This window comes from Salvelinus fontinalis, chromosome 10, assembly GCF_029448725.1.
Source record: "Salvelinus fontinalis isolate EN_2023a chromosome 10, ASM2944872v1, whole genome shotgun sequence".
Lineage (NCBI taxonomy): Eukaryota > Metazoa > Chordata > Actinopteri > Salmoniformes > Salmonidae > Salvelinus > Salvelinus fontinalis.
Window position 1 is genome coordinate 48,921,517 of NC_074674.1, and position 71,411 is coordinate 48,992,927.

General features: G+C 47.4%; 1 pseudogene; it reads left to right on the top strand.

Moving 5' to 3' along the window:
* The first annotated feature begins 11,049 nt into the window (after positions 1–11,049).
* On the top strand, positions 11,050–57,836 carry LOC129863323 (large neutral amino acids transporter small subunit 4-like; annotated as a pseudogene).
* Positions 57,837–71,411: the final 13,575 nt, after the last annotated feature.

Genomic DNA, 71,411 nt, shown 5'->3' on the forward strand with positions numbered 1-71,411 from the left:
ACAATATAAAAGGTTACTGTACCATTTACAGTTTTCAGTTACAGGGTAGGCGTACCCACGTTACGCCTGACCTATGAACCAGTTCATCGATTCACTGAAGGAGATATCAACATTATATCACACTGTGATTGAATATCATTATAATGTATCATATTGTATATTTCTGTAACGGCTGTCTACTGCCTCCTCCTCGGATGAGGAGAAGGAGTAAGGGTCGGACCAACACGCAGCGTTGAATGAAGACATAATGAATATTTATTAACGACAAGACGAACACGAAAAAACACTTGGAAAATACAAAACAACAAACCGACGTAGACAGACCTGAACTTGAGAACTTACATAAACACGAAGAACGCACGAACAGGTACAGACTACACAAACGAACGAAACCACGAAACAGTCCCGTGTGGTACAGACACAGGAACAATCACCCACAAACAAACAGTGAGAACAGGCTACCTTAATATGGTTCTCAATCAGAGGAAATGTCAAACACCTGCCTCTAATTGAGAACCATATCAGGCAACACATTTAACCCAACATAGAAAAACATAACATAGAATGCCCACCCCAACTCACGCCCTGACCAACTAAACACATACAAAAACAAGGAAAACAGGTCTGGAACGTGACAATTTCTCATATGTTGTCACGTTCCTGACCTATTTCTGTTAGTTTGTTCTATGTGTTCGTTGGTCAGGACGTGAGTTTGGGTGGGCATTCTATGTTTTCTGTTTCTATGTTGGTTTATGGGTTGCCTGGTATGGCTCTTAATTAGAGGCAGGTGTTTGGCGTTCCTCTAATTAAGAGTCATATTTAGGTAGGTTGTCTCACAGTGTTCGTTGTGGGTGGTTGTCTCCTGTGTCAGTGTTTGTCGCACCATACGGGACTGTTTCGGTTTGTTTGTTCATCGTAATTTATGTGTAGGCTTTTTTCCCTGTTCGTGCGTTCTTGTGTGTTATGTGAGTCCGTCGTCCAGATCTGTCTACACCGTTTGTTATTTTGTTAGTTTATCCAAGTGTATTTCGTTTCGTGTTTTTTCCCGTCTTGTTTAATAAATTATGTCTTCAACATCCGCTGCATCTTGGTTCAATCCCTGCTCATCCTCTTCTGATGAAGAGGAAGAGGAAAACCGTTACATATGTAAAGTCATTGTACCACAGGAGATGCTATGGTGAGTAAAATCATGCTTAAAGAGCCAGTAGTTAATCTGATGTCACAACAATAGAAAACAGAGTTAACCTTCTATGGTCACGGAGGACTAGGTTGTTTTTGACTGTAATATGATATTCAGAATTTTACTTGCCACCGAGTTGCCTGTAAGCTACTGTCACATTTACAGTAACCCCTTTACAGTGTTGTGTGTGTGTGGGTGATAGACAAACACAGAGACAGAGAGAGAGAGAGAGAGAGACAGACACTTAGAGAGAGTGGGAGACACACAGAGAGGGGGCAGAGAGAGAGACAGAGAGAGAGAGAGAAATTCCACAGTGTGCCATCACAGCAGCAAGATTTGTGACCTGTTGCCACAAGAAAAGGGCAACCAGTGAAGAACAAACACCATTGTAAATACAACCCATATTTATGCTTATTTATTTTAACTTGTGTGCTTTAACCATTTGTACATTGTTACAACACTGTATATATATATAATATAACATTTGTAATGTCTTTATTGTTTTGAAACTTCTGTATGTGTAATGTTTACTGTTAATTTGTATTGTTTATTTCACTTTTGTATAATATCTACCTCACTTGCTTTGGCAATGTTAACACATGTTTCCCATGCCAATAAAGCCCCTTGAATTGAATTGAGACAGAGACAGACAGAGACAGACAGAGACAGACAGAGACAGACAGAGACAGACAGAGACAGACAGAGACAGACAGAGACAGACAGAGACAGACAGAGACAGACAGAGACAGACAGAGACAGACAGAGACAGACAGAGACAGACAGAGACAGACAGAGACAGACAGAGACAGACAGAGACAGACAGAGACAGACAGAGACAGACAGAGACAGACAGAGACAGACAGAGACAGAGAGTATTAATTTCTATGCCTCATTTTCTGCATTCTCAAGACTTTCGGCCTGTTGTCCGTCAATTCATAACCTTGTTGTTGAGTTGTTTTTGAACTGTAGTAGCCTATAGCCTAACCTTTTATTTTATTTTATTTTTTCAACCTCTACCGAGCACCTACCCCGGGTCCGGGAGCACCCCGAACCCCCCCCCCACACTGATTAGCATCGCTAGCATAGCGTCACAATTAAATAGTAGCATCTAAATATCATTAAATCACAAGTCCAAGACACCTAATGAAAGATACAGATCCTGTGAATAAAGCCACCATTTTAGATTTTTAAAATGTTTTACAGGGAAGACAAAATATGTAAATCTATTAGCTAACCACGTTAGCAAAAGACACCACTTTTCTAACTCCATCAGTTTCTTACTCCATCAGGTGCTATCACCAATTCGGCTAAACTAAGATATTGATAGCCACTAACCAAGAAAAAACCTCACCAGATGACAGTCTGATAACATATTTATGATATAGGATAGGTTTTGTTAGAAAAATGTGCATATTTCAGGTAGATATCAGAGTTTACAATTGCACCCACCGTCACAAATGGACTAGAATAAATACAATGAGCAACGTGTTTACCTAATTACTAATCATCAAACATTTCGTAAAAATACACAGCATACACTAATCGAAAGACACAGATCCTGTGAATACAGACAATATTTCAGATTTTCTAAGTGTCTTACAGCGAAAACACAATAAATCGTTATATTAGCATACCACATATGCAAACGTTACCAGAGCATTGATTCTAGCCAAAGAGAGCGATAACGTAAACATCGCCAAAATATATTAATTTTTTCACTAACCTTCTCAGAATTCTTCAGATGACACTCCCGTAACATCACATTACAACATACATATACAGTTTGTTCGAAAATGTGCATATTTAGCCACCAAAATCATGGTTAGACAATGACAAAAGTTGCCCAGCTGGTCAGACAATGTCGTGCGCCATATTAGACAGTGATCTAGTCGTATACATAAATACTCATAAACGTGACTAAAAAATATAGGGTGGACAGCGATTGATAGACAATTTAATTCTTAATACAATCGCTGATTTACATTTTTTAAATTATCCTTACTTTTCAATACAGTTTGCGCCAAGCGAAGCTACGTCAAACAAAATGACGTCATAAGCGAATAACATTTTTCGACAGAAACACGATTTAACATAATAAATTGTTCCTACTTTGATCGTCTTTTGGTCGAAAGCTGTCCTCTTGCCATGTAGAAATGCCCATTGCGTTCGGCATGAACTGGAACCGTGCCCAGAGATTCATAGTGTCTCAGAAATAAATGTCCCAAAATCGCACTAAACGGCTATAAATTGCTATAAAACGATTTAAATTAACTACCTTATGATGTTTTTAACTCCTATAATGAGTAGAAACATGACCGGAGAAATATTACTCCCTACACTAAAGCTTGGAAAAAAAGCAGGTCGGTGTCCTCCGCGCGCCTGACGCAGCTGGAAAAGAGTTCCTACCTACAGGTTTTTTTCATTTATAGTGCCTGTGATTGCGCAATCGATACCATTCTATGCGTCATCACGTAAAGGCATCCAGGGGAAGACGTAAGCAGTGTCCGTATGCTCATAGCAATAACAGTGGCCTTTAAACTGACTCCAGATCAGGGGCCAAAATGTGTGAAATCTGACTCCATGTCAGGGAAATTGCTGTAGAATGAGTTCTGTTCCACTCAGAGACAAAATTCCAACGCCTATAGAAACTAGAGAGTGTTTTCTATCCAATAATAGTAATAATATGCATATTGTACGAGCAAGAATTTAGTAGGAAGCCGTTTAGTCTGTAATGCAATTATGCTAATGAGAAAACAGCACCCCCTGTAGTCGCAAGAAACCTTGTTGACCAGCTTGTTTTTCAGCTCATATCTGGGGTTTTGTAATAGCTCAGACACACCGGTAGGATTGTCAGATGTTTTCCTGACGACTTAACACAGCAAAGGCCTAGAAGTCGTTAGCCACTCAGTCTTGTTCAAATATTCCAAACCAATTAGTAGCGTTATTTGGCAATGCGTGTCTGTGTGTGTTGCCTTATGGTCCAACTAATCCCAAACTGGGGTACGCGTAATGCCGTCGGGGGGTACGCGTAATGCCGTCGGGGGGTACGCGTAATGCCGTCGGGGGGTACGCGTAATGCCGTCGGGGGGCACGCGTAATGCCGTCGGGGGGCACGCGTAATGCCGTCGGGGGTAACGCGTAATGCCGTCGGGGGTACGCGTAATGCCGTCGGGGGGTACGCGTAATGCCGTCGGGGGGTACGCGTAATGCCGTCGGGGGGCAACGCGTAATGCCGTCGGGGGGCAACGCGTAATGCCGTCGGGGGGCAACGCGTAATGCCGTCGGGGGGCACGCGTAATGCCGTCGGGGGGCACGCGTAATGCCGTCGGGGGTACGCGTAATAAAAATGTGATTCACATTTTTTTAATTTATTATATTCTTTTTATTTTAATTTATTTTTTACATGTTTTTTCTTCACATTTTTCAAAATGTACATTTATATTTTCCAACGGATTAGGTTTTTTTCTCGCCTGTGTAGTCTAGTTTCACTGCCAAAAATAAAATTAAACCATCTGGTGTTCAGCGAAATAACAACACAATGTCAAATACAGGTAGGCTAGTCAAATAATTAACATCCAATCACATTAATTAATTAGTCTGGTAGTCTAGTTGTCTGGTGTGTGTTAGTCTAGTAGTCTGGTAGTCTGGTAGTCTGGTAGCCTGGTAGTCTGGTGTGTGGTAGTCTAGTAGTCTGGTAGTCTGGTAGTCTGGTAGTCTGGTAGTCTAGTTGTCTGGTGTGTGTTAGTCTAGTAGTCTGGTAGTCTGGTAGTCTAGTTGTCTGGTGTGTGTTAGTCTAGTAGTCTGGTAGTCTGGTAGTCTGGTAGCCTGGTAGTCTGGTGTGTGGTAGTCTAGTAGTCTAGTAGTCTGGTAGTCTGGTAGTCTGGTAGTCTGGTAGTCTGGTAGTCTAGTTGTCTGGTGTGTGTTAGTCTGGTAGTCTGGTAGTCTGGTAGTCTAGTTGTCTGGTGTGTGTTAGTCTAGTAGTCTGGTAGTCTGGTAGTCTAGTTGTCTGGTGTGTGTTAGTCTAGTAGTCTGGTAGTCTGGTAGTCTGGTAGTCTAGTTGTCTGGTAGTCTAGTAGTCTAGTAGTCTGGTAGTCTGGTAGTCTAGTTGTCTGGTGTGTGTTAGTCTGGTAGTCTGGTAGTCTGGTAGTCTAGTTGTCTGGTGTGTGTTAGTCTGGTAGTCTGGTAGTCTGGTAGTCTGGTAGTCTAGTAGTCTAGTAGTCTGGTAGTCTAGTAGTCTGGTAGTCTGGTAGTCTAGTTGTCTGGTGTGTGTTAGTCTAGTAGTCTGGTAGTCTGGTAGTATGGTAGTATGGTGGTCTGGTAGTCTGGTAGTCTAGTAGTCTAGTAGTCTGGTAGTCTAGTTGTCTGGTAGTCTAGTAGTCTAGTAGTCTGGTAGTCTGGTAGTCTGGTAGTCTAGTTGTCTGGTGTGTGTTAGTCTGGTAGTCTGGTAGTCTGGTAGTCTAGTTGTCTGGTGTGTGTTAGTCTGGTAGTCTAGTAGTCTAGTAGTCTGGTAGTCTAGTAGTCTAGTAGTCTAGTAGTCTGGTAGTCTAGTAGTCTGGTAGTCTAGTTGTCTGGTGTGTGTTAGTCTAGTAGTCTGGTAGTCTGGTAGTCTGGTAGTATGGTGGTCTGGTAGTCTGGTAGTCTGGTAGTCTGGTAGTCTGGTAGTCTGGTAGTCTGGTAGTCTGGTAGTCTGGTAGTCTGGTAGTCTGGTAGTCTAGTATTCTAGTATTCTAGTATTCTAGTATTCTAGTATTCTAGTAGTCTGGTAGTCTGGTAGTCTAGTTGTCTAATAGTCTAGTTGTCTAATAGTCTGGTAGTCTGGTAGTCTAGTAGTCTAGTAGTCTAGTAGTCTAGTAGTCTAGTAGTCTGGTAGTCTGGTAGTCTAGTTGTCTGGTGTGTGTTAGTCTAGTAGTCTGGTAGTCTGGTGGTCTGGTAGTCTGGTAGTCTGGTAGTCTGGTAGTCTAGTATTCTAGTATTCTAGTAGTCTGGTAGTCTGGTAGTCTAGTTGTCTAATAGTCTGGTAGTCTAATAGTCTGGTAGTCTGGTAGTCTGGTAGTCTAGTAGTCTGGTAGTCTGGTAGTCTAGTAGTCTAGTAGTCTGGTAGTCTAGTAGTCTAGTAGTCTGGTAGTCTGGTAGTCTGGTAGTCTGGTAGTCTGGTAGTCTAGTAGTCTAGTAGTCTAGTAGTCTGGTAGTCTGGTAGTCTGGTAGTCTAGTAGTCTGGTAGTCTGGTAGTCTGGTAGTCTAGTAGTCTGGTAGTCTGGTAGTCTGGTAGTCTGGTAGTCTGGTAGTCTAGTAGTCTAATAACCTAGTAGTCTAGTAGTCTGGTAGTCTAGTAGTCTGGTAGTCTAGTAGTCTGGTAGTTTAGTAGTCTAATAGTCTAAGGGTCTCCCTCCTAGACAGCTGATGATCTTGGGGTCTCCCTCCTAGACAGCTGATGATCTTGGGGTCTCCCTCCTAGACAGCTGTTGATCTTGGGATCTCCCTCCTAGACAGCTGATGATCTTGGGGTCTCCCTCCTAGACAGCTGTTTCTGGGGTCTCCCTCCTAGACAGCTGATGTTCCTGGGGTCTCCCTCCTAGACAGCTGATGATCTTGGGGTCTCCCTCCTAGACAGCTGTTTCTGGGGTCTCCCTCCTAGACAGCTAATGTTCTTGGGGTCTCCCTCCTAGACAGCTGCTGTTCTTGGGGTCTCCCTCCTAGACAGCTGTTTCTGGGGTCTCCCTCCTAGACAGCTGTTTCTGGGGTCTCCCTCCTAGACAGCTAATGTTCTTGGGGTCTCCCTCCTAGACAGCTGTTTCTGGGGTCTCCCTCCTAGACAGCTAATGTTCTTGGGGTCTCCCACCTAGACAGCTGTTTCTGGGGTCTCCCTCCTAGACAGCTAATGTTTCTGGGGTCTCCCTCCTAGACAGCTAATGTTTCTGGGGTCTCCCTCCTAGACAGCTAATGTTCTTGGGGTCTCCCTCCTAGACAGCTAATGTTTCTGGGTTCTCCCTCCTAGACAGCTAATGTTTCTGGGGTCTCCCTCCTAGACAGCCAATGTTCTTGGGGTCTCCCTCCTAGACAGCTAATGTTTCTGGGGTCTCCCTCCTAGACAGCTAATGTTTCTGGGGTCTCCCTCCAAGACAGATAATGTTTCTGGGGTCTCCCTCCTAGACAGCTAATGTTCTTGGGGTCTCCCTCCTAGACAGCTGTTTCTGGGGTCTCCCTCCTAGACAGCTGTTTCTGGGGTCTCCCTCCTAGACAGATAATGTTCTTGGGGTCTCCATCCTAGACAGCTAATGCTCTTGGGGTCTCCCTCCTAGACAGATAATGTTCTTGGGGTCTCCCTCCTAGACAGCTGTTTCTGGGGTCTCCCTCCTAGACAGATAATGTTTCTGGGGTCTCCCTTCTAGACAGCTAATGTTCTTGGGGTCTCCATCCTAGACAGCTAATGCTCTTGGGGTCTCCCTCCTAGACAGCTAATGTTCTTGGGGTCTCCATCCTAGACAGCTAATGTTCTTGGGGTCTCCCAGGGATGACTAGACTGGAACCATTCTGATGTACAGGGCTGACTAGACTGGAACCATTCTGACTAGACTGGAACCATTCTGATGTACAGGGATGACTAGACTGGAACCATTCTGATGTACAGGGATGACTAGACTGGAACCATTCTGATGTACAGGGATGACTAGACTGGGCTGACTAGACTGGAACCATTCTGACTAGACTGGGATGACTAGACTGGAACCATTCTGATGTACAGGGATGACTAGACTGGAACCATTCTGATGTACAGGGCTGACTAGACTGGAACCATTCTGACTAGACTGGGACCATTCTGATGAACAGGGATGACTAGACTGGGACCATTCTGATGTACAGGGATGACTAGACTGGAACCATTCTGATGAACAGGGATGACTAGACTGGGACCATTCTGACTAGACTGGGACCATTCTGATGAACAGGGATGACTAGACTGGGACCATTCTGATGTACAGGGATGACTAGACTGGAACCATTCTGATGTACCGGGCTGACTAGACTGGGATGACTAGACTGGAACCATTCTGATGTACAGGGATGACTAGACTGTAACCATTCTGATGAACAGGTATGACTAGACTGGAACCATTCTGATGTACAGGGATGACTAGACTGGAACCATTCTGATGAACAGGGATGACTAGACTGGAACCATTCTGATGAACAGGGATGACTAGACTGGAACCATTCTGATGAACAGGGATGACTAGACTGGAACCATTCTGATGTACAGGGATGACTAGACTGGAACCATTCTGATGAAAAGGGATGACTAGACTGGAACCATTCTGATGTACAGGGATGACTAGACTGGAACCATTCTGATGTACAGGGATGACTAGACTGGAACCATTCTGATGTACAGGGATGACTAGACAGGGCTGACTAGACTGGAACCATTCTGATGAACAGGGCTGACTAGACTGGGACAATTCTGATGAACAGGGCTGACTAGACAGGGATGACTAGACTGGGACCATTCTGATGTAGAGGGCTGACTAGACTGGGACCATACTGATGTACCGGGCTGACTAGACTGGGATGACTAGACTGGAACCATTCTGATGTACAGGGATGACTAGACTGGAACCATTCTGATGTACAGGGATGACTAGACTGGAACCATTCTGATGTACAGGGATGACTAGACTGGAACCATTCTGATGTACAGGGATGACTAGACTGGAACCATTCTGATGAACAGGGATGACTAGACTGGAACCATTCTGATGTACAGGGATGACTAGACTGGAACCATTCTGATGTACAGGGATGGCTAGACTGGGCTGACTAGACTGGAACCATTCTGACTAGACTGGGACCATTCTGATGTACAGGGATGACTAGACTGGAACCATTCTGATGTACAGGGATGACTAGACTGGGATGACTAGACTGGGACCATTCTGATGTACAGGGATGACTAGACTGGAACCATTCTGATGAACAGGGATGACTAGACTGGAACCATTCTGATGTACAGGGATGACTAGACTGGAACCATTCTGATGTACAGGGCTGACTAGACTGGGATGACTAGACTGGGACCATTCTGATGTACAGGGATGACTAGACTGGAACCATTCTGATGTACAGGGATGACTAGACTGGAACCATTCTGACTAGACTGGAACCATTCTGGTGAACAAAAAAAATGAAATTACTTTAATATTATAAATGTCCGGTTCCAAATCACTTAATCTATCTATCTTAATCAAAAGCTCACTTAATCAAAACGCAATCTTTGTCAGTAGGACAGGCCTATATAATTTCCTCTTCCCTTCCTCCCTCCCTTCCTTGCTTCCTTCTCTGTTTCTCTCTATCTCCGTGGACGACTGTGAGTGGGTGCTCTGATTGGCTGTAGCATTGTTCTAGCGGCACCTCCGACAGCCAATAGGAAGACAGGAGCGCGTATAAAGGCTTCTCCGTGCAGATGTTGGTTATTGAAAGAAAGAGAGAAAGAAAGAGAGAAAGAAATAAAGAAAGAATAAATGCCAAGGGTTGATATCTCTGAGGAATATATCAAAACAAGAGGAATTGAAGAATTCTGATAAACTCTGAACTTCTGTCTCGGCTGTCTGTGTCTGCGACTCACAGGTATGCAATTTATCTGAAATATACCTACATGGAGTCATACCTGCCTTCACCAAGGGTACTTTTATATAACAAACGTGCTGAGCTGAATTGATTGCAATAGGTTGTAATGTTGTAATCAATGGTCGTTAGAATAGGCCTATTGTTTTTTATGTTGTAATTAGATTTACCATGTTTTTCTCCCAAGTTAAGAGTATGCATAAGCATTAAAGTTGATCATTTTAGTGTCGCGGTGAAAAACCAGTGATCTCATTCGTTCGTTCCTCTGGGGTTCAGTCATGTGGAGAGGCAGGGATTCTATAGAATAATCTGGGCAACATTGGAGAAATTGTTTGCGCACTTGTTTATAAACCTGTTGAGTCACGTATCCATTAACTAACTACCCATTTATTAGCTAGTGGTTTGGCCTGTCGTTATTCTCTGATAGTGGTTTTGTCTCTTGCTCCAGAGTTAGGATTAGATGAAGTCGGGTTTGTTTATCTGGCGTCTGTTTGCTGCGCTAAAGTGTTGAGTTGAGAGAGATGCGGATGAGTTGAGAGAGAGAGACCGCAGGCTAGTCATGTTCGGACCGGTTAGTCATTCATCATCAGTTTCCGCACCGGGTACGGAACAGAAGTCCGTCGTTACCTCCAGCGCGTAATTGACCCCCCCCCCCCCCCCCCCCTGCTCACCCTCATCCCCTCTCTGAAACGTTGCTGTTGTAGCTGGACACCGGGCAGATTTCAGTTTAAACGTGTCGCTGTCACACTGTTACCTAGGTAATAACACCCGGGTTGATGTGCGTGTCCATGTGTCTTATAGCGGAAGGTGGGAGAAGTTGAGAAATAACAGGGAGGGGGAGTGGGGGAGGGAAGGACTCTCATGGGCCAAGAACAGAGGCAAAGAGAGAGTTCCATACGAATCACCTTGAAGGTCAAAGGACCACGTGGTCACATAAGAGTTGTGAGTTTTGGTGGGGGGGGGGGGGTCTGCTGGTTCCTATGGTGATCATCAACATTCAGAATGTTCCTGAACAATAATAAAGTTCAATAAAGTAATTCATGTAACTGTGATCACATGATATTGTATTCAAAACAACCACTACCCAGTGTGAATAACTGCTGAAATAACCTCTCTCTGTTTTCAAACAGACCTGTAAAACCCTGATCTCCAGAGATACTGGCAGAGGGCCTCACTATATTCTGTCTAGAACACTTTCTGCCCCCCCCCCCACCCCACCCCCCCACCCCCCCACACCCTCTCGTCTGGTCATGGCTCCGTCCCTGGCCACAGCATTCGCCAGGCGGTGGTGGATGGCGTTGACAGCCGTCATAGAGAACCTGTTTTTCTCAGCTGTCCTGCTGGGCTGGGGATCGCTACTCATCATGCTCAAGTCTGAAGGTTACTACTCCTACATGTGCAATGGAGAAGGTAAGACCAACATGCCACCTCTCTTTTTACCTGCTCTTTATAATGATTGTGTTCTGATAGTCAGGGGGTATAGGGGTAGCTGTCTAGAAGGGAGACCCCAGAAACAGCTGTCTAGGAGGGAGACCCCAAGATCATTAGCTGTCTAGGAGGGAGACCCCGGAAACATTAGCTGTCTAGGAGGGAGACCCCAGAAACAGCTGTCTAGGAGGGAGACCCCAAGATCATTAGCTGTCTAGGAGGGAGACCCCGGAAACATTAGCTGTCTAGGAGGGAGACCCCAGAAACAGCTGTCTAGGAGTGAGACCCCAAGAACATTAGCTGTCTAGGAGGGAGACCCCAGAAACATTAGCTGTCTAGGAGGGAGACCCCAGAAACATTAGCTGTCTAGGAGTGAGACCCCAAGAACATTAGCTGTCTAGGAGGGAGACCCCAGAAACATTAGCTGTCTAGGAGGGAGACCCCAAGAACATTATCTGTCTAGGAGGGAGACCCCAGAAACAGCTGTCTAGGAGGGAGACCCCAAGAACATTAGCTGTCTAGGAGGGAGACCCCAATAACATTAGCTGTCTAGGAGGGAGACCCCAAGAAACATTAGCTGTCTAGGAGGGAGACCCCAATAACATTAGCTGTCTAGGAGGGAGACCCCAAGAAACATTAGCTGTCTAGGAGGGAGACCCCAGAAACAGCTGTCTAGGAGGGAGACCCCAAGAACATTAGCTGTCTAGGAGGGAGACCCCAAGAACATTAGCTGTCTAGAAGGGAGACCCCAAGAACATTATCTGTCTAGGAGGGAGACCCCAGAAACAGCTGTCTAGGAGGGAGACCCCAAGAACATTAGCTGTCTAGGAGGGAGACCCCAAGAACATTAGCTGTCTAGAAGGGAGACCCCAAGAACATTAGCTGTCTAGGAGGGAGACCCCAGAAACATTAGCTGTCTAGGAGGGAGACCCCAAGAACATTAGCTGTCTAGGAGGGAGACCCCAGAAACATTAGCTGTCTAGAAGGGAGACCCCAAGAACATTAGCTGTCTAGGAGGGAGACCCCAGAAACATTAGCTGTCTAGGAGGGAGACCCCAAGAACATTAGCTGTCTAGGAGGGAGACCCCAAGAACATTAGCTGTCTAGAAGGGAGACCCCAAGAACATTATCTGTCTAGGAGGGAGACCCCGGAAACATTAGCTGTCTAGAAGGGAGACCCCAGAAACAGCTGTCTAGGAGGGAGACCCCAAGAACATTAGCTGTCTAGGAGGGAGACCCCGGAAACATTAGCTGTCTAGGAGGGAGACCCCAGAAACAGCTGTCTAGGAGTGAGACCCCAAGAACATTAGCTGTCTAGGAGGGAGACCCCAGAAACATTAGCTGTCTAGGAGGGAGACCCCAAGAACATTATCTGTCTAGGAGGGAGACCCCAGAAACAGCTGTCTAGGAGGGAGACCCCAAGAACATTAGCTGTCTAGGAGGGAGACCCCAGAAACATTAGCTGTCTAGGAGGGAGACCCCAAGAACATTATCTGTCTAGGAGGGAGACCCCAGAAACAGCTGTCTAGGAGGGAGACCCCAAGAACATTAGCTGTCTAGGAGGGAGACCCCAATAACATTAGCTGTCTAGGAGGGAGACCCCAAGAAACATTAGCTGTCTAGGAGGGAGACCCCAAGAAACATTAGCTGTCTAGGAGGGAGACCCCAATAACATTAGCTGTCTAGGAGGGAAACCCCAAGAAACATTAGCTGTCTAGGAGGGAGACCCCAGAAACAGCTGTCTAGGAGGGAGACCCCAAGAACATTAGCTGTCTAGGAGGGAGACCCCAAGAACATTAGCTGTCTAGAAGGGAGACCCCAAGAACATTATCTGTCTAGGAGGGAGACCCCAGAAACATTAGCTGTCTAGGAGGGAGACCCCAGAAACATTAGCTGTCTAGGAGTGAGACCCCAAGAACATTAGCTGTCTAGGAGGGAGACCCCAGAAACATTAGCTGTCTAGGAGGGAGACCCCAAGAACATTATCTGTCTAGGAGGGAGACCCCAGAAACAGCTGTCTAGGAGGGAGACCCCAAGAACATTAGCTGTCTAGGAGGGAGACCCCAATAACATTAGCTGTCTAGGAGGGAGACCCCAAGAAACATTAGCTGTCTAGGAGGGAGACCCCAATAACATTAGCTGTCTAGGAGGGAGACCCCAAGAAACATTAGCTGTCTAGGAGGGAGACCCCAGAAACAGCTGTCTAGGAGGGAGACCCCAAGAACATTAGCTGTCTAGGAGGGAGACCCCAAGAACATTAGCTGTCTAGAAGGGAGACCCCAAGAACATTATCTGTCTAGGAGGGAGACCCCAGAAACATTAGCTGTCTAGGAGGGAGACCCCAAGAACATTAGCTGTCTAGGAGGGAGACCCCAAGAACATTAGCTGTCTAGAAGGGAGACCCCAAGAACATTAGCTGTCTAGGAGGGAGACCCCAGAAACATTAGCTGTCTAGGAGGGAGACCCCAAGAACATTAGCTGTCTAGGAGGGAGACCCCAGAAACATTAGCTGTCTAGAAGGGAGACCCCAAGAACATTAGCTGTCTAGGAGGGAGACCCCAGAAACATTAGCTGTCTAGGAGGGAGACCCCAAGAACATTAGCTGTCTAGGAGGGAGACCCCAAGAACATTAGCTGTCTAGAAGGGAGACCCCAAGAACATTATCTGTCTAGGAGGGAGACCCCGGAAACATTAGCTGTCTAGAAGGGAGACCCCAGAAACAGCTGTCTAGGAGGGAGACCCCAAGAACATTAGCTGTCTAGGAGGGAGACCCCGGAAACATTAGCTGTCTAGGAGGGAGACCCCGGAAACAGCTGTCTAGGAGTGAGACCCCAAGAACATTAGCTGTCTAGGAGGGAGACCCCAGAAACATTAGCTGTCTAGGAGGGAGACCCCAGAAACATTAGCTGTCTAGGAGTGAGACCCCAAGAACATTAGCTGTCTAGGAGGGAGACCCCAGAAACATTAGCTGTCTAGGAGGGAGACCCCAAGAACATTATCTGTCTAGGAGGGAGACCCCAGAAACAGCTGTCTAGGAGGGAGACCCCAAGAACATTAGCTGTCTAGGAGGGAGACCCCAATAACATTAGCTGTCTAGGAGGGAGACCCCAAGAAACATTAGCTGTCTAGGAGGGAGACCCCAATAACATTAGCTGTCTAGGAGGGAGACCCCAAGAAACATTAGCTGTCTAGGAGGGAGACCCCAGAAACAGCTGTCTAGGAGGGAGACCCCAAGAACATTAGCTGTCTAGGAGGGAGACCCCAAGAACATTAGCTGTCTAGAAGGGAGACCCCAAGAACATTATCTGTCTAGGAGGGAGACCCCAGAAACAGCTGTCTAGGAGGGAGACCCCAAGAACATTAGCTGTCTAGGAGGGAGACCCCAAGAACATTAGCTGTCTAGGAGGGAGACCCCAAGAACATTAGCTGTCTAGAAGGGAGACCCCAAGAACATTATCTGTCTAGGAGGGAGACCCCAGAAACAGCTGTCTAGGAGGGAGACCCCAAGAACATTAGCTGTCTAGTAGGGAGACCCCAAGAACGTTAGCTGTCTAGGAGGGAGACCCCAAGAACATTAGCTGTCTAGGAGGGAGACCCCAAGAACGTTAGCTGTCTAGGAGGGAGACCCCAAGAACGTTAGCTGTCTAGGAGGGAGACCCCAAGAACATTAGCTGTCTAGGAGGTAGACCCCAGAAACAGCTGTCTAGAAGGGAGACCCCAAGAACATTATCTGTCTAGGAGGGAGACCCCAGAAACAGCTGTCTAGGAGGGAGACCCCAAGAACATTAGCTGTCTAGAAGGGAGACCCCAAGAACATTATCTGTCTAGGAGGGAGACCCCAGAAACAGCTGTCTAGGAGGGAGACCCCAAGAACATTAGCTGTCTAGGAGGGAGACCCCAAGAACATTAGCTGTCTAGGAGGTAGACCCCAGAAACAGCTGTCTAGAAGGGAGACCCCAAGAACATTATCTGTCTAGGAGGGAGACCCCAGAAACAGCTGTCTAGGAGGGAGACCCCAAGAACATTAGCTGTCTAGAAGGGAGACCCCAAGAACATTATCTGTCTAGGAGGGAGACCCCAGAAACAGCTGTCTAGGAGGGAGACCCCAAGAACATTAGCTGTCTAGGAGGGAGACCCCAAGAACATTAGCTGTCTAGGAGGGAGACCCCAAGAACATTGTCTGTCTAGGAGGGAGACCCCAAGAACATTATCTGTCTAGGAGGGAGACCCCAAGATCATTAGCTGTCTAGGAGGGAGACCCCAAGAACATTATCTGTCTAGGAGGGAGACCCCAAGAACATTAGCTGTCTAGGAGGGAGACCCCAATAACATTAGCTGTCTAGAAGGGAGACCCCAAGAACATTAGCTGTCTAGGAGGGAGACCCCAAGAAACATTAGCTGTCTAGGAGGGAGACCCCAGAAACAGCTGTCTAGGAGGGAGACCCCAAGAGCATTAGCTGTCTAGAAGGGAGACCCCAAGAACATTATCTGTCTAGGAGGGAGACCCCAGAAACAGCTGTCTAGGAGGGAGACCCCAGAAACAGCTGTCTAGGAGGGAGACCCCAGAAACATTAGCTGTCTAGGAGGGAGACCCCAGAAACAGCTGTCTAGGAGGGAGACCCCAGAAACAGCTGTCTAGGAGGGAGACCCCAGAAACAGCTGTCTAGGAGGGAGACCCCAAGAACATTAGCTGTCTAGGAGGGAGACCCCAGAAACAGCTGTCTAGGTGGGAGACCCCAAGAACATTAGCTGTCTAGGAGGGAGACCCCAAGAACATTATCTGTCTAGGAGGGAGACCCCAGAAACAGCTGTCTAGGTGGGAGACCCCACATCCCCTTTTAAGATTCCTATCCTGACACGTCTCCTCTCTCTAGGTAACCACACCACCTCCCCCAACCTGTCTTTCCCCCGCCCTCCACCAGGGGGCGATCATGACTACAGTGATTACTACTCAGAGGAGGAGGAGGGTGTGGTGGGGCTGGGGGATGGGGTAGAAATGAGGCCTCTGGCTCTCCAGGACCCTTACGGACCCACGAGGATGAACGGCTGGCTCATCTGTAAGGACCAGGATGAGATGTTAAACCTGGCCTTCACCGTGGGATCATTTCTACTCTCAGCCATCACCCTGCCGCTGGGCGTCGTCATGGACAAATACGGACCACGCAACCTACGAATGCTGGGCAGGTAGGAGCGGGGGAGAGGGAGGGATGTGTCTGTGTGTGTATAGTCTCAGTTAGTCTCATTTGTATGATTTGTATTGTCTAATGTATTGATGTATTGCCTAATGTATTGATGTATTGATGTATTGATGTATTGATGTATTGGTGTATTGGCTAATGTATTGATGTATTGGCTAATGTATTGATGTATTGTCTAATGTATTGATGTATTGATGTATTGTCTAATGTATTGATGTATTGTCTAATTTATTGATGTATTGTCTAATTTATTGATGTATTGTCTAATTTATTGATGTATTGTCCAATGTATTGTCTAATGTATTAATGTATTGTGTAATGTATTGATGTATTGTCTAATGTATTGATGTATTGTCTAATGTATTGATGTATTGTCTAATGTATTGATGTATTGTCTAATGTATTGATGTATTGTCCAATGTATTGTCTAATGTATTAATGTATTGATGTATTGTGTAATGTATTGATGTATTGTCTAATGTATTGATGTATTGTCTAATGTATTGATGTATTGTCTAATGTATTGATGTATTGTCTAATGTATTGATGTATTGTCTAATGTATTGATGTATTGTCTAATGTATTGATGTATTGTCTAATATATTAATGAATTGTCTAATGTATTGATGTATTGTCTAATGTATTGATGAATTGTCTAATGTATTGTCTAATGTATTGATGTATTGTCTAATGTATTGATGTATTGTCTAATGTATTGATGAATTGTCTAATGTATTAATGAATTGTCTAATGTATTGATGTATTGTCTAATGTATTGATGAATTGTCTAATGTATTGTCTAATGTATTGATGTATTGTCTAATGTATTGATGTATTGTCTAATGTATTGATGAATTGTCTAATGTATTGATGTATTGTCTAATGTATTAATTAATTGTCTAATGTATTGATGAATTGAGTAATGTATTGTGTAATGTATTGTCTAATGTATTGATGTATTGTCTAATGTATTGATGTATTGTCTGTGTATTCCAGTGCCTGTTTCTCCTTTTCCTGTCTCCTCATCTCCTACGGTGCATACAATCCTGATGGTGAGTAGCTGTAACCTGTTGATTAGATTACAGTGTATTAGTCACATGATGTAATAGCAGGGTACAGTGCCCATATGTAGGTAGCGTACTAGCGGTAGCTATTCAGCAGCCTGATGGTCTAGGGGTAGAACAGGCTATGTTGGCTGAGGTCCTTGATTATCTTGTTGACCTTCCTGCGACAGCTGGTGTCGTACTGTAGGTTCTCAACTTCTTGGGTAGTAAGATGGTACATTTCATTGGAATTTTACACACTCATCCACACTGTAAATAATTATTCTGGGGAGTGAAATGAAATTAACAACAAACAAACAAAAACATATTGAATTAGCAAATTTTTTTCAAGAATAAATTCAACTTGATATGTTGCTCAAAATGTAACGTCAGTATATTTTATGATTATTTATGACTTATGACCAAAGATAGAGAAAATTGATTGAACTCATCGGAAGTTTGGTTTTTAATCTCGTCTTCAGAGGATGGTGGGTAAATGCAACAATTTTAGACTTGATGATTATTTTACACGTTGTTTGGCGAATGTAAAGTATAATCTATTTTAGTATGAAGCAGCAGGTGGATCATGAGGAAGGTAAAGTATAATCTATTTTAGTATGAAGCAGCAGGTGGATCATGATGAAGGTAAAGTATAATCTATTTTAGTATGAAGCAGCAGGTGGATCATGATGAAGGTAAAGTATAATCTATTTTAGTATGAAGCAGCAGATGGATCATGATGAAGGTAAAGTATAATCTATTTTAGTATGAAGCAGCAGGTGGATCATGATGAAGGTAAAGTATAATCTATTTTAGTATGAAGCAGCAGGTGGATCATGAGGAAGGTAAAGTATAATCTATTTTAGTATGAAGCAGCAGGTGGATCATGATGAAGGTAAAGTATAATCTATTTTAGTATGAAGCAGCAGGTGGATCATGATGAAGGTAAAGTATAATCTATTTTAGTATGAAGCAGCAGGTGGATCATGATGAAGGTAAAGTATAATCTATTTTAGTATGAAGCAGCAGGTGGATCATGATGAAGGTAAAGTATAATCTATTTTAGTATGAAGCAGCAGGTGGATCATGATGAAGGTAAAGTATAATCTATTTTAGTATGAAGCAGCAGGTGGATCATGATGAAGGTAAAGTATAATCTATTTTAGTATGAAGCAGCAGGTGGATCATGATGAAGGTAAAGTATAATCTATTTTAGTATGAAGCAGCAGGTGGATCATGAGGAAGGTAAAGTATAATCTATTTTAGTATGAAGCAGCAGGTGGATCATGATGAAGGTAAAGTATAATCTATTTTAGTATGAAGCAGCAGGTGGATCATGAGGAAGGCGTATCAAAACCATCAAGCAGAGTTCAATGATGAAACCATTCACACATTTCCAGCTTTTAATAGTAGAGGCAAATGCACTATCAGGCCATGCTTACTGTAAAACCTCTGTAAAACTTACTCTAAAACCCCTGTAAAACATACTGTAAAACTTACTGTAAAACCTCTGTAAAACTTATTGTAAAATCTCTGTAAGACTTACTGTAAAACATCTTTAAAAGTTACTGTAAAACCCCTGTAAAACTTACTGTAAAACCTCTTTAAAACTTACTGTAAAACCTCGAGTCACTGCTGGAGGTTTGAGCAGGGTGCTCAACAATACCAGAATGGGTTAAACTGACACATTATCATCTAAAGTTCAAAGTATTCAGACCCCTTGATTTTGTTACATTACAGCCGTATTCTTACATTTATAAAATTACACACATGACAAAGCCAAAACAGATGTTTTATTTATGTTTGCAAATATATTAAACATTTAAAATAGAAAATCCTTATTTACATCAGTATTCAGACCCTTTGCTATGAGACTCGGAATTGAGCTCAGGTGCATCCTGTTTCCATTGATCATCATTAAGATGTTTCTACAACTTGATTGGAGTCCACCTGTGGTAAATTAAATTGATTGGACATGATTTGGAAAGGTACACACCTGTCTAGATGAGGTCCCACAGTTGACAGTGCATGTCAGAGCAAAAACCAATCCACGAGGTCGAAGGAATTGTCCGTAGAGCTCCGAGACAGGATTGTGTCGAGGCACAGATCAGGGGAAGGGTACCAAAACATTTCTGCAGCATTGAAGGTCCCCAAGAACACAGTGGCCTCTATCATTCTTAAATGGAAGAAGTTTGGAACCACCAAGACTCTTCCTAGAGCTGGCCGCCCAGTCAAACTGAGCAATCGGGGGAGAAGGGCCTTGGTCCGGGAGGTCACCAAGAACTAGATGGTCACTCTGACAGAGCTCCAGGGTTCCTCTGTGGAGATGGGAGAACCTTCCAGAAGGACAACCATCTCTGCAGCACTCAGGCCTTTATGGTAAAGTGGCCAGACGGAAGTCACTCCTCAGTAAAAGGCACATGACAGCCCGCTTGGAGTTTGCCAAAAGGCACCTAAAGTCTCTCAGACCATGAGAAACAAGATTCTCTGGTCTGATGAATCCAAGATTGAACTCTTTGGCCTGAATGCCAAGTGTCACGTCTGGAGAAAACCTGGCACCATCCCTACGGTGAAGCATGGTGGTGGCAGCATCATGCTGTCGGGATGTTTTTCAGCGGCAGGGACTGCGAGACTAGTCAGGATCAAGGGAAAGATGAACGGATCAGTGTACGGAGAGATCCTTGATGGAAACCTGCTCCAGAGCACTCAGGACCCCAGACTGGGGCGAAGGTTCACCTTCCAAAAGGACAACAATCCTAAGCACACCCAAGACAACACAGGAGTGGCTTTGGGACAAGTGTCTGAACGTCCTTGAGTGGCCCAGCCAGAGGCCGGACTTGAACCTGATCGAACATCTCTGGAGAGACCTGAAAATAGCTGTGCAGCGACGCTCCCCATCCAACCTGACAGAGTTTGAGAGGATTGGCAGAGAAGAATGGGAGAAACTCCCCAAATACAGGTGTACCAAGCTTCATACCCAAGAAGACTAGACGATGTAATCGCTGCAAAAGGTGCTTCAACAAAGTACTGAGTAAAGAGTCTGAATACTTATGTAAATTATATTTCAGATGTCTTCTTTTTTATTGGCCAAAATGTACAAAAACCTGTTTTTGCTTTGTCAAAATGGGGTATTGTGTGTAGATTGAGGAAAAGCAACTATTTAATCCATTGTAGAATAAGTAACGTAACAATGTGAAAAAGTCAAGGGGTCTGAATACTTTATGAATGCATTATAAAGTACATGAGTCAATGTTAAACATTACAATCCTATTCCAGAAGTAGGGATCTAGACAGGATGTGAAACACCATCATAGTGTTTAGAGGCTGTAGAGAGGAAACACCATCATAGTGTTTAGAGGCTGTAGAGAGGAAACACCATCATAGTGTTTAGAGGCTGTAGAGAGGAAACACCATCATAGTGTTTAGAGGCTATAGAGAGGAAACACCATCATAGTGTTTAGAGGCTGTAGAGAGGAAACACCATCATAGTGTTTAGAGGCTATAGAGAGGAAACACCATCATAGTGTTTAGAGGCTGTAGAGAGGAAACACCATCATAGTGTTTAGAGGCTGTAGAGAGGAAACACCATCATAGTGTTTAGAGGCTGTAGAGAGGAAACACCATCATAGTGTTTAGAGGCTGTAGAGAGGAAACACCATCATAGTGTTTAGAGGCTGTAGAGAGGAAACACCATCATAGTGTTTAGAGGCTATAGAGAGGAAACACCATCATAGTGTTTAGAGGCTGTAGAGAGGAAACACCATCATAGTGTTTAGAGGCTGTAGAGAGAGGAAACACCATCATAGTGTTTAGAGGCTGTAGAGAGGAAACACCATCATAGTGTTTAGAGGCTGTAGAGAGAGGAAACACCATCATAGTGTTTAGAGGCTGTAGAGAGGAAACACCATCATAGTGTTTAGAGGCTGTAGAGAGGAAACACCATCATAGTGTTTAGAGGCTGTAGAGAGAGGAAACACCATCATAGTGTTTAGAGGCTGTAGAGAGGAAACACCATCATAGTGTTTAGAGGCTGTAGAGAGAGGAAACACCATCATAGTGTTTAGAGGCTGTAGAGAGGAAACACCATCATAGTGTTTAGAGGCTGTAGAGAGGAAACACCATCATAGTGTTTAGAGGCTGCAGAGAGAGGAAACACCATCATAGTGTTTAGAGGCTGTAGAGAGGAAACACCATCATAGTGTTTAGAGGCTAGAGAGGAAACACCATCATAGTGTTTAGAGGCTGTAGAGAGAGGAAACACCATCATAGTGTTTAGAGGCTGTAGAGAGGAAACACCATCATAGTGTTTAGAGGCTGTAGAGAGAGGAAACACCATCATAGTGTTTAGAGGCTGTAGACAGAGAGTGTTTAGAGGCTGTAGAGGAAACACCATCATAGTGTTTAGAGGCTGTAGACAGAGAGTGTTTAGAGGCTGTAGAGAGGAAACACCATCATAGTGTTTAGAGGCTGTAGACAGAGAGTGTTTAGAGGCTGTAGAGAGGAAACACCATCATAGTGTTTAGAGGCTGTAGAGAGGAAACACCATCATAGTGTTTAGAGGCTATAGAGAGGAAACACCATCATAGTGTTTAGAGGCTGTAGAGAGAGGAAACACCATCATAGTGTTTAGAGGCTGTAGAGAGGAAACACCATCATAGTGTTTAGAGGCTGTAGAGAGGAAACACCATCATAGTGTTTAGAGGCTGTAGAGAGGAAACACCATCATAGTGTTTAGAGGCTGTAGAGAGGAAACACCATCATAGTGTTTAGAGGCTAGAGACAGAGAGTGTTTAGAGGCTGTAGAGAGGAAACAGCACCTAAAGTGAAGGATGTTCATCGACACTAAACACAACTCAAAACAACCATTTCCTGTTGTCCTCCCACTTCCTGGCAGGGTGAGGAAGAGGAGTTACGACACACATGTCATGTTTCAAAACGTCCCAGGATGATGTGTTTCAACATTCCAGCAAAGTTCATGGTTTTTCTCTCCTTCACGTTGGTGACAGATCAGTTGCCAAGCAGTTTTTGGTGTTACGGAACACTTGATTTTAACACTGTAATAAATAACATGTTTAATGGGGTTTGGTCTTCGTCATGTTGCCATTCGTTTTTACACTTCAACAGTGTTGTGTATCTCCACCTTCCTCCACAGAGCTGTCTGTACTCATCTTCATCGCGCTGACGTTCAACGGATTCGGAGGCATGTGCATGACTTTCACCTCCCTCACGGTAAGAGGCACGACTTTCACCTCCCTCACGGTAAGAGGCACGACTTTCACTTCCCTCACGGTAAGAGGCACGACTTTCACCTCCCTCACGGTAAGAGGCATGACTTTCACCTCCCTCACGGTAAAAGGCATGACCTTCACCTCCCTCACGGTAAGAGGCATGGCTTTCACCTCCCTCACGGTAAGAGGCATGACCTTCACCTCCCTCACGGTAAGAGGCATGACCTTCACCTCCCTCACGGTAAGAGGTATGACCTTCACCTCCCTCACGGTAAGAGGCATGACCTTCACCTCCCTCACGGTAAGAGGCATGACCTTCACCTCCCTCACGGTAAGAGGCATGGCCTTCACCTCCCTCACGGTAAGAGGCATGGCCTTCACCTCCCTCACGGTAAGAGGCATGGCCTTCACCTCCCTCACGGTAAGAGGCATGGCCTTCACCTCCCTCACGGTAAGAGGCATGACTTTCACTGCCCTCACGGTAAGAGGCATGGCCTTTCAACTCCCTCACGGTAAGAGGCATGACCTTCACCTCCCTCACGGTAAGAGGCATGACTTTCACCTCCCTCACGGTAAGAGGCATGACCTTCACCTCCCTCACGGTAAGAGGCATGACTTTCACCTCCCTCACGGTAAGAGGCAGGACCTTCACCTCCCTCACGGTAAGAGGCATGGCCTTCACCTCCCTCACGGTAAGAGGCATGGCCTTCACCTCCCTCACGGTAAGAGGTATGACTTTCACCTCCCTCACGGTAAGAGGCATGACTTTCACTGCCCTCACGGTAAGAGGCATGACTTTTACCTCCCTCACGGTAAGAGGCATGACCTTCACCTCCCTCACGGTAAGAGGCATGACTTTCACCTCCCTCACAGTAAGAGGCATGACTTTCACCTCCCTCACGGTAAGAGGCATGACTTTCACCTCCCTCACGGTAAGAGGCATGGCCTTCACCTCCCTCACGGAAAGAGGTATGACTTTCACCTCCCTCACGGTAAGAGGCATGACTTTCACTGCCCTCACGGTAAGAGGCATGACCTTCACCTCCCTCACGGTAAGAGGCATGACCTTCACCTCCCTCACAGTAAGAGGCATGACTTTCACCTCCCTCACGGTAAGAGGCATGACTTTCACCTCCCTCACGGTAAGAGGCAGGACCTTCGCCTCCCTCACGGTAAGAGGCATGACTTTCACCTCCCTCACGGTAAGAGGCAGGACCTTCACCTCCCTCACGGTAAGAGGCATGGCCTTCACCTCCCTCACGGTAAGAGGTATGACTTTCACCTCCCTCACGGTAAGAGGCATGACTTTCACTGCCCTCACGGTAAGAGGCATGACTTTCACTGCCCTCACGGTAAGAGGCATGACCTTCACCTCCCTCACGGTAAGAGGCATGACCTTCACCTCCCTCACAGTAAGAGGCATGACTTTCACCTCCCTCACGGTAAGAGGCATGACTTTCACCTCCCTCACGGTAAGAGGCCTCCCTCACGGTAAGATGCATGACTTTCACCTCCCTCACGGTAAGAGGCATGACCTTCACCTCCCTCACGGTAAGAGGCATGACCTTCACCTCCCTCACAGTAAGAGGCATGACTTTCACCTCCCTCACGGTAAGAGGCATGACTTTCACCTCCCTCACGGTAGGAGGCATGACTTTCACCTCCATCATGGTAAGAGGCATGACTTTCACTGCCCTCACGGTAAGAGGCATGGCCTTTCAACTCCCTCACGGTAAGAGGCATGACCTTCACCTCCCTCACGGTAAGAGGCATGACCTTCACCTCCCTCACAGTAAGAGGCATGACTTTCACCTCCCTCACGGTAAGAGGCATGACTTTCACCTCCCTCACGGTAAGAGGCCTCCCTCACGGTAAGAGGCATGACTTTCACCTCCCTCACGGTAAGAGGCATGACCTTCACCTCCCTCACGGTAAGAGGCATGACCTTCACCTCCCTCACAGTAAGAGGCATGACTTTCACCTCCCTCACGGTAAGAGGCATGACTTTCACCTCCCTCACGGTAAGAGGCATGTCCTTCACCTCCCTCACGGTAAGAGGCGTGACCTTCATCTCCCTCACGGTAAGAGGCATGGCCTTCACCTCCCTCACGGTTAGATGCATGACTTTCACCTCCCTCACGGTAAGAGGCATGACCTTCACCTCCCTCACGGTAAGAGGCATGACTGTCCGTCCGTCTGTCTGTCTGTCTGTACAGTGTTTAGTAGACAGAGATACTTGGTTGTGATGCACATCGCGCTCTTAGCAAGCTTTTTACTCCACTTAAAGGGGCAGTGCAGTTATAAAAGTGATTTTCCAGCTTTAAAAAAAAATATTTCCAAACTATGAGTTCGAAATAACACTCTGAAATTGTGAAAATGATAATGCCCTTTTTTGTGTAAGAGCTGATTAAAAGTAACATTAGCTAATGACGTTACTGACACAGTTAGCTAGCAAGCTCTTTCTAGCTCTTCTGACATGAACTGCTTGTTCCATTTACCCTAAAGTTGTAGCTAGACTGTAGCTGCACCTCAATGAAGAGGGACTGTAGATCAGCATGTCACTCAGCGATTGCTTCCTTTGATCAGCTGCAGCTGAAAGAGGCTAGAGGCTACTGACTCGGGAGTCGTGCCAACAGGCAGCTGCATCGTGAAAACTCATAATGTTAGCGAGCTAGCAACAATACTCTCTGCTCTCCTGCACCTGACTTCTGCACCAGTAGCGCACAACCTTGACACAGCCATTAAACTCTGTAACTGTTTGAAAGCCACCATTTGTCTCATGGTGAAATCCCTGAGGGGTTTCCTTCCTCCACGGCAACTGAGTTAGGAAGGACATCTTTATCTTTGTAGTGACTGGGTGTATTGATACACCGTCCAAAGTGTAATGAATAACTTCACCATGCTCAAAGGGATTTTCAATGTCTGCCTTTTTTAGTTTTTTTACCCATCTACCAATAGGTGCCCTTCTTTGAGAGACATTGGAAAACCTCCCTGGTCTTTGTGGTTGAATCTGTGTTTGAAATTCACTGCTCGACTGAGGGACCTTATAGATAATTGTATGTGTGGGGTACAGAGATGAGGTAGTCATTCAAAAATCATGTTAAATACTATTATTATACACAGAGTGACTCCATGCAACTTATAATGTGACTTGTTTAACATATTTTTACTCCGGGAACGTATTTAGATGTATTTCTTGCCATAACAAAGAGGTTGAATACATATTGACTCAAGACATTTCGGCTTTACATTTTTTAAATAATTTGTAAATAAAACAAATTAAAAAACATAGTTCCACTTTGACATTATGGGGTATTGTGTGTAGAGGCCAGTGACACAACAGCTCAATGTAAACCATTTTGAATTGAATACTTTCTGAAGGCGCTGTAACTACAGTAGCCAACTAGCTTTTTGGTGGAATAATTCATCATTTTGTGATTAGCTGCACTGGTTAACTGGTTAGCAGCATCCCCTTTACTTTCTGTTACGTATAGTGGGATGTCTAATGGATTGTCTCATCAAAATAATGTCCACATTATTTACAGATGTATATATTAGCTTTGACTAATTCTTACAAAAAAAAGATTGCAGCGAGAGTGCAGTATAACTATAATATAAGTATTACTGCGTTCAAAATATATATTATTATTATTATTATTATTATTATTATTATTATTATTATTATTATTATTATTATTATTATTATTATTATTATTCTGCGTTCAAAATATTGCAGTCGACTGCATGTTTTTTGTCCTAAAGATGACGCTGCAACGCTGTGTCACGTCACTAGAGATCTGTCAACGCTGTGTCACGTCACTAGAGATCTGTCAACGCTGTGTTACGTCACTAGAGATCTGTCAACGCTGTGTCACGTCACTAGAGATCTGTCAACGCTGTGTCACGTCACTAGAGATCTGTCAACGCTGTGTCACGTCACTAGAGATCTGTCAACGCTGTGTCACGTCACTAGAGATCTGTCAACGCTGTGTTACGTCACTAGAGATCTGTCAACGCTGTGTCACGTCACTAGAGATCTGTCAACGCTGTGTCACGTCACTAGAGATCTGTCAACGCTGTGTCACGTCACTAGAGATCTGTCAACGCTGTGTTACGTCACTAGAGATCTGTCAACGCTGTGTCACGTCACTAGAGATCTGTCAACGCTGTGTTACGTCACTAGAGATCTGTCAACGCTGTGTCACGTCACTAGAGATCTGTCAACGCTGTGTCACGTCACTAGAGATCTGTCAACGCTGTGTTACGTCACTAGAGATCTGTCAACGCTGTGTCACGTCACTAGAGATCTGTCAACGCTGTGTCACGTCACTAGAGATCTGTCAACGCTGTGTCACGTCACTAGAGATCTGTCAACGCTGTGTCACGTCACTAGAGATCTGTCAACGCTGTGTTACGTCACTAGAGATCTGTCAACGCTGTGTCACGTCACTAGAGATCTGTCAACGCTGTGTCACGTCACTAGAGATCTGTCAACGCTGTGTCACGTCACTAGAGATCTGTCAACGCTGTGTTACGTCACTAGAGATCTGTCAACGCTGTGTTACGTCACTAGAGATCTGTCAACGCTGTGTTACGTCACTAGAGATCTGTCAACGCTGTGTTACGTCACTAGAGATCTGTCAACGCTGTGTTACGTCACTAGAGATCTGTCAACGCTGTGTTACGTCACTAGAGATCTGTCAACGCTGTGTCACGTCACTAGAGATCTGTCAACGCTGTGTTACATTACTAGAGATCTGTCAACGCTGTGTCACGTCACTAGAGATCTGTCAACGCTGTGTCACGTCACTAGAGATCTGTCAACGCTGTGTTACGTCACTAGAGATCTGTCAACGCTGTGTTACGTCACTAGAGATCTGTCAACGCTGTGTTACGTCACTAGAGATCTGTCAACGCTGTGTTACGTCACTAGAGATCTGTCAACGCTGTGTTACGTCACTAGATATCCACCTCTTCCACCGCCTATCGTCTTTCACAGCACCAAGAATATAGTCCCAGTATTTAAAAAAAAAACTAAATGCGGACTCTTTTCCCTTGCGTTTCTGTCTGACCCTCAGAGAGACCCCAACCAGTTTAGACAGGAAGACTGGAAAAAATAAAGTGATTTGTTTAAATTGTCCATCTCTCTCTCTCTCTCTCTCTCTGTCTCTCTGTCTCTCTCTCTGTCTCTCTGTCTCTCTCTCTCTCTCTCTCTCTCTCTCTCTCTCTCTCTCTCTCTCTCTCTCTGTCTCTCTGTCTCTCTCTCTCTCTCTGTCTCTCTCTGTCTCTGTCTCTGTCTCTCTCTGTCTCTCTCTGTCTCTGTCTCTGTCTCTCTCTCTGTCTCTCTCTCTGTCTGTCTCTGTCTCTCTCTCTCTCTCTCTCTCTCTCTCTCTCTCTCTCTCTCTCTCTCTCTCTCTCCCTCTCTCTCTCTCTCTCTCTCTCTCTCTCTCTCTCTCTCTCTCTCTCTCTCTCTCTCTCTCTCTCTCTCTGTCTCTGTCCCTCTCTGTCTCTGTCCCTCTCTGTCTCTCTCTGTCTCTGTCTGTCTCTCTCTGTCTCTGTCTGTCTCTCTCTGTCTCTCTCTCTCTCTCTCTCTCTGTCTCTGTCTCTCTCTGTCTCTCTCTCTCTCTCTCTCTCGCTCTCTCTCTCCAGCTCCCTAACATGTTTGGTAATCTGCGTTCTACGTTCATTGCTCTGATGATCGGCTCCTACGCCTCCTCTGCTGTCACCTTCCCTGGAGTCAAGGTAATACACACAGGCACGTTTACACACACACCAAAAGTATCTAAAACATCCTTAACAAACTGTTATGTAGTTGATCATCTTTGTTGTGTCCTAGGTGATCTATGACCTTGGTGTGACCTTCATCACCATCATGGTTGTCTGGGCAGCGTGTTCCGGCCTCGTCTTCTTCAACTGCTTCTTCAACTGGCCCCTGGAACCCTTCCCTGGCCCCGAGGACATGGACTACAGGTGCGGGTAGGGTAACCTGTAGAATGTCATGTACGGCAAGGTTAAAGGTCATAGGTCAAGCTCCAGGTCAGATCAGGAATGTTTAACTGTGGTGACAACCAGCTGTATTACTGTGTTACATGGACCCCTCTCTGTTAGTGTGTTACGTTAACCCCTCTCTGTTACTGTGCTACGTTAACCCCTCTCTGTTACTGTGTTACGTGTCTCTCTCTCTGTTACTGTGCTACGTTAACCCCTCTCTGTTACTGTGTTACGTGTCTCTCTCTCTGTTACTGTGTTACATTAACCCCTCTCTGTTACTGTGTTACGTGTCTCTCTCTCTGTTACTGTGTTACGTTAACCCCTCTCTGTTACTGTGTTACGTGTCTCTCTCTCTGTTACTGTGTTACGTTAACCCCTCTCTGTTACTGTGTTACGTTAACCCCTCTCTGTTACTGTGTTACGTTAACCCCTCTCTGTTACTGTGTTACGTTAACCCCTCTCTGTTACTGTGTTACGTTAACCCCTCTCTGTTACTGTGTAACGTTAACCCCTCTCTGTTACTGTGTTACGTTAACCCCTCTCTGTTACTGTGTTACGTTAACCCCTCTCTGTTACTGTGTTACATGGACCCCTCTCTGTTACTGTGTTACGTTAACCCCTCTCTGTTACTGTGTTACGTTAACCCCTCTCTGTTACTGTGTTACGTTAACCCCTCTCTGTTACTGTGTTACGTTAACCCCTCTCTGTTACTGTGTTACGTTAACCCCTCTCTGTTACTGTGTTACTTTAACCCCTCTCTGTTACTGTGTTACGTTAACCCCTCTCTGTTACTGTGTAACGTTAACCCCTCTCTGTTACTGTGTTACGTTAACCCCTCTCTGTTACTGTGTTACGTTAACCCCTCTCTGTTACTGTGTTACGTTAACCCCTCTCTGTTACTGTGTTAAGTTAACCCCTCTCTGTTACTGTGTTACGTTAACCCCTCTCTGTTACTGTGTTACATTAACCCCTCTCTGTTACTGTGTTACATGGACCCCTCTCTGTTACTGTGTTACATGGACCCCTCTCTGTTACTGTGTTACGTTAACCCCTCTCTGTTACTGTGTTACGTTAACCCCTCTCTGTTACTGTGTTACATGGACCCCTCTCTGTTACTGTGTTACGTTAACCCCTCTCTGTTACTGTGTTACGTTAACCCCTCTCTGTTACTGTGTTACGTTAACCCCTCTCTGTTACTGTGTTACGTGAACCCCTCTCTGTTACTGTGTTACGTTAACCCCTCTCTGTTACTGTGTTACGTTAACCCCTCTCTGTTACTGTGTTACGTTAACCCCTCTCTGTTACTGTGTTACATGGACCCCTCTCTGTTACTGTGTTACGTTAACCCCTCTCTGTTACTGTGTTACGTTAACCCCTCTGTTACTGTGTTACGTTAACCCCTCTCTGTTACTGTGTTACGTTAACCCCTCTCTGTTACTGTGTTACGTTAACCCCTCTCTGTTACTGTGTTACATGGACCCCTCTCTGTTACTGTGTTACGTTAACCCCTCTCTGTTACTGTGTTACGTTAACCCCTCTCTGTTACTGTGTTACATTAACCCCTCTCTGTTACTGTGTTACGTGTCTCTCTCTCTGTTACTGTGTTACGTTAACCCCTCTCTGTTACTGTGTTACGTTAACCCCTCTCTGTTACTGTGTTACGTTAACCCCTCTCTGTTACTGTGTTACGTTAACCCCTCTCTGTTACTGTGTTACGTGAACCCCTCTCTGTTACTGTGTTACGTTAACCCCTCTCTGTTACTGTGTTACATGGACCCCTCTCTGTTACTGTGTTACGTTAACCCCTCTCTGTTACTGTGTTACGTTAACCCCTCTCTGTTACTGTGTTACGTTAACCCCTCTCTGTTACTGTGTTACGTTAACCCCTCTCTGTTACTGTGTTACGTGAACCCCTCTCTGTTACTGTGTTACGTTAACCCCTCTCTGTTACTGTGTTACGTTAACCCCTCTCTGTTACTGTGTTACGTTAACCCCTCTCTGTTACTGTGTTACATGGACCCCTCTCTGTTACTGTGTTACGTTAACCCCTCTCTGTTACTGTGTTACGTTAACCCCTCTCTGTTACTGTGTTACGTTAACCCCTCTCTGTTACTGTGTTACGTTAACCCCTCTCTGTTACTGTGTTACGTTAACCCCTCTCTGTTACTGTGTTACATGAACCCCTCTCTGTTACTGTGTTACGTTAACCCCTCTCTGTTACTGTGTTACGTTAACCCCTCTCTGTTACTGTGTTACGTGAACCCCTCTCTGTTACTGTGTTACGTTAACCCCTCTCTGTTACTGTGTTACATGGACCCCTCTCTGTTACTGTGTTACGTTAACCCCTCTCTGTTACTGTGTTACATGAACCCCTCTCTGTTACTGTGTTACGTTAACCCCTCTCTGTTACTGTGTTACGTTAACCCCTCTCTGTTACTGTGTTACATGAACCCCTCTCTGTTACTGTGTTACGTTAACCCCTCTCTGTTACTGTGTTACGTTAACCCCTCTGTTACTGTGTTACGTTAACCCCTCTCTGTTACTGTGTTACGTTAACCCCTCTCTGTTACTGTGTTACGTTAACCCCTCTCTGTTACTGTGTTACGTTAACCCCTCTCTGTTACTGTGTAACGTTAACCCCTCTCTGTTACTGTGTTACGTTAACCCCTCTCTGTTACTGTGTTACGTTAACCCCTCTCTGTTACTGTGTTACGTTAACCCCTCTCTGTTACTGTGTAACGTTAACCCCTCTCTGTTACTGTGTTACGTTAACCCCTCTCTGTTACTGTGTTACGTTAACCCCTCTCTGTTACTGTGTTACATGAACCCCTCTGTTACTGTGTTACATGTCTCTCTCTCTCTCCCCCCTCCCTCCGTCTTTCTTTCCCTCTCTCACCACTGCCCTCCCTCTCTCTCTCTCTCTCTCTCTCTCTCTCACCACCTCCCCCTCATCCTTTCTCTCTCCCCTCCCCTCCCCTCTCCCCTCTCCCTGTCTCCCTCTTCCTCCTTAGTGTGAAGGTAAAGTTCAGTTGGCTGGGTTTTGACCATAAGATCACAGGGAAGCAGTTCTACCACCAGGTGACCACGGTGGGGAAGCGTCTGAGTGTGAGCAACAGTCTGAAGCAGAGAGAGCCGGCCACTAAGGAAGGACACAGACTCTGTCTCTCAACCTTGGACCTGGAGGTCAGCAGAAAACCCATGGAGGAATGTAAGGACACAACGTTCAGACAACGTTCAGACAACATTCATACAACATTACACAACGTTCAGACAACGTTCAGACAACATTCATACAACATTACACAACGTTCAGACAACATTCATACAACATTACACAATGTTCATACAACATTACACAATGTTCAGACAACATTCATACAACATTACACAACGTTCAGACAACATTCATACAACATTACACAACGTTCAGACAACATTCATACACATTACACAACGTTCAGACAACATTACACAACGTTCATACAACATTCATACATTACATTTACATTTAAGTCATTTAGCAGACGCTCTTATCCAGAGCGACTTACAAATTGGTGCATTCACCTTAAGACATCCAGTGGAACAACCACTTTACAATAGTGCATCTAAATCTTTTAAATGGGGGGGGGGGGTCAGAAGGATTACTTTATCCTATCCTAGGTAACAACATTACACAACGTTCAGACAACATTCATAAAACATTACACAACGTTCAGACAACATTACACAACGTTCAAACAACATTCATACAACATTACACAACGTTCAAACAACATTCATACAACATTACACAACGTTCGGACAACGTTCAGACAACATTACACAACGTTCAGACAACATTCAGACAGCGTTCAGACAACGTTCAGACAACATTCATACAACATTTCACAACGTTCAGACAACATTCATACAACATTACACAACGTTCAGACAACGTTCATACAACATTACACAACGTTCAGACAACGTTCATACAACATTACACAACATTCAGACAACATTCATACAACATTACACAACGTTCAGACAACATTCATACAACATTACACAACGTTCAGACAACATTACACAACGTTCAAACAACATTCATACAACATTACACAACGTTCAGACAACATTCATACAACATTACACAACGTTCAGACAACATTCATACAACATTACACAACGTTCTGACAACTCAACAAACTTCATTCAACTTCCTGACAACATAACGCAACACAAAGTACTTACAACATAACACAGTATACATACAGCACATTAAACAAAGAACAGTATGTGTCATGGGAGCATTGGTCTGAAGCTGAAAAAGAAAGGGAATTCACAAGCACCAAAATGGCTACTCCACCCATGCTCTACCAAGGTTTTACAGCACCACAATGCCTACTCCACCCATGCTCTACCAAGGTTTTACAGCACCAAAATGGCTACTCCACCCATGCTCTACCAAGGTTTTACAGCACCAAAATGGCTACTCCACCCATGCTCTACCAAGGTTTTACAGCACCAAAATGGCTACTCCACCCATGCTCTACCAAGGTTTTACAGCACCAAAATGGCTACTCCACCCATGCTCTACCAAGGTTTTACAGCACCAAAATGGCTATTCCACCCATGCTCTACCAAGGTTTTACAGCACCAAAATGGCTACTCCACCCATGCTCTACCAAGGTTTTACAGCACCAAAATGCCTATCCACCCATGCTCTACCAAGGTTTTACAGCACCAAAATGCCTACTCTACCCATGCTCTACCAAGGTTTTACAGCACCACAATGTCTACTCCACCCATGCTCTACCAAGGTTTTACAGCACCACAATGCCTCCTCCACCCATGCTCTACCAAGGTTTTACAGCACACAGCTTTGACCTACTACAGTAGCTATAATGGTATTGTACTTCAAACAATAAGACATTATCCCATTCCACTACCTTTTCAATATTTTTTGTTATTACAGTAAAAACCGACAAGACCATATGGCTTGATGGAGCTGTTTTGTCTTGTAGTAACGTGATGCCTGGCTGTATTTCCTTAAACCTAAATATGTATTTATATAAATATATATTTCATAATAACATAATTTTTGGTCAGTAGGTGCAACTACTCCAAGGGAACAACTACTTCAAGGTCTCAGAGCGAGTGACTTCACCGATCGAAACGCTATTAGCACACACCACCGCTAACTAGCTATCCATTTCACATCGGTTACATGTACACATATAGTCTTTGCATAAGTATTCAGCCCCTTGGTTGCGTAATTAAAATAAACTCAATTAGTTCAGATGTTCTTATTTGTGCTCTCATTACATACGAGTGTCAAGGCCCACAGTTTACACCGATAACTTCAGCCATGTGAAAAACCTTCCATAGCAAATATAGCTTTTTGAAACACCTCTCTCGAACCCTTTCTCTCTTGCAGCCCAGTCGTTCATGCAGAGCATCAGCAGCCCTCTCTTCATCCTCTCTCTGGTCACCATGTCCATCACTAAGCTCCGTCTCATCTTCTACATGGGAGCCATGAACAACATCCTGGAGGGCCTCAGCGATGGAGACCTCAACACTGGTGAGTACTGCTGCTAGGGCTGGGTGAGCCATGAACAACAACCTGGAGGACCTCAACACTGGTGGGTACTGCTGCTAGGGCTGGGTGAGCCATGAACAACATCCTGGAGGACCTCAACACTGGTGGGTACTGCTGCTAGGGCTGGGTGAGCCATGAACAACATGCTGGAGGACCTCAACACTGGTGGGTACTGCTGCTAGGGCTGGGTGAGCCATGAACAAAATCCTGGAGGACCTCAACACTGGTGGGTACTGCTGCTAGGGCTGGGTGAGCCATGAACAACATCCTAGAGGGCCTCAACACTGGTGGGTACTGCTGCTAGGGCTGGGTGAGCCATGAACAACAACCTAGAGACCTCAACACTGGTGGGTACTGCTGCTAGGGCTGGGTGAGCCATGAACAACATCCTGGAGGACCTCAACACTGGTGGGTACTGCTGCTAGGGCTGGGTGAGCCATGAACAACAACCTAGAGACCTCAACACTGGTGGGTACTGCTGCTAGGGCTGGGTGAGCCATGAACAACATCCTAGAGGACCTCAACACTGGTGGGTACTACTGCTAGGGCTGGGTGAGCCATGAACAACAACCTGGAGGACCTCAACACTGGTGGGTACTGCTGCTAGGGCTGGGTGAGCCATGAACAACATCCTAGAGGACCTCAACACTGGTGGGTACTGCTGCGAGGGCTGGGTGAGCCATGAACAACATCCTAGAGACCTCAACACTGGTGGGTACTGCTGCTAGGGCTGGGTGAGCCATGAACAACATCCTAGAGACCTCAACACTGGTGGGTACTGCTGCTAGGGCTGGGTGAGCCATGAACAACATCCTGGAGGACCTCAACACTGGTGGGTACTGCTGCTAGGGCTGGGTGAGTCATGAACAACATCCTGGAGGACCTCAACACTGGTGGGTACTGCTGCTAGGGCTGGGTGAGCCATGAACAACATCCTAGAGGACCTCAACACTGGTGGGTTCTGCTGCTAGGGCTGGGTGAGTCATGAACAACATCCTAGAGACCTCAACACTGGTGGTGGGTACTGCTGCTCGGGCTGGGTGAGCCATGAACAACATCCTAGAGGACCTCAACACTGGTGGGTACTGCTGCTAGGGCTGGGTGAGCCATGAACAACATCCTAGAGGACCTCAACACTGGTGGGTTCTGCTGCTAGGGCTGGGTGAGCCATGAACAACAACCTAGAGACCTCAACACTGGTGGGTACTGCTGCTAGGGCTGGGTGAGCCATGAACAACATCCTGGAGACCTCAACACTGGTGGGTACTGCTGCTAGGGCTGGGTGAGCCATGAACAACATCCTGGAGGACCTCAACACTGGTGGGTACTGCTGCTAGGGCTGGGTGAGCCATGAACAACATCCTAGAGGACCTCAACACTGGTGGGTACTGCTGCTAGGGCTGGGTGAGCCATGAACAACATCCAAGAGACCTCAACACTGGTGGGTACTGCTGCTAGGGCTGGGTGAGCCATGAACAACATCCTAGAGGACCTCAACACTGGTGGGTACTGCTGCTAGGGCTGGGTGAGCCATGAACAACATCCTAGAGGACCTCAACACTGGTGTCTACTGCTGCTAGGGCTGGGTGAGCCATGAACAACATCCTAGAGGACCTCAACACTGGTGGGTACTGCTGCTAGGGCTGGGTGAGCCATGAACAACATCCTAGAGACCTCAACACTGGTGGGTACTGCTGCTAGGGCTGGGTGAGCCATGAACAACAACCTGGAGGACCTCAACACTGGTGGGTACTGCTGCTAGGGCTGGGTGAGCCATGAACAACATCCTAGAGGACCTCAACACTGGTGGGTACTGCTGCTAGGGCTGGGTGAGTCATGAACAACATCCTAGAGACCTCAACACTGGTGGGTACTGCTGCTAGGGCTGGGTGAGCCATGAACAACATCCTAGAGGACCTCAACACTGGTGTCAACTGCTGCTAGGGCTGGGTGAGCCATGAACAACATCCTAGAGACCTCAACACTGGTGGGTACTGCTGCTAGGGCTGGGTGAGCCATGAACAACATCCTGGAGGACCTCAACACTGGTGGGTACTGCTGCTAGGGCTGGGTGAGCCATGAACAACATCCTAGAGACCACAACACTGGTGGGTACTGCTGCTAGGGCTGGGTGAGCCATGAACAACAACCTGGAGGACCTCAACACTGGTGGGTACTGCTGCTAGGGCTGGGTGAGCCATGAACAACATCCTGGAGGACCTCAATACTGGTGGGTACTGCTGCTAGGGCTGGGTGAGCCATGAACAACATCCTGGAGGACCTCAACACTGGTGGGTACTGCTGCTAGGGCTGGGTGAGCCATGAACAACATCCTGGAGGACCTCAACACTGGTGGGTACTGCTGCTAGGGCTGGGTGAGCCATGAACAACATCCTAGAGGACCTCAACACTGGTGGGTACTGCTGCTAGGGCTGGGTGAGCCATGAACAACAACCTAGAGACCTCAACACTGGTGGGTACTGCTGCTAGGGCTGGGTGAGCCATGAACAACATCCTAGAGACCTCAACACTGGTGGGTACTGCTGCTAGGGCTGGGTGAGCCATGAACAACATCTTAGAGACCTCAACACTGGTGGGTACTGCTGCTAGGGCTGGGTGAGCCATGAACAACAACCTGGAGGACCTCAACACTGGTGGGTACTGCTGCTAGGGCTGGGTGAGCCATGAACAACATCCTAGAGACCTCAACACTGGTGGGTACTGCTGCTAGGGCTGGGTGAGCCATGAAAAACATCCTAGAGACCTCAACACTGGTGGGTTCTGCTGTTAGGGCTGGGTGAGTCATGAACAACATCCTAGAGACCTCAACACTGGTGGGTACTGCTGCTAGGGCTGGGTGAGCCATGAACAACATCCTAGAGGACCTCAACACTGGTGGGTACTGCTGCTAGGGCTGGGTGAGCCATGAACAACATCCTAGAGACCTCAACACTGGTGGGTACTGCTGCTAGGGCTGGGTGAGCCATGAACAACAACCTAGAGACCTCAACACTGGTGGGTACTGCTGCTAGGGCTGGGTGAGCCATGAACAACATCCTAGAGGACCTCAACACTGGTGGGTACTGCTGCTAGGGCTGGGTGAGCCATGAACAACATCCTAGAGACCTCAACACTGGTGGGTACTGCTGCTAGGGCTGGGTGAGCCATGAACAACATCCTAGAGACCTCAACACTGGTGGGTACTGCTGCTAGGGCTGGGTGAGCCATGAACAACATCCTAGAGACCTCAACACTGGTGGGTACTGCTGCTAGGGCTGGGTGAGCCATGAACAACATCCTAGAGACCTCAACACTGGTGGGTACTGCTGCGAGGGCTGGGTGAGCCATGAACAACATCCTAGAGGACCTCAACACTGGTGTCTACTGCTGCTAGGGCTGGGTGAGCCATGAACAACATCCTGGAGGACCTCAACACTGGTGGGTACTGCTGCTAGGGCTGGGTGAGCCATGAACAACATCCTAGAGACCTCAACACTGGTGGGTACTGCTGCTAGGGCTGGGTGAGCCATGAACAACATCCTAGAGGACCTCAACACTGGTGGGTACTGCTGCTAGGGCTGGGTGAGCCATGAACAACATCCTGGAGGACCTCAACACTGGTGTCTACTGCTGCTAGGGCTGGGTGAGCCATGAACAACATCCTAGAGGGCCTCAACACTGGTGTCTACTGCTGCTAGGGCTGGGTGAGTCATGAACAACATCCTGGAGGACCTCAACACTGGTGTCTACTGCTGCTAGGGCTGGGTGAGCCATGAACAACATCCTGGAGGACCTCAACACTGGTGGTGGGTACTGCTGCTAGGGCTGGGTGAGCCATGAACAACATCCTGGAGGACCTCAACACTGGTGGGTACTGCTGCTAGGGCTGGGTGAGCCATGAACAACATCCTAGAGGGCCTCAACACTGGTGGGTACTGCTGCTAGGGCTGGGTGAGTCATGAACAACATCCTAGAGACCTCAACACTGGTGGGTACTGCTGCTAGGGCTGGGTGAGCCATGAACAACATCCTAGAGACCTCAACACTGGTGGGTACTGCTGCTAGGGCTGGGTGAGCCATGAACAACATCCTAGAGGACCTCAACACTGGTGGGTACTGCTGCTAGGGCTGGGTGAGCCATGAACAACATCCTAGAGACCTCAACACTGGTGGGTACTGCTGCTAGGGCTGGGTGAGCCATGAACAACAACCTAGAGACCTCAACACTGGTGGGTACTGCTGCTAGGGCTGGGTGAGCCATGAACAACATCCTAGAGGACCTCAACACTGGTGGGTACTGCTGCTAGGGCTGGGTGAGCCATGAACAACATCCTAGAGGACCTCAACACTGGTGGGTACTGCTGCTAGGGCTGGGTGAGCCATAAACAACATCCTAGAGGACCTCAACACTGGTGGGTACTGCTGCTAGGGCTGGGTGAGCCATGAACAACATCCTGGAGGACCTCAACACTGGTGGGTACTGCTGCTAGGGCTGGGTGAGCCATGAACAACATCCTAGAGGACCTCAACACTGGTGGGTACTGCTGCTAGGGCTGGGTGAGCCATGAACAACAACCTGGAGGACCTCAACACTGGTGGGTACTGCTGCTAGGGCTGGGTGAGCCATGAACAACAACCTGGAGACCTCAACACTGGTGGGTACTGCTGCTAGGGCTGGGTGAGCCATGAACAACATCCTAGAGGACCTCAACACTGGTGGGTACTGCTGCTAGGGCTGGGTGAGCCATGAACAACATCCTGGAGGACCTCAACACTGGTGGGTACTGCTGCTAGGGCTGGGTGAGCCATGAACAACATCCTGGAGGGCCTCAGCGATGGAGACCTCAACACTGGTGGGTACTGTCCTAGACAGTAACTAGGGTTAAATATTCAGTCTCTACAACCCAGACAGTAACTAGGGTTAAATGTTCAGCCTTTACTACTCAGACAGTAACTAGAGACTGAACATTTAACCCTAGTTACTGTCTGGGTTTTAGAGACTGAACATTTAACCCTAGTTACAGTCTGGGTTGTAGAGACTGAACATTTAACCCTAGTTACAGTCTGGGTAGTAGAGACTGAACATTTAACCCTAGTTACTGTCTGAGTAGTAGAGACTGAACATTGAACCCTAGTCCCACCTAGTTACTGTCTGGGTAGTAGAGACTGAACATTTGACCCTAGTTACTGTCTGAGTAGTAGAGACTGAACATTTAACCCTAGTCCCACCTAGTTACTGTCTGAGTAGTAGAGACTGAACATTTAACCCTAGTTACTATCTGGGTAGTAGAGACTGAACATGTGACCCTAGTTACTGTCTGGGTAGTAGAGACTGAACATTTAACCCTAGTCCCACCTAGTTACTGTCTGAGTAGTAGAGACTGAACATTTAACCCTAGTTACTGTCTGGGTAGTAGAGACTGAACATTTAACCCTAGTTACTGTCTGGGTAGTAGAGACTGAACATTTAACCCTAGTTACTGTCTGAGTAGTAGAGACTGAACATTTAACCCTAGTCCCACCTAGTTACTGTCTGAGTAGTAGAGACTGAACATTTAACCCTAGTTACTGTCTGGGTAGTAGAGACTGAACATTTAACCCTAGTTACTGTCTGGGTAGTAGAGACTGAACATTTAACCCTAGTTACTGTCTGGGTTGTAGAGACTGAACATTTGACCCTAGTTACTGTCTGAGTAGTAGAGACTGAACATTTAACCCTAGTTACTGTCTGAGTAGTAGAGACTGAACATTGAACCCTAGTAGTAGAGACTGAACATTTAACCCTAGTTACTGTCTGACTAGTAGAGACTGAACATTGAACCCTAGTCCCACCTAGTTACTGTCTGGGTAGTAGAGACTGAACATTTGACCCTAGTTACTGTCTGAGTAGTAGAGACTGAACATTTAACCCTAGTCCCACCTAGTTACTGTCTGAGTAGTAGAGACTGAACATTTAACCCTAGTTACTATCTGGGTAGTAGAGACTGAACATGTGACCCTAGTTACTGTCTGGGTAGTAGAGACTGAACATTTAACCCTAGTCCCACCTAGTTACTGTCTGAGTAGTAGAGACTGAACATTTAACCCTAGTTACTGTCTGGGTAGTAGAGACTGAACATTTAACCCTAGTTACTGTCTGGGTAGTAGAGACTGAACATTTAACCCTAGTTACTGTCTGAGTAGTAGAGACTGAACATTTAACCCTAGTCCCACCTAGTTACTGTCTGAGTAGTAGAGACTGAACATTTAACCCTAGTTACTGTCTGGGTAGTAGAGACTGAACATTTAACCCTAGTTACTGTCTGGGTAGTAGAGACTGAACATTTAACCCTAGTTACTGTCTGGGTTGTAGAGACTGAACATTTGACCCTAGTTACTGTCTGGGTTAGAGACTGAACATTTAACCCTAGTTACTGTCTGGGTTGTAGAGACTGAATATTTAACCCTAGTTACTGTCTGGGTAGTAGAGACTGAACATTTAACCCTAGTTACTGTCTGGTTTAGAGACTGAACATTTAACCCTAGTTACTGTCTGGGTAGTAGAGACTGAACATTTAACCCTAGTTACTGTCTGGGTTAGAGACTGAACATTTAACCCTAGTTACTGTCTGGGTTGTAGAGACTGAATATTTAACCCTAGTTACTGTCTGGGTAGTAGAGACTGAACATTTAACCCTAGTTACTGTCTGGTTTAGAGACTGAACATTTAACCCTAGTTACTGTCTGGGTAGTAGAGACTGAACATTTAACCCTAGTTACTGTCTGGGTTAGAGACTGAACATTTAACCCTAGTTACTGTCTGAGTAGTAGAGACTGAACATTTAACCCTAGTTACTGTCTGAGTAGTAGAGACTGAATATTTAACCCTAGTTACTGTCTGGGTTGTAGAGACTGAATATTTAACCCTAGTTACTGTCTGGGTGTAACAGTCCTGACCTATTTATGTTAGTTTTTATGTGTTTATGGTCAGGGCATGTGTTTTGGGTGGGCAGTCTATGTTATCTGTTTCTATGTTGGTTTCGGTTTGCCTGGTATGGCTCTTGATTAGAGGCAGGTGGTTTGCATTTTCCTCTAATCAAGAGTCATATTTAGGTAGGGCATTCTCACTGTTTGTTGGTGGGTGATTGTCTCCTGTGATGTCTTTCGTCGTTGTGTTCGATGTATTCACTTTCGGAGCTGTTTGGCTGTTCGTATGTTTCGATGTACGTTCCTGTTCGTGAGTTTACGTTTGTCTATGTAAGAACGTTAGTAGCCTGTATGTTTGTGCACAACGTTTGTAGCTTCACGGTCGTTTTGTTGTTTTGTTGTTTTGTTAAAGTGTTTTTGTGTCGTGTTCATCTTCGTGTTATAATTAAAGAAGATGGCTTATTTTCCAAATGCTGCATTTTGGTCCGTTAATCCGCCACACGATCATTACAGAATCACCCACCAACAAAATGTGACCAAGCGGTATGGGAAAAATAAACGGAGTAAGGGACAGAAGAAGGAGCAATGGACATGGGACGATGTTCTGGATGGAAAGGGTGTCTACACATGGGAGGAGATCCTAGCTGGTAGAGATCGCCTCCCATGGGAACAGCTGGAGGCACTGAGGAGAGCGGAGGCTACCAGAGAGAGGAACCGGAATTATGAGGGGACACGTCTTGCACGGAAGCCCGAAAAGCCCGTGAGTAACTCCCAAAAATTTCTTGGGGGGGGGGCTAAAGGGTAGTGGGCCAAGGGCAGGTAGGAGACCTGCGCCCACTTCCCAGGCTAACCGTGGAGAGCGGGAGTACGGGCAGACACCGTGTTACGCAGTAGAGCGCACGGTGTCTCCTGTACGTGTGCATAGGCCGGTGCGGGTTATTCCACCTCCCCGCACTGGTAGGGCTAGATTGGGCATTGAGCCAGGTGTCATGAGGCCGGCTCAAAGCGTCTGGTCTCCAGTGCGTCTCCTCGGGCCGGCATACATGGCACCTGCCTTACGCATGGTTTCCCCGGTTCGCCTACACAGCCCGGTGCGGGTTATTCCACCTCCCCGCACTGGGCGGGCGACCGGGAGCATTCAACCAGGTAAGGTTGGGCAGGCTCAATGCTCAAGAGAGCCAGTACGCCTGCACGGTCCGGTATTTCCGGCGCCACCTCCCCGCCCCAGCCTAGTACCTACAGTGCCTACACTACGCACTAGGCTACCAGTGCATTTCCAGAGCCCTGTTCCTCCTCCACGCACTCTCCCTATAGTGCGTGTATCCAGTTCAGTGCCTCCAGTTCCGGCCCCACGCACTAAGCTACCAGTGCGTCTCCAGAGCCCTGTACACACTGTATATTCTCCCCCTACTAATCCTGATGTGTTTGTCCTCAGCCCGGCGTCACCAGTGCCGGTACCACTCATCAGGGGTAGAGTAGGCTTTGAGAATACAGTGTGCCCTGTCCCTGCTCCACGCACTAGTAGGAAGGTGCTTATCATTAGCCCGGTGCCTCCAGTTCCGGCACCACGCACCAGGTCTACAGTGCGCCGTATCCGGCCAGAGCCATCCGTCTCCCCAGCGCCATCTGAGCCATCCGTCTCCCCAGCGCCATCTGAGCCATCCGTCTCCCCAGCGCCATCTGAGCCATCCGTCTCCCCAGCGCCATCTGAGCCATCCGTCTGCCAGGAGCCTGCAAAGCCGCCCGTCTGCCATGAGCCTGCAAAGCCGCCCGTCTGCCATGAGCCTACAGAGCCATCCGCCAGACAGGAGCCGCTAGAGCCGTCAGCCAGACAGGAGCCGCTAGAGCCGCCCGCCAGACAGGATCTGCCAGAGCCGCCAACCAGACAGGATCTGCCAGAGCCGCCAACCAGACAGGATCTGCCAGAGCCGCCAACCAGACAGGATCTGCCAGAGCCGCCAACCAGACAGGATCTGCCAGAGCCGTCAGAGAGCCATGAGCAGCCAGAGCCGTCAGAGAGCCATGAGCAGCCAGAGCCGTCAGAGAGCCATGAGCGTCGAGAGCCGTCAGCCTGCCATGAGCGTCGAGAGCCGTCAGCCTGCCATGAGCGTAGAGAGCCGTCAGTCTGCCATGAGCGTCGAGAGCCGTCAGCCTGCCATGAGCGTCGAGAGCCGTCAGCCTGCATGGACCTGCCAGAGCCGTCCAAACAGGACCTGCCAGAGTCCTTCAGCCGGGATCTGCCCCTTGTCCCGGTGTTGCCCCTTGTCCCGGTGCTGCCCCTTGTCCCGGTGCTGCCCCTTGTCCCGGTGCTGCCCCTTGTCCCGGTGCTGCCCCTTGTCCCGGTGCTGCCCCTTGTCCCGGTGCTGCCCCTTGTCCCGGTGCTGCCCCTTGTCCCGGTGCTGCCCCTTATTCCAGTGATGGTCCTTATCCTGGTGCTGCCCCTTGTTCTGGTGCTGCCCCTTGTCCCGGTGCTACCCCTTGTCCCGGTGCTGCCCCTTGTCCCGGTGCTAGCTGTTTATTTAGGGGAAGGTAGTGTTAGGGTGGGCATTAGAAGGGGTAGAAAGAAGAGGGGAGTGACTATGGTGGTGCGGGGACAGCGTCCTGAACCGGAACCACCACCGTGGTCAACTGCCCACCCGGACCCTCCCCTGGACTTTGTGCTGGTGCGCCCGGCGTTCGCACCTTGGGGGGGGGGTACTGTAACAGTCCTGACCTATTTATGTTAGTTTTTATGTGTTTATGGTCAGGGCATGTGTTTTGGGTGGGCAGTCTATGTTATCTGTTTCTATGTTGGTTTCGGTTTGCCTGGTATGGCTCTTGATTAGAGGCAGGTGGTTTGCATTTTCCTCTAATCAAGAGTCATATTTAGGTAGGGCATTCTCACTGTTTGTTGGTGGGTGATTGTCTCCTGTGATGTCTTTCGTCGTTGTGTTCGATGTATTCACTTTCGGAGCTGTTTGGCTGTTCGTATGTTTCGATGTACGTTCCTGTTCGTGAGTTTACGTTTGTCTATGTAAGAACGTTAGTAGCCTGTATGTTTGTGCACAACGTTTGTAGCTTCACGGTCGTTTTGTTGTTTTGTTGTTTTGTTAAAGTGTTTTTGTGTCGTGTTCATCTTCGTGTTATAATTAAAGAAGATGGCTTATTTTCCAAATGCTGCATTTTGGTCCGTTAATCCGCCACACGATCGTGACACTGGGTTATAGACTGAACATTTAACCCTAGTTACTGTCTGGGTTGTAGAGACTGAACATTTAACCCTAGTAGTAGAGACTGAACATTTAAGCAAAAGCCTATATTCTCAGAATCACTCAACTGAAAGTGTTCGCTACCTCTGATTAACCTTAGTTCAATGTGTTAGCTGTAACCTTAGCATTACACCTTACTGCGATGCTAGACCTTATTGAAATGCTATAGCTATATAAATATGTAATCTGATTACAAAAAACGAACTGTAATCTGTTTAAAAACATTTTTTTAAAGAAGATATATATACTTTAAGAGGCCTTAGAAAAAGACAAAAAAGATCCATCAAACACATTTGGTGTGTCATCATAGTGGTCTCTGACATCACAGTGGTCTCTGACATCACAGTGGTTTCTGACATCACAGTGGTCTCTGACATCACAGTGGTCTCTGACATCACAGTGGTCTCTGACATCACAGTGGTCTCTGACATCACAGTGGTCTCTGACATCACAGTGGTCTCTGACATCACAGTGGTCTCTGACATCACAGTGGTCTCTGACATCACAGTGGTTTCTGACATCACAGTGGTTTCTGACATCACAGTGGTTTCTGACATCACAGTGGTCTCTGACATCACAGTGGTCTCTGACATCACAGTGGTCTCTGACATCACAGTGGTCTCTGACATCATAGTGGTCTTCAACTTGTCTCCTTTGTCATCTCATTGTCATTGAGACAACAGAAAAATGTTTTTACGCAAAAATCCTGCATTTGAAAGAAATCCCAAAAATTATCTAAGAAGAAATCATCTAGTTTTTCAAAAGTATCTGTATCTGAGTAAAAAATAAGGGGAAAGTAATCCAAAAGTAACGGCAAGTAGTCAGATTATGATACTGAGTTTAGTAATGCAAAAGTTATGTTACTAATAAATATTATGGACATGCAACTAGTAACTGTAATGGATTACATTTAGACAGTAACCTAACTTACCTTGGCCATCTAATGCTAATGCTAACCCTATATTTTGTGTTGACAGGGCTAGCCAAAATTAGTAGGTTGTTAACCATAGCCATGTAATAGTTAGCATTGGTTAGCATTATGACCATAACCATAGCTGTGTTAGCTGTTGTTGTTGTTGTCCTTCTCCCCCAGCCCAGTCCTTGGACTGTCCCTGCCCTGAGCTAACCCAGTGCCAGCTAACTGATTGTCTTAGACAACCGCTGTGTATTATTAACATGGACAAGTTATTTATTACACTGTCTAATATGTGTCTCCCTCTCTTTCTCTCTCTCTCTCTCTCTCTCTTTCTCTCTTTCTCTCTCCTTATTCTTCTGTACCCCCCCTCCTTCCTCCCCTCCCCTCCTTCCTCCCCCCCCCCCCCCCCCCCCCCCTCCTTCCTCCCCTCCCCTCCTTTCTCCCCCCCCCCTCATCTCTTTCTCTCCTCCCCCCCTCATCTCTTCCTCCACCCCCTTCCCTCCTCCTCCACCCCCTTCCCTCCTCACTCCTTCTCCCTCCCTCCCTCCCTCCCTCCTTCTCCCTTCCCTCCCTTCCTCCCTCCCTCCCCTCCTCCCTCCCTCCGTCACACCTCCCGTCTCTCTTCCTCCACACCTCCCGTCTCTCCTCCTCCACACCTCCCGTCTCTCTTCCTCCACACCTCCCGTCTCTCCTCCTCCACACCTCCCGTCTCTCCTCCTCCACACCTCCCGTCTCTCCTCCTCCATCCCTCCCGTCTCTCCTCCTCCACACCTCCCGTCTCCCCTGCTCCATCCCTCCCGTCTCTCCTCCTCCACACCTCCCGTCTCTCCTCCTCCATCCCTCCCGTCTCTCCTCCTCCACACCTCCCGTCTCTCCTCCTCCATCCCTCCCGTCTCTCCTCCTCCATCCCTCCCGTCTCTCCTCCTCCATCCCTCCCGTCTCTCCTCCTCCATCCCTCCCGTCTCTCTTCCTCCACACCTCCCGTCTCTCCTCCTCCACCCCTCCCATCTCTCCTCCTCCATCCCTCCCGTCTCTCCTCCTCCATCCCTCCCGTATCTCTTCCTCCACACCTCCCGTCTCTCCTCCTCCACACCTCCCGTCTCTCCTCCTCCCCTCCCTCCATCCGTCCCTCCTCCACACCTCCCGTCTCTCATCCTCCACACCTCCCGTCTCTCCTCCTCCATCCCTCCCGTCTCTCCTCCTCCATCCCTCCCGTCTCTCCTCCTCCATCCCTCCCTCCCTCTCCTCCTCCCTCTCCTCCTCCCTCCTCCTCCCTCCCTCCCTCCCTCCCTCTCCTCCTCCCCTGCTCCATCCCTCCTTCCCTCTCCTCCTCCCCTCCTCCTCCCTCCCCTCCTCCCGATACAGTCAGTATGTACTCCTCTATCTTCGGCATAATGCAGCTACTGTGTCTGATGACGACTCCTGTGATTGGTCAGATTATGGACTGGAAGTTGAAGGACTGTGAAGATGGAGAGGAGGATAAGGAACCAGCCAGCAAGTAAGACATTATGTCACCTATACCCTAACCCCTACACCCCTACACACTAGTCCATAGCCCGAGCCCCTACCTCCCTATGGCTAGCCCCTAGCACCTAGCAAATAAACCCTAACTACTGACCCCTCCTGGCCCCTCAAGTCACTAGCAAGTAGTCCTTACTCTCTATGGAGATCTGACCTGAGCAGTGTGGATAAGAGTTCCTATGGGCTAGGGGTTCATTCATAGGGCTTAGGGTCTAGGGGCTAGGGGTTCGTTCCTAGGGGTTCGTTCCTAGGGGTTACGGGTTCGTTCCTAGGGGTTACGGGTTCGTTCCTAGGGGTTACGGGTTCGTTCCTAGGGGTTAGAGGTTCGTTCCTAGGGGTTAGTTCCTAGGGGTTACGGGTTCGTTCCTAGGGGTTACGGGTTCGTTCCTAGGGGTTACGGGTTCGTTCCTAGGGGTTACGGGTTCGTTCCTAGGGGTTAGTTCCTAGGGGTTACGGGTTCGTTCCTAGGGGTTACGGGTTCGTTCCTAGGGGTTACGGGTTCGTTCCTAGGGGTTACGGGTTCGTTCCTAGGGGTTAGGGGTTCGTTCCTAGGGGTTAGTTCCTAGGGGTTACGGGTTCGTTCCTAGGGGTTACGGGTTCGTTCCTAGCGGTTAGGGGTTTGTTCCTAGGGGTTAGGGGTTCGTTCCTAGGGGTTAGGGGCTAGGGGTTTGTTCCTAGGGGTTAGGGGTTACGGGTTTGTTCCCAGGGGTTAGGGGTTCGTTCCTAGGGCTGAGGGGTTCGTTCCTAGGGGTTAGGGGCTAGGGGTTTGTTCCTAGGGGTTAGGGGCTAGGGGTTTGTTCCTAGGGGTTAGGGGTTCGTTCCTAGGGGTTAGAGGTTCGTTCCTAGGGGTTAGGGGTTCGTTCCTAGGGGTTAGGGGTTCGTTCCTAGGGGTTACGGGTTCGTTCCTAGGGGTTAGGGGCTAGGGGTTTGTTCCTAGGGGTTAGGGGTTCGTTCCTAGGGCTGAGGGGTTCGTTCCTAGGGGTTCGTTCCTAGGGGTTACAGGTTCGTTCCTAGGGGTTAGGGGCTAGGGGTTCGTTCCTAGGGGTTACGGGTTCGTTCCTTAAGGGTTAGGGGTTCGTTCCTAGGGCTGAGGGGTTCGTTCCTAGGGCTGAGGGGTTCGTTCCTAGGGGTTACTGGTTCGTTCCTAGGGGTTAGGGGCTAGGGGTTCATTCCTAGGGCTGATGGGTTCGTTCCTAGGGGTTACGGGTTCGTTCCTAGGGGTTACGGGTCCGTTCCTAGGGGTTAGGGGCTAGGGGTCCGTTCCTAGGGCTGAGGGGTTCGTTCCTAGGGGTTAGGGGTTCGTTCCTAGGGGTTAGGGGCTAGGGATTTGTTCCTAGGGCTGAGGGGTTCGTTCCTAGGGGTTCGTTCCTAGGGGTTACGGGTTTGTTCCTAGGGGTTAGGGGCTAGGGGTTCATTCCTAGGGGTAGGGTTTCGTTCCTAAGGGTTAGGGGCTAGGGGTTCGTTCCTAGGGGTTAGTTCCTAGGGGTTACGGGTTCGTTCCTAGGGGTTAGGGGCTAGGGGTTCGTTCCTATCGGTTAGGGGCTAGGGGTTCGTTCCTAGGGGTTCGTTCCTAGGGGTTAAGGGTTCGTTCCTAGGGGTTAGGGGCTAGGGGTTCGTTCCTAGGGGTTCGTTCCTAGGGGCTAGGGGTTACGGGTTCGTTCCCAGGGGTTAGGGGTTCGTTCCTAGGGGTTACGGGTTCGTTCCTAGGGGTTAGGGGCTAGGGGTTCGTTCCTAGGGGTTAGGGGTTCGTTCCTAGGGGTTAGGGGTTCGTTCCTAGGGGTTAGGGGCTAGGGGTTCGTTCCTAGGGGTTACGGGTTCGTTCCCAGGGGTTAGGGGTTCGTTCCTAGGGGTTAGGGGTTCGTTCCCAGGGGTTAGGGGTTCGTTCCTAGGGTTTAGGGGTTTGTTCCTAGGGGTTAGGGGTTAGGGGTTCGTTCCTAGGGGTTACGGGTTCGTTCCTAGGGGTTAGGGGTTAGGGGTTCGTTCCTAGGGGTTAGGGGTTCGTTCCTAGGGGTTAGGGGTTAGGGGTTCGTTCCTAGGGGTTAGGGGTTCGTTCCTAGGGGTTAGGGGTTAGGGGTTAGGGGTTCGTTCCTAGGGGTTAGGGGTTCGTTCCTAGGGGTTAGGGGCTAGGGGTTCGTTCCTAGGGGTTAGGGGCTCGTTCCTAGGGCTGAGGAGTTCGTTCCTAGGGGATAGTTCCTAGGGGTTACGGGTTCGTTCATAGGGGTTAGGGGCTAGGGGTTCGTTCCTAGGGGTTAGTTCCTAGGGGTTACGGGTTCGTTCCTAGGGGTTAGGGGCTAGGGGATCGTTCCTAGGGGTTAGGGGCTAGGGGTTCGTTCCTAGGGCTGAGGGGTTCCTTCTTAGGGCTGAGGGTTTCGTTCCTAGTGATTAGGGGCTAGGGGTTTGTTCCAAGGGGTTAGGGGCTAGGGGTTCGTTCCTAGGGGTTACGGGTTCGTTCCTAGGGGTTTGTTTCTAGGGGTTACGGGTTCGTTCCTAAGGGTTAGTTCCTAGGGGTTACGGGTTCGTTCCTAGGGGTTAGGGGCTAGGGGTTCGTTCCTAGGGGTTAGGGGCTAGGGGCTCGTTCCTAGGGCTTGGGGGTTCGTTCCTAGGGGTTACGGGTTCGTTCCTAGGGGTTACGGGTTCGTTCCTAGGGATTAGGGGCTAGGGGTTTGTTCCTAGGGCTGAGGGGTTCGTTCCTAGGGGTTAGTTCCAAGGGGTTACGGGTTCGTTCCTAGGGGCTAGGGGTTTGTTCCTAGGGCTGAGGGGTTCGTTCCTAGGGGTTCGTTCCTAGGGGTTACGGGTTCGTTCCTAGGGGTTAGTTCCAAGGGGTTACGGGTTCGTTCCTAGGGGTTAGGGGCTGAGGGTTTCGTTCCTAGGGGTTAGGGGCTAGGGGTTTGTTCCTAGGGGTTAGGGGCTAGGGGTTTGTTCCTAGGGGTTAGGGGCTAGGGGTTCGTTCCTAGGGGTTACAGGTTCGTTCCTAGGGGTTAGTTCCTAGGGGTTACGGGTTCGTTCCTAGGGGTTAGGGGCTAGGGGTTCGTTCCTAGGGCTGAGGGGTTTGTTCTTAGGGCTGAGGGTTTCGTTCCTAGGGGTTAGGGGCTAGGGGTTTGTTCCTAGGGGTTATGGGCTAGGGGTTCGTTCCTAGGGCTGAGGGGTTCGTTCTTAGGGCTGAGGGTTTCATTCCTAGGGGTTAGGGGCTAGGGGTTTGTTCCTAGGGGTTAGGGGCTTCGGGTTCGTTCTTAGGGCTGAGGGTTTCGTTCCTAGGGGTTAGGGGCTAGGGGTTCGTTCCTAGGGGTTAGGGGCTAGGGGTTTATTCCTAGGGGTTAGGGGTTCGTTCTTAGGGCTGAGGGTTTCGTTCCTAGGGGTTAGGGGCTAGGGATTTGTTCCTAGGGGTTTAGGGGCTAGGGGTTCGTTCCTAGGGGTTACGGGTTCGTTCCTAGGGGTTCGTTCCTAGGGGTTACGGGTTCGTTCCTAGGGGTTAGTTCCAAGGGGTTACGGGTTTGTTTCTAGGGGTTAGGGGCTGAGGGTTTCGTTCCTAGGGGTTAGGGGCTAGGGGTTTGTTCCTAGGGGTTAGGGGCTAGGGGTTTGTTCCTAGGGGTTAGGGGCTAGGGGTTCGTTCCTAGGGGTTACAGGTTCGTTCCTAGGGGTTAGTTCCTAGGGGTTACGGGTTCGTTCCTAGGGGTTAGGGGCTAGGGGTTCGTTCCTAGGGCTGAGGGGTTTGTTCTTAGGGCTGAGGGTTTCGTTTCTAGGGGTTAGGGGCTAGGGGTTTGTTCCTAGGGGTTATGGGCTAGGGGTTCGTTCCTAGGGCTGAGGGGTTCGTTCTTAGGGCTGAGGGTTTCATTCCTAGGGGTTAGGGGCTAGGGGTTTGTTCCTAGGGGTTAGGGGCTAGGGGTTCGTTCTTAGGGCTGAGGGTTTCGTTCCTAGGGTTTAGGGGCTAGGGGTTCGTTCCTAGGGGTTAGGGGCTAGGGGTTTATTCCTAGGGGTTAGGGGTTCGTTCTTAGGGCTGAGGGTTTCGTTCCTAGGGGTTAGGGGCTAGGGATTTGTTCCTAGGGGTTTAGGGGCTAGGGGTTCGTTCCTAGGGGTTACGGGTTCGTTCCTAGGGGTTCGTTCCTAGGGGTTACGGGTTCGTTCCTAGGGGTTAGTTCCTAGGGGTTACCGGTTCGTTCCTAAGGGTTCGGGGCTAGGGGTTCGTTTCTAGGGGTTAGCGGCTTAGGGGTTCGTTCCTAGGGGTTACGGGTTTGTTCCTAGGGCTGAGGGGTTCGTTCCTAGGGGTTAGTTCCAAGGGGTTACGGGTTCGTTCCTAGGGGTTAGGGGCTAGGGGTTCGTTCCCAGGGGTTATTGGCTGAGGGTTTCGTTCCTAGGGGTTAGGGGCTAAGGGTTTGTTCCTAGGGGTTAGGGGCTAGGGGTTCGTTCCTAGGGGTTAGGGGCTAGGGGTTCGTTCCTAGGGCTGAGGGGTTCGTTCTTAGGGCTGAGGGGTTCGTTCCTAGGGGTTAGGGGCTAGGGGTTTATTCCTAGGGGTTATGGGCTGAGGGGTTCGTTCTTAGGGCTGAGGGTTTCATTCCTAGTGGTTAGGGGCTAGGGGTTTGTTCCTAGGGGTTAGGGGCTAGGGGTTCGTTCTTAGGGCTGAGGGTTTCGCGCCTTGGGTTTAGGGGCTAGGGGTTTGTTCCTAGGGGTTAGGGGTTCGTTCTTAGGGCTGAGGGTTTCGTTCCTAGGGGTTAGGGGCTAGGGATTTGTTCCTAGGGGTTAGGGGCTAGGGGTTCGTTCCTAGGGGTTACGGGTTCGTTCCTAGGGGTTAGTTCCTAGGGGTTACGGGTTCGTTCCTAGGGGTTAGGGGATAGGGGTTCGTTCCTAGGGCTGAGGGGTTCGTTCTTAGGGCTGAGGGTTTCGTTCCTAGGGGTTATGGGCTAGGGGTTTGTTCCTAGGGGTTAGGGGCTAGGGGTTCGTTCTTAGGGCTGAGGGTTTTGTTCCTAGGGGTTAGGGGCTAGGGGTTTGTTCCTAGGGGTTCGTTCCTAGGGGTTCGTTCCTAGGGCTGAGGGGTTCGTTCTTAAGGCTGAGGGTTTCGTTCCTAAGGGTTACGGGTTCGTTCCTAGGGATTAGGGGCTAGGGGTTCGTTCCTAGGGTTTAGGGGCTAGGGGTTCGTTCCTAGGGCTGAGGGGTTCGTTCCTAGGGGTTAGGGGCTAGGGGTTCGTTCCTAGGGCTGAGGGGTTCGTTCCTAGGGCTTGGGGGTTCGTTCCTAGGAGTTACGGGTTCGTTCCTAGGGGTTACGGGTTGTTCCTAGGGATTAGGGGATAGGGGTTCGTTCCTAGGGTTTAGAGGCTAGGGGTTCGTTCCTAGGGCTTAGGGGTTCGTTGCTAGGGGTTAGGGGTTCGTTGCTAGGGGTTAGGGGTTCGTTCCTAGGGCTGACAGGTTCGTTCCTAGGGCTGAGGGGTTCGTTCCTAGGGGCTAGTGGTTAGTTCCTAGGGGTTACGGGTTGTTCCTAGGGATTAGGGGATAGGGGTTCGTTCCTAGGGTTTAGAGGCTAGGGGTTCGTTCCTAGGGCTTAGGGGTTCGTTGCTAGGGGTTAGGGGTTCGTTCCTAGGGGTTAGGGGTTCGTTCCTAGGGGTTACGGGTTCGTTCTTAGGGCTTAGGGGTTCGTTCCTAGGGGTTACGGGTTCGTTCCTAGGGCTGAGGGGTTCGTTCCTAGGGTTTTACAGGTTCGTTCCTAGGGGTTAGGGGTTCGTTCCTAGGGCTTAGGGGTTCGTTCCTAGGGCTGAGGGGTTCGTTCCTAGGGGTTACGGGTTCGTTCCTAGGGCTGAGGGGTTCGTTCCTAGGAGTTACGGGTTCGTTCCTAAGGCTGAGGTGTTCGTTCCTAGGGGTTACGGGTTCGTTCCTAGGGCTGAGGGGTTCAATCCTAGGGCATAGGGGTTTGTTCCTAGGGGTTACAGGTTTGTTCCTAGGGGATACGGGTTCGTTCCTAGGGGTTACGGGTTCGTTCCTCGGGCTGAGGGGTTCGTTCCTAGGGGTTAGGGGTTCGTTCCTAGGGGTTCGTTCCTAGGGGTTACGGGTTCGTAACGCCTGAGGGATGAATGTACTGACTATGACTGTGATATGTGGTTGTAAGTCGCTCTGGATAATAAATTACTTAAATGTAAATGTAAATGTTGTCTCACCTAGCTATCTGTAGATGAATGTACTGAATATGACTGTGATATGTGGTTGTCTCACCTAGCTATCTGTAGATGAATGTACTGACTATGACTGTGATATGTGGTTGTCCCACCTAGCTATCTGTAGATGAATGTACTGACTGTGATATGTGGTTGTCCCACCTAGCTATCTGTAGATGAATGTACTGACTGTGATATGTGGTTGTCCCACCTAGCTATCTGGAGATGAATGTACTGACTATGACTGTGATATGTGGTTGTCCCACCTAGCTATCTGTAGATGAATGTACTGACTATGACTGTGATATGTGGTTGTCCCTCCTAGCTATCTGTAGATGAATGTACTGACTATGACTGTGATATGTGATTGTCTCACCTAGCTATCTGTAGATGAATGTACTGACTATGACTGTGATATGTGGTTGTCCCACCTAGCTATCTGTAGATGAATGTACTGACTATGACTGTGATATGTGGTTGTCCCACCTAGCTATCTGTAGATGAATGTACTGACTGTGATATGTGGTTGTCTCACCTAGCTATCTGTAGATGAATGTACTGACTATGACTGTGATATGTGGTTGTCCCACCTAGCTATCTGGAGATGAATGTACTGACTGTGATATGTGATATGTGGTTGTCTCACCTAGCTATCTGTAGATTAATTAATGTACTGACTATGACTGTGATATGTGGTTGTCCCACCTAGCTATCTGTAGATGAATGTACTGACTATGACTGTGATATGTGGTTGTCCCACCTAGCTATCTGTAGATTAATTAATGTACTGACTATGACTGTGATATGTGGTTGTCTCATCTAGCTATCTGAAGATGAATGTACTGACTATGACTGTGATATGTGGTTGTCTCACCTAGCTATCTGAAGATGAATGTACTGACTATGACTGTGATATGTGGTTGTCCCACCTAGCTATCTGGAGATGAATGTACTGACTATGACTGTGATATGTGGTTGTCCCACCTAGCTATCTGAAGATGAATGTACTGACTGTGATATGTGGTTGTCTCACCTAGCTATCTGAAGATGAATGTACTGACTATGACTGTGATATGAGGTTGTCCCACCTAGCTATCTGTAGATGAATGTACTGACTATGACTGTGATATGTGGTTGTCTCACCTAGCTATCTGGAGATGAATGTACTGACTATGACTGTTATATGTGGTTGTCCCTCCTAGCTATCTGGAGATGAATGTACTGACTATGACTGTGATATGTGGTTGTCCCTCCTAGCTATCTGTAGATGAATGTACTGACTGTGATATGTGGTTGTCCCACCTAGCTATCTGAAGATGAATGTACTGACTGTGATATGTGGTTGTCCCACCTAGCTATCTGAAGATGAATGTACTGACTATGACTGTGATATGTGGTTGTCCCACCTAGCTATCTGTAGATGAATGTACTGACTATGACTGTGATATGTGGTTGTCCCACCTAGCTATCTGTAGATGAATGTACTGACTATGACTGTGATATGTGGTTGTCTCACCTAGCTATCTGTAGATGAATGTACTGACTATGACTGTGATATGTGGTTGTCCCACCTAGCTATCTGTAGATGAATGTACTGACTATGACTGTGATATGTGGTTGTCCCACCTAGCTATCTGTAGATGAATGTACTGACTGTGATATGTGGTTGTCCCACCTAGCTATCTGTAGATGAATGTACTGACTATGACTGTTATATGTGGTTGTCCCACCTAGCTATCTGTAGATGAATGTACTGACTGTGATATGTGGTTGTCCCACCTAGCTATCTGTAGATGAATGTACTGACTATGACTGTTATATGTGGTTGTCCCACCTAGCTATCTGTAGATGAATGTACTGACTGTGATATGTGGTTGTCTCACCTAGCTATCTGTAGATGAATGTACTGACTATGACTGTGATATGTGGTTGTCCCACCTAGCTATCTGTAGATGAATGTACTGACTATGACTGTGATATGTGGTTGTCCCACCTAGCTATCTGAAGATGAATGTACTGACTGTGATATGTGGTTGTCCCACCTAGCTATCTGGAGATGAATGTACTGACTGTGATATGTGGTTGTCTCACCTAGCTATCTGAAGATGAATGTACTGACTATGACTGTGATATGTGGTTGTCCCACCTAGCTATCTGAAGATGAATGTACTGACTATGACTGTGATATGTGGTTGTCCCACCTAGCTATCTGAAGATGAATGTACTGACTGTGATATGTGGTTGTCCCACCTAGCTATCTGTAGATGAATGTACTGACTATGACTATAATATGTGGTTGTCTCACCTAGCTATCTGTAGATGAATGTACTGACTATGACTATGATATGTGGTTGTCCCACCTAGCTATCTGTAGATGAATGTACTGACTATGACTGAGATATGTGGTTGTCCCACCTAGCTATCTGTAGATGAATGTACTGACTATGACTGTGATATGTGGTTGTCCCACCTAGCTATCTGTAGATGAATGTACTGACTATGACTGTGATATGTGGTTGTCCCACCTAGCTATCTGTAGATGAGTGTACTAATTTAATTTGTTCTGAATAAGAGATCTGCTAAATGTTGGGAATAGGTTCTGACTTCCTCTAGTTTCCCCTCTCCTCCCCCTTCACACTCCCCCTCCACTCTCCTGTCCCCTCCCCACTCCCCTCCCTCTCATGTCCCCTCCCCCACTCCCCTCCCTCTCCCGTCCCCTCCCCCACCCCTCCCTCTCCCGTCCCGTCCCCCACTCCCCTCCTTCTCCCGTCCCCTCCCCCACTCCCCTCCTTCTCCCGGCCCCTCCCCCACTCCCCTCCCTCTCGCCCCCCAGGGATCAGCCCAAGCGCCGAGACAGACAGATACAGAAGGTGACCAATGCCATGCGAGCATTCATCCTGACCAACGTCCTATTGGTGGGATTCGGCATCACCTGCCTGGTGCCCAACCTCCCTCTGCAGGTGAGTGCTCCGTCCAACTGTCACTCAAACTAAGCCTCGCCTCCTCACCACCTCTTGGCCAATCAGCAGCAGTTTTCCAGGACCAGTGTCAGTGACAGCTGATATAGGAATGAGATGAGAGCAGTGCTCTGTCTCCTCCTATAGGCTTTACAGTGGAACTACAGCTAGACATGACCTGTTCTCCCTGTAGTGGGCAGTATCAGCTTTTAGACAATACACCCTGGGCTCTCCAACCCTGTAGGTTTTAACTCCAACCCTGTTCCTGGAGAGAGACCCTCCTGTAGGTTTTAACTCCAACCCTGTTCCTGGAGAGATACCCTCCTGTAGGTTTTAACTCCAACCCTGTTCCTGGAGAGATACCCTCCTGTAGGTTTTAACTCCAACCCTGTTCCTGGAGAGATACCCTCCTGTAGGTTTTAACTCCAACCCTGTTCCTGGAGAGATACCATCCTGTAGGTTTTAACTCCAACCCTGTTCCTGGAGAGAGACCCTCCTGTAGGTTATAACTCCAACCCTGTTCCTGGAGAGAGACCCTCCTGTAGGTTATAACTCCAACCCTGTTCCTGGAGATACCCTCCTGTAGGTTTTAACTACAACCCTGAACCCTAGTCCCAACCCCTGAACCCTAGCCCCTATACCCTAGTCCCTATACCCTAGTCCCTATACCCTAGCCCCTATACCCTAGCCCCTATACCCTAGCCCCTATACCCTAGCCCCTGAACCCTAGCCCCTGAACCCTAGTCACTATACCCTAGCTGCTATACCCTAGTCCCTGAACCCTAGCCCCTATACCCTAGCCCCTATACCCTAGCCCCTATACCCTAGCCCCTATACCCTAGCCCCTATACCCTAGCCCCTGAACCCTAGCCCCTATACCCTAGTCCCTAAACCCTAGCTGCTATACCCTAGTCCCTGAACCCTAGCCCCTGTACCCTATCCCCTATACCCTAGCTGCTATACCCTAGCTCCTATACCCTAGCCCCTATACCCTAGCTGCTATACCCTAGCCCCTATACCCTAGCCCCTGAACCCTAGCCCCTGAACCCTAGCCCCTGAACCCTAGCCCCTATACCCTAGCCCCTATACCCTAGCCCCTATACCCTAGCCGCTATACCCTAGCTCCTATACCCTAGCTCCTATACCCTAGCCCCTATACCCTAGCTTCTATACCCTAGCCCCTATACCCTAGCCCCTATACCCTAGCCCCTATACCCTAGCCCCTATACCCTAGCCCCTGTATCCATTTTGGGTACCTGACTGACTGGCTGATTGTCGTCTGAGTTATTCCTTCTCTCCTCAGATCTTGTCATTTGTCCTCCACACTGTTGTGAGAGGGTTCATCCACTCTGTTACCGGAGGTCTCTATGCTGCTGTGTGAGTACTTCTATAACCCACTCTGTTACCGGAGGTCTCTGTGCTGCTGTGTGAGTACTTCTATAATCCACTCTGTTACCGGAGGTCTCTATGCTGCTGTGTGAGTACTTCTATAATCCACTCTGTTACCGGAGGTCTCTGTGCTGCTGTGTGAGTACTTCTATAATGTCACACGTGTTGTATGTGTGTATATTGATGTGTGTTTTCCGTATCTCTCTAGGTACCCGTCGTCTCAGTTCGGCAGTCTGACAGGGATGCAGTCTCTGGTATCTGCTCTGTTTGCTCTCTTCCAGCAGCCGCTCTTCATGGCCATGATGGGCCCTCTGAAGGGAGATCCACTCTGGGTGAATGTAGGCCTGTTGGGGGTCAGTATGCTGGGCTTCCTGCTGCCTCTGTACCTGGTGCGTTTCAGACGCACGCTGCACCGCCGGATACACGACAGAGACCAAAACTCCAAGATATAACTCAAGATCAACGGGTCCGGCAAACCTGAAGGCTTCGTCTAGAGGAAGGAGTAAGAGAGGGAGTAAGAGAGGGAGTAAGAGAGGGAGTAAGAGAGGGAGTAAGAGAGGGAGTAAGAGAGGGAGTAAGAGAGGGAGTAAGAGAGGGAGTAAGAGAGGGAGTAAGAGAGGGAGTAAGAGAGGGAGTAAGAGAGGGAGTAAGAGAGGGAGTAAGAGAGGGAGGAGAGGAGAGAGAGAGGAGAGGAGAGAGAGAGGAGAGGAGAGAAGAGAGAGAGAGGAGGGGGGGGAGAGGGAGGAATGTTGCTCTTTGAATATGCATTCTGAGGACACACTCATACACACATACATTCTACACACTCACACTTTCCATGAGACTAATGGAAGAGCTGATGCTGTTGTCATGGAAACAGATACTACCTTGGACGGACACCAAGAACTGAGAGCAAATCACAGCATTTCTCCTTTCAATACAGTTCCTGGCTTTCTAGAAATCCTGGTTGGAGGATTCCCGCCTATTCTCTTCTGATTTATTGAAAGTTTCTGGAAATGTGTTTTTGTTGTTAAACATGATCTAAGTACTAGTTACAAGGCAGTTTAGAATATAATTAGCTTGTAATAATGATAACAGAATAATGTCAGCTGATCCTAGATCTGTACCTAGGGGAAACTGATCCTAGATATGTACCCAGGGGAAACTGATCCTAGATCTGTACCTAGGGGAAACTGATCCTAGATCTGTACCTAGGGGAAACTGATCCTAGATCTGTACCTAGGGAAAACTGATCCTAAATCTGTACCCAGGGGAAACTGATCCTAGATCTGTACCCAGGGGAAACTGATCCCAGATCTGTACCCAGGGGAAACCGATCCTATATCTGTACCCAGGGGAAACTGATCCTAGATCTGTACCTGGGGTAAACTGATCCTAGATCTGTACCCAGGGGAAACTGATCCTAGATCTGTACCCAGGGGAAGCTGATCCTAGATTTGTACCCAGGGGAAACTGATCCTAGATCTGTACCCAGGGGAAACTGATCCTAGATCTGTAGCTAGGGGAAACTGATCCTAGATCTGTACCCAGGGGAAACTGATCCTAGATCTGTAGCTAGGGGAAACTGATCCTAGATCTGTACCCAGGGGAAGCTGATCCTAGATCTGTACCTAGAGGAAACTGATCCTAGATCTGTACCTAGGGGAAACTGATGCTAGATCTGTCCCTAAAGGAAACTGATGCTAGATCTGTACCTAGGGGAAACTGATCCTAGATCTGTACCTAGGGGAAACTGATGCTAGATCTGTACCTAAAGGAAACTGATGCTAGATATGTACCCAGGGGAAACTGATCCTAGATCTGTACCTAGGGGAAACTGATCCTAGATATGTACCCAGGGGAAACTGATCCTTGATCTGTACCTAGGGGAAACTGATGCCAGATCTGTACCTAAAGGAAACTGATGCTAGATCTGTACCTAGGGGAAACTGATCCTAGATCTGTACCTAGAGGAAACCGATACTATATCTGTACCCAGGGGAAACTGATCCTAGATCTGTACCTAGGGGAAACTGATCCTAGAGCTGTACCCAGGGGAAACGGATGCAAGATCTGTACCCAGGGGAAACTGATACTTGATCTGTACCTAGGGGAAACTGATCCTTGATCTGTACCTAGGGGAAACTGATACTAGATCTGTACCTAGAGGAAAGTGATGCTAGATCTGTACCTAGAGGAAACTGATACCATATCTGTACCCTGGGGAAACTGATCCCAGATCTGTACCCAGGGGAAACTGATCCTAGATCTGTAGCTAGGGGAAACTGATCCTAGATCTGTACCCAGGGGAAACTGATCCTAGATCTGTACCCAGGGGAAACGGATCCTAGATCTGTACCCAGGGGAAACGGATCCTAGATCTGTACCTAGGGGAAACTAATCCTAGATCTGTACCCAGGGGGAACTGATCCTAGATCTGTACCTAGGGGAAACTGGTCCTAGATCTGTACCCAGGGGAAACTGATCCTAGATCTGTACCCAGGGGAAACTGATCCTGGATCTGTACCTAGGGGAAACTGATCCTAGATCTGTACCTAGGGGAAACTGATCCTAGATCTGTACCCAGGGGAAACTGATCCTAGATCTGTACCTAGGGGAAAGTGCAAAATGGCATCATTTTTTTCCTATAAAAGTAGTGCACTATATAGGGAATAGGGTGTCAATTGGGACCAACAAATGGATTTGAGGGTTTGTATGATGAACAGTCAAGTCTCTTCTGTTCTGTCATCCCACTTTTATACTGCTGTCTGGTCATATTGCAGATATATATTTATGTGTGGGTATTGTTGTAAACATATAGATATATATTTATGTGTGGGTGTTGCTGATAACATATAGATATATATTTATGTGTGGGTATTGTTGTAAACATATATATTTATGTGTGGGTGTTGCTGATAACATATAGATATATATTTATGTGTGGATGGTGTTGTAAACATATATATATATATTTATGTGTGGGTATTGCTGATAACATATAGATATATATTTATGTGTGGATGGTGTTGTAAACATATATATATATATTTATGTGTGGGTGTTGTTGTCACGATCGCGTTGACATGAACGAGAGGACCAAGGCGCAACATGATTTGAATACATCTTCTTTAATACAACGATGAAGATGAACACGTAACACTTATACAAAACTAACGAAAACAACAAACGATCGTGAAACCTAAAACGCAAGTGCACACACAGACTACTTACGTCGACATATACATATACAATGACCCACAAACAACTAAAGCCTATGGCAGCCTTAAATATGGCTCCCAATTAGAGACAACAGAAACCAGCTGTCTCTAATTGAGAACCCATTCCGGCCACCATAGACTTTCCTAGACAACTACACCCAACATAGACACAGCTAGACACATACACTCAACACAAAACCATAAACTACAACCAACACCCCCTCTACCATATAATACCCCAAAATACACACATACCCCATGTCACACCCTGACCTAATTAAAATAATAAATAAAACAAATAATACTAAGGCCAGGGCGTGACAGTTGTTGTAAACATATAGATATATATTTATGTCTGGGTGTTGTTGTAAACATATATATATATATTGACCCCTAGCCCCTAACCTCTAGCCCCCGACCTCTAGTCATTGACCTCTAGTCCCTGATCTCTAGCCCCTGACCTCTAGTCCCTAACCTCTAGTCCCTGACTTCTAGTCCCTAACCTCTAGTCCCTGGGTCTCTAGTCCCTGACCTCTAGTCCCTGACCTCTAGTCCCTGACCTCTAGTCCCTGACCTCTAGTCCCTAACCTCTAGTCCCTAACCTCTAGTCCCTGACCTCTAGTCCCTGACCTCTAGCCTCAGACCTCTAGTCCCTGACCTCTAGCCCCTGACCTCTAGTCCCTAACCTCTAGTCCTTAACCTCTAGTCCCTGACCCCTAGCCCCTGACCTCTAGTCCTTGACCTCTAGTCCCTGACCTCTAGTCCCTGACCTCTAGTCCCTGACCTCTAGTCCCTGACCTCTAGTCCCTAACCTCTAGTCCTTGACCTCTAGTCCTTGACCTCTAGTCCCTGACCTCTAGTCCCTGACCTCTAGCCCCTGACCTCTAGTCCCTGACCTCTAGCCTCTGACCTCTAGTCCCTGGGTCTCTAGCCCCTAACCTCTAGTCCTTGACCTCTAGTCCCTGACCTCTAGTCCCTGACCTCTAGCCCCTGACCTCTAGCCCCTGACCTCTAGTCCCTGACCTCCAGCCTCTGACCTCTAGTCCCTAACCTCTAGTCCCTGACCTCTAGCCCCTGACCTCTAGTCCCTGACCTCCAGCCTCTGACCTCTAGTCCATGTAAAGCTGTCTGCTGAATATCTCATCAGGTGTTTCTGATTTGAGGTTTCTATATCACTTTATCTCTCCAATGTGACCTGATCATGGTTACGCATTAACTAGTCCCTGACCTCTAGCCCCTGACCTCTAGTCCCTGACCTCTAGCCCCTGACCTCTAGTCCCTGACCCCTAGTCCCTGACCTCTAGTCCCTGACCTCTAGTCCCTGACCTCTAGTCCCTGACCTCTAGCCCCTAATCTCTAGTCCCTGACCTCTAGTCCCTGACCTCTAGTCCCTGACCCCTAGTCCCTGATCTCTAGCCCCTGACCTCTAGTCCCTGACATCTAGTCCCTGACCCCTAGTCCCTGACCTCTAGTCCCTGACCTCTAGTCCCTGACCTCTAGCCCCTAATCTCTAGTCCCTGACCTCTAGTCCCTGACCTCTAGCCCCTAACCTCTAGTCCCTAACCTCTAGTCCCTGACCTCTAGTCCCTGACCCCTAGTCCCTGACCTCTAGTCCCTGACCTCTAGTCCCTGACCTCTAGCCCCTAACCTCTAGTCCCCTAACCTCTAGTCCCTAACCTCTAGCCTCTGACCTCCAGTCTCTGGTGGCCTCAAATGACCTGGTGACCTCATGGGTGGAATGTTATTAGTTTTGGTCATAATTGCATAATTAATAAACATAAAAAATCGAAATAATTTTACGCTGAATATCTGGTGTTTCTGTGCCAAACGGTTTCGTTATATTTCAGTCTACTGTGATATATATAAAGTGTAATATTTGTATGTAAACTCAAAATGTCATACCTGTCATCTCTATATCTGACATGGTACAGGTGTCTTCTTTGTTTCAGCCCGTAACCACGTGTGTGAGGTGTATACTTTGGTTTCAATGTAGATTTGTTAAATACTACCCAGAAACACTGTGTGACCCTGATTTAGCCCACTGTATGTGTCATCATAGATTTGTGTAATGATGATGATTTATGTCAACCCTACGACCAATGTTGTTATTCTGTTGAGGCATTACTGCAGAGATACTGCAGAGATACCGCAGAGATACCGTAGAGATACTGCCAGAGATACCGTAGAGATACTGCCAGAGATACCGCAGAGATACTGCCAGAGATACCGCAGAGATACTGCCAGAGATACCGCAGAGATACCGCAGAGATACCGCAGAGATACCGCCAGAGATACCGCAGAGATACTGCCAGAGATACTGACAGAGATACTGACAGAGATACTGCCAGAGATACCGCAGAGATACTGCCAGAGATACTGCAGAGATACCGCAGAGATACCGCAGAGATACTGCCAGAGATACTGACAGAGATACCGTAGAGATACCGCAGAGATACCGCAGAGATACTGACAGAGATACCGCAGAGATACCGTAGAGATACCGCAGAGATACTGCCAGAGATACCGCAGAGATACCGTAGAGATACCACAGAGATACTGCCAGAGATACCGCAGAGATACCGTAGAGATACCACAGAGATACCGTAGAGATACCGCCAGAGATACCGCCAGAGATACCGCAGAGATACCGCAGAGATACCGCCAGAGATACCGCCAGAGATACTGCAGAGATACCGCAGAGATACTGCAGAGATACCACAGAGATACCGTAGAGATACTGCCAGAGATACCGCAGAGATACTGCAGAGATACCGCAGAGATACTGCCAGAGATACTGCAGAGATACTGCCAGAGATACTGCCAGAGATACTGCCAGAGATACTGCAGAGATACCGCAGAGATACTGCCAGAGATACTGCAGAGATACCGCAGAGATACTGCAGAGATACTGCAGAGATACTGCAGAGATACTGCCAGAGATACTGCAGAGATACTGACAGAGATACTGACAGAGATACTGCCAGAGATACCGCAGAAATACCGCAGAGATACTGCAGAGATACTGCCAGAGATACTGCAGAGATACCGCAGAGATACCGCAGAGATACTGCAGAGATACTGCAGAGATACTGCAGAGATACTGCAGAGATACCGCAGAGATACTGCCAGAGATACCGCAGAGATACTGACGCTGCTGGAATAAAGTAATTTGTTTAAATGTTCGTAAATGTCTTCAAGTTGTACGTTTTTGTCACAAGTACAAGTACAGTGAAAACGCCTTTCTTGCTCTTTCCCAACAATGTAGTAATCAATATCAGTAGTACTATAAAAAATATGATAAAATAGACATATTTTATAATATTAGTGATACTATATCAGTAGTACTATAAAAAATATGATACAATAGACGTATTTTATAATATTAGTGATACTATATCAGTAGTACTATAAAAAATATGATACAATAGACATATTTTATAATATTAGTGATACTATATCAGTAGTACTATACAAAAATATGATACAATAGACATATTTTATAATACTAATGATAATATATCAGTAGTACTATACAAAAATATGATAAAATAGACATATTTTATAATACTAGTGATAATATATCAGTAGTACTATAAAAAATATGATAAAATAGACATATTTTATAATACTGGTGATAATATATCAGTAGTACTATAAAAAATAAGATAAAATAGACATATTTTATAATACTGGTGATAATATATCAGTAGTACTATAAACAATATGATACAATAGACATATTTTATAATACTAGTGATAATATATCCGTAGTACTATAAAAAAATATGATAAAATAGACATATTTTATAATACTAGTGATAATATATCAGTAGTACTATAAAAAATAAGATAAAATAGACATATTTTATGATACTGGTGATAATATATCAGTAGTACTATAAAAAATAAGATAAAATAGACATATTTTATAATACTAGTGATAATATATCAGCAGATATATCAGCTGACGGCAGACAGAGTGGTGGAGCCAAGGGTACAGGACGGCGGACAGAGTGGTGGAGCCAAGGGTACAGGACGGCGGACAGAGTGGTGGAGCCAAGGGTACAGGACGGCGGACAGAGTGGTGGAGCCAAGGGTACAGGACGGGGGACAGAGTGTTGGAGCCAAGGGTACAGGACGGCAGACAGAGTGGTGGAGCCAAGGGTACAGGACGGCAGACAGAGTGGTGGAGCCAAGGGTACAGGACGGCAGACAGAGTGGTGGAGCCAAGGGTACAGGACGGCAGACAGAGTGGTGGAGCCAAGGGTACAGGACGGCAGACAGAGTGGTGGAGCCAAGGGTACAGGACGGCAGACAGAGTGGTGGAGCCAAGGGTACAGGACGGCAGACAGAGTGGTGGAGCCAAGGGTACAGGACGGCAGACAGAGTGGTGGTGCCAAGGGTACAGGACGGCAGACAGAGTGGTGGAGCCAAGGGTACAGGACGGCAGACAGAGTGGTGGTGCCAAGGGTACAGGACGGCAGACAGAGTGGTGGAGCCAAGGGTACAGGGACAGGCAGAGTGGTCAGGCAGGCGGGCTCGGAGTCAGGACAGGCAAGGATCAAAACCAGGAGGGAGAAAAAAGAGAGACTGGGGAAAACCAGGAGCTGAGACACGACGCTGGTTGACTTGACAAACAAGACGATCTGGCAACAGACAAACAGAGAACACAGGTATAAATACCCAGGGGATGAAGGGGAAGATGGGCGACACCTGAAGGAGGGTGGAGACGAGCACAAGGACAGGTGAAACAAATCAGGGTGTGACACTAAGGTAGTTTGAAGGCATGTATGGCAGAAAGAGTATCTGGTTACCATGGAGACGGCCTGAAACACTGACTAAAGGTCTCCACAGAAAATATAACTTCTACAATGAAGACAAACAAATTGGTTCTGAAGATAATAAACCTTATTTCTTGACGTTACTTTTTTCTCAACTTCTTTCTATTACTTTCTAGCACGTCAAGCTAGCTTACAGGGTAGCTAGCTAACTAGACAGCTAGCTTTGTAGCCATGGATTGAGCACCTTCCATTGTTTAGCTAATTAGCTAGCTACCTAACTAGCGGGATAATGTTTTCCTTTTGAAACCAGGGCAGAGGAAAGCAGAATTCACCTCCATAAAATCTGTTTATATTGTTATCCATACTGACTGAAGCAGTTACTTAAGGGACCTCATGGGCACCCTTAACTTTTTACCTAAAATTCCCTTAAATGCCCTTAAATTCCCTTAAATCCCTTAAAATGTGTTGTGCATCTTAAATTTAAGGAAACATTAAGGGAAAGGTTAAGGGGGAAAAGTATTTAAGTGTATACTTAGTCAGTCACTTAGTCAGCCAGCCAGTCAATCAGTCAGTCAGCCAGTCAGGCATTATATTGGCCTATATCTTATCTCCCATTCCTCTCAAAAAATGTTTTTAAATGTGTTCCAACTCACTGCCTTCCTGAAGACAAATAATGTATCCGAAACGCTCTAGTCTGGTTTTAGACCCCATCATAGTTCTGAGACTGCACGGTTTAGATCTTATCAGTCTGAAAGATATCAGTTCGTCTCTGTGAATGGTTTGTCCTCTGACAAATCATTTGCACATTTCGGTGTTCCTCAAGGTTTTGTTTTAGGACCACTATTGTTTTCACTATACAGCATATTCTACCTCTTAGTGATGTAATTCGGAAACACAATGTCCACTTTCAATGCTATGCGGACGAAACACAGCTGTACATTTCAATGAAACATGGCCTACCTGGTCAAATTGCCTAAATTGGAAGCTTAAGGAAAAGTATGGCGGTAAATGTTTTACTTTTAAACTCTTACAAAACAGAGATGCTAGTTCTAGGTCCAAAGAGACAAAGAGATCTTCTGTTGAATCTGACAATTAATCTTGATGGTTGTACAGTCGTCTCAAATCAAAACTGTGAAGGAACTCAGCGTTACTCTGGACCCTGATCTCTCTTTTGACGAACATATCAAGACTGTTTCAAGGGCAGCTTTTTCAATCTTAGTAACTACAAAAATCTGAAACTTTTTGTCCAAAAATGATGCAGAAAAATCCATGCTTTTGTGACTTCAACATTAGACTACAGCAATGCTCTACTCTCAAGCTACCCGCATAAAACACTAAATAAACTTCAGTTAGTGCTAAACACGGCTGCTAGAATCCACCTGGTCGTGCTGCTGATCCAGTTTCAACTGTTCTGCCTACGGCTATGGAACCCTGACCTGTTCACTGGATGTGCTACCTTGTCCCGGACCTGCTGTTTTTGACTCTCTCTCTCCCTCCCTCCCCCCCTCTCTCTCTCTCTACCGCACCTGCTGTCTCGATGTCTGAATGATCAGCTATGAAAAGCCAACTGACATTTACTCCTGAGGTGCTGAGCTGTTGCACCCTCTACAACCACTGTGATGATGTTTGAACATCTTGAAGAACATTCTGGCCTAAATGGCCATGTACTCTTATAATCTCCACCCGGCCCAGCCAGAAGAGGACTGGCCACCCCTCATAGCCTGGTTCCTCTCTAGGTTTCTTCCTAGCCACCGTGCTTCTACACCTGCATTGCTTGCTGTTTGGGGTTTTAGGCTGGGTTTCTGTAAAAAGCATCTGTTGATGTAAAGAGTCAGTCAGTCAGCCATATATTGATTCTGTCAGCCAGTCAGTAAGTAATTCAGTCAGTCAGCTAGTCAGCCATATATTGATTCTGTCAGCCAGTCAATAAGAACAAATTCTTATTTACAATGACGGCCTACCGGGGAACAGTGGGTTAACTGCCTTGTTCAGGGGAAGAACGACATATTTTTACCTTGTTAGCTCGGGATTCGATCCAGCAACCTTTCGGTTACTGAACCAATGCTCTAACCACTAGGCTACCTGCTGCCCCAAAATTCAGTCAGTCATTCATTCAGTTAGTCAGGCAGTCAGCCAGCCAGCCAGTCATTCTGTCATTCAGTCAGTCAGTCAGTCAATTAGTCAGCCAGTCAGTCAGTCATTTAGTCAGCCAGTGAGATAGTAAGGCAGCTAGTGATTCAGCTAGTCAGCTAACCAGTCAGTCAGCCATTCAGTGAGTCAATCAGTCAGCTAGTCAGCTAGCCAGTCAGTCACTCATTCATGTATTCATTCATTCAATCAGCCAGTCTGTCATTGCATCAGGCGTAAATCAGGCGTAAATCAAGTAAATCAGTCAGCCAGTCAGTCAGTAATTAAGTCAGACAATCAGCTAACCAGTCAGTCAGCCAGTCAGTCAGCTAGTCAGCCAGCCAGTCAGTCATTTATCCATTCATTGAGTCAGTTAGTCAGTAAGTCATTCAGTCAGTAAGCAAATCAGCCAAGCAGTCACTCAGCCAGTAAATTCAGTCAGTCAATCTGTCCGTTTATCAGTCAGCTAGTCATTCATTAATTCAGTCAGCCAGTCAGTCAGCCAGTCAGTCAGTCAGTCATTCAACGAGCCAATCATTCAGTCAATCAGTCAGTTAGCCAGTCAGTCAGTCACTCAGCAGTCGTTCAGACAGTCATTCAGCCAGTCAGTCAATCACTCAGTCAGTCATTCAGTCAGCCAGCCAGTCTTTAATTCAGACAGTTAGTCATTCAGTTAGCCACTCAGTCAGTCAGTGAGGCAGTCAGTCAGTCAGCCAGTCAGCCAACCAGTCAGTCAGCCAGATATTCAGTCAGTCAGTCATTGAGTCAGCCAATCAGTAAGTAATTCAGCCAGTTAGCCAGTCAGACACTCAGCCAATCATTCAGCTACTCAGCAAACCAGTCAGTCAGCCAGTCAATCAAATAGTCAGCCAGTCATTCAGTTATTCAGTCATTCAGTCAGCCAGTCTGTCAGTCCACAAGTCAGCCCGTCATTCAGTCATTCATTCATTCACTCAGTCATTCATTCAGTCAGTCAGTCTGTCAATCAATCAATCACCCAGTCAGTCAGTCAGCCAGCCAGCCAGCCAAGCAGCTAGTCATCCAGCCAGCCAAGCAGTCAGTTAGCCAGCCAGCCAAGCAGTCAGCCAGTCTGCCAGCCAAGCATTCAGTCAGTCAGCCAGCCAAGCAGTCAGCCAGCCAGCCAAGCAACCAGTTAGCCAGCCAGCCAAGCAGTCAGTTAGCCAGCCAGCCAGCCAGCCAAGCAGTCAGTTAGCCAGCCAGCCAGCCAAGCAGTCAGTTAGCCAGCCAGCCAAGCAGTCAGTTAGCCAACCAGCCAAGCAGTAAGTTAGCCAACCAGCCAAGCATTCAGTCAGCCAGCCAGCCAGCCAAGCATTCAGTCAGTCAGCCAGCCAGCCAGCCAGCCAAGCAGTCAGTTAGCCAGCCAGCCAGCCAGCCAAGCAGTCAGCCAGTCAGCCAGCCAGCCAGCCAGCCAAGCAGTCAGTTAGCCAGCCAGCCAAGCAGTCAGTTAGCCAACCAGCCAAGCATTCAGTCAGCCAGCCAGCCAGCCAGCCAAGCAGTCAGTTATCCAGCCAGCCAGCCAGCCAAGCAGTCAGCCAGCCAGCCAGCCAGCCAAGCAGTCAGTTAGCCAGCCAGCCAAGCAGTCAGTTAGCCAACCAGCCAAGCATTCAGTCAGCCAGCCAGCCAAGCAGTCAGTCAGTCAGCCAGCCAAGCAGTCAGTTAGCCAGCCAGCCAAGCAGTCAGTCAGCCAGCCAGCCAAGCAGTCAGTTAGCCAGCCAGCCAAGCAGTCAGTCAGCCAGCCAGCCAAGCAGTCAGCCAGCCAGCCAAGCAGTCAGTTAGCCAGCCAGCCAAGCAGTCAGTCAGCCAGCCAGCCAAGCAGTCAGTTAGCCTGCCAGCCAAGCATTCAGTCAGTCAGCCAGCCAAGCAGTCAGTTAGCCAACCAGCCAAGCATTCAGTCAGCCAGCCAGCCAAGCAGTCAGTCAGCCAGCCAGTCAAGCAGTCAGTTAGCCAACCAGCCAAGCATTCAGCCAGCCAGCCACCCAAGCAGTCAGTCAGTCCTTCTATGAGATAATACTGCAGCTTGCTAACAACTAGTCACCAAGAAATGTTTCTGTTCAGAGAGAGACAGAGACAGATACAGATACCGATGTATACAATTGAAGTCAGAAGTTTACATACAACTTAACCAAATACATTTAAACTCCGTTTCTCACAATTCTGACGTTTAATCAGAGTAAAAATTCCCTGTTTTAGGTCAGTTAGGATCACCACTTTATTTTAAGAATGTGAAATGTCAGAATAATAGTAGAGAGAATTACTTATTTCAGCTTTTATTTCTTTCATCACATTCCCAGTGGGACAGAAGTTTACATACACTCAATTAATATTTGGTAGCATTGCCGTTAAATTATTTAACTGGGGTCAGACATTTCAGGTAGCCTTCCACAAGCTTCCCACAATAAGTTGGGTGAATTTTGGCCCATTTGACCCATGGCTCGTACAGTCTTTTTCAGTTCTGCCCACAAATGTTCGAAAGGCTTGAGGTCAAGGCTTTGTGATTGCCACTCCAATACCTTGACTTTGATGTCCTTAAGCCATTTCGCCACAACTTTGGAAGTATGCTTGGGGTCATTGTTCATTTGGAAGACCCATTTATTATTTTTTTATTTATCCATTATTTTACCAGGTAAGTTGACTGAGAACACATTCTCATTTGCAGCAACAACCTGGGGAAAAGTTACAGGGGAGAGGAGGGGGATGAATGAGCCAATTGTAAACTGGGGATTATTAGGTGACCGTGATGGTTTGAGGGCCGGATTGGGAATTTAGCCAGGACACCGGGGTTAACACCCCTACTCTTACGATAAGTGCCATGGGATCTTTAATGACCTCAGAGAGTCAGGACACCCGTTTAAATTCCCATCCGAAAGACGGCACCATAAACAGGGCAATGTCCCCAATCACTGCCCTGGGGCATTGGGATATTATTGTTTTTAGACTAGAGGAAAGAGTGCCTCCTACTGGCCCTCCAACACCACTTCCAGCAGCATCTGGTCTCCCATCCAGGGACTGACCAGGACCAACCCTGCTTAGCTTCAGAAGCAAGCCAGCAGTGGTATGCAGGGTGGTATGCTACTGGCATTTGCACCCAAGCTTTAACTTCCTGACTGATGTCTTGAGATGTTGCTTCAATATGTCCATATAATTTTCCCCCCTCATGATGCCATCTATTTTGTGAAGTGCACCAGTCCCTCCTGCAGCAAAGCACCCCCACAACATGATGCTGCCACCCCCGTGCTTCACGGTTGGGATGGTGTTCTTCGGCTTGCAAGCCTCCCCCTTTTTCCTCCAAACATAACGATGGTCATTATGGCCAAACAGTTGTATTTTTGTTTCATCAGACCAGAGGACATTTCTCCAAAAAGTGCAATCTTTGTTCCCATGTGCAGTTGCAAACTGTAGTCTGACTTTTTTATGTTGGTTTTGGAGCAGTGGCTTCTTCCTTGCTGAGCGGTCTTTCAGGTTATGTCGATATAGGACTCGTTTTACTGTGGATATAGATACTTTTGTAACTGTTTCCTCCAGCATCTTCACAAGGTCCTTTGCTGTTGTTCTGCGATTGATTTGCACTTTTCGCACCAAAGTACGTTTATCTCTAGGAGACAGAGCGCGTCTCCTTCCTGAGCGGTATGACGGCTGCGTGGTCCCACGTTGTTTATACTTGCGTACTATTGTTTTTACAGATGATGATACCTTCAGGCGTTTGGAAATTGCTCCCAAGTATAAACCAGACTTAGTGGCACAGTCAACTTAGTGTATGTAAAATTCTGACCCACTGGAATTGTGATACAGTGAATTTTAAGTTAATTTATCTGTCTGTAAACAATTGTTGAAAAAATGACTTGTGTCATGCACAAAGTAGATGTCCTAACCGTCTTGCCAAAACTATAGTTTGTTAACAACAAATTTGTGGAGTGGTTGAAAAACGAGTTTTAATGACTCC